The sequence below is a fragment of the Plectropomus leopardus genome, chromosome 15 (genome assembly GCF_008729295.1).
Source record: "Plectropomus leopardus isolate mb chromosome 15, YSFRI_Pleo_2.0, whole genome shotgun sequence".
Taxonomy (NCBI): domain Eukaryota; kingdom Metazoa; phylum Chordata; class Actinopteri; order Perciformes; family Serranidae; genus Plectropomus; species Plectropomus leopardus.
In genome coordinates, this window is record NC_056477.1 from 5,113,201 (window position 1) to 5,176,521 (window position 63,321).

The following is a 63,321-nucleotide window of genomic DNA, read 5'->3' on the forward strand; positions in this document are numbered from 1 at the left end:
AACACAACAGGCAGAGACCCAGATCAATCAGGAGGAGGACACCGCTAGTCTTCTGTGCATGTGGACTATGATAAATCTCAAGTTTAAATGTCAGATATGGTTTAAACTGGCTTTAAATGCCTAAAATAGGCAATGGATCTTTAAAGAAACAAGAAAACCTCAAAATAAATACATAAAAATAGCATATTAATAAAACAACAACAACAAAAAACTGTTTGATAAGAGGGGAAAAGTGTTGCTAATTCTTAAAGTGCTAAAGTTTAAAGATAAAATTAAGTATTTTGTCTGTCTGGAAACGATTAGAACAAACAGACATCAATAATTTATTCAGTGTTGTGATGAAGTCAAAGAGGCGCAGAAAAAAACCGAGCCATGATGTTTGTACGCGACCCTGTTAAATAAAGTCATGCTGACATTAGTATGAGCTAGCAGGTGCTTCTAATCGTGTGCCATGAAAATATGACGCGGGAATTACTATCTAACTAACGTTAGCAAACTCTGAAGAAGCTAACATTACACTGACAGGTTTCATTTGGAAACAAACGCTTGGTAGCGTTTACGTTAAATTGGTACAACCTAATGTTAAATCATAAAACCACCAACGTCAGTTTGTCACCAATTTTAATTGAATCTCACCTAATCAATACATTTATAATTAAGTGTATGAAAGTTGAGTGGTTTTGGTCTGTTAGCATAGTAAAAGTACCTTCTACAGCTAAGCTGCGTTAGCAAGGAGCAAATATCTACATGGTTTTTTTTCATGGATAGATGATCGTAAAAAATACAAAATCATCTCTGTATACTTACAGTTGAGCATGAGGTCTCCTGTGCATTTAATTGCAAGGTTAAGGTAAGTATCAGGCTTATATACAACTTTTTTTAGGGTTACAGTTTCGCTAGCTTAACCAACGATTGACGAAGATGTGAGCTGACAGGAGCGCGCATCAGGTGAATGCTGCTCTGTGTTACGAACCTTAAACAAAGAGCTTGCTACAGTTACTACAAACTTTTTTATTTGGTGTTTGTAGTGGTTTTCATTTTGGAGACTCAATAACTCGACGTATACTGCGTATTAGCAACAACAACACGCGAATTAAAGCTAAAGATGATAAGCGGAAAAAAAGACTTGGTAAGTACTGCGGGATCTAAGAGTGCTCTTCACAAACAGCTTGAGAGCAGCTAACTTTCGCTAAAACTCTGTTTTACACAAATACAAAAAAGTGCTGTATTTAGCAAGAAACTTTGTGCAACAGTGCTGTACAGACATACTAATAACTAGGATTACAGTAAGGTTAATGCATTAAAGTTAAGTTTCAACATCTCACGGGAGTAGCTTTAACACCTCACAAGAGTGGCTTTAAGGCCTCTGACATAGTTTTAACATCTCACAAAAGTAGCTATAACGTCTCACAGGAGCAACTTTAAAGTCTCTGACGTAGCTTTAACATTTTGCAGAAGTAGCTTTAAGGACTCTGGCGTAGCTTTAACATCTCACAAGAGTGGCTTTAAAGTCTGTGATGTAGCTTTAACATCTAACAGAAGTAGTTATAAAGTCTCTGGTGTAGCTTTAACATCTCATAAAAGTAACTTTGATACCTCACAAGAGTAGCTTTAAGGTCTCTGATGTAGCTTTAACATCTCACAGAAATGGTTTTAATATCTCGGAGTAGCTTCAATATGTCGCTGGAGTAGCTTTAACATCTCGTTGGAGCAACTTTAACATCTCATTGGAGTAACTTTAACATCTTGTTGGAGTAACTTTAACATCTTGTTGGAGTAACTTTAACATCTCGTTGGAGCAACTTTAACATCTCGTTGGAGTAACTTTAACATCTCGTTGGAGTAACTTTAACATCTCGCTGGAGTAACTTTAACATCTCGCTGGAGTAACTTTAACATCTCGTTGGAGTAACTTTAACATCTCGCTGGAGTAACTTTAACATCTCGTTGGAGTAACTTTAACATCTTGTTGGAGTAACTTTAACATCTCGCTGGAGTAACTTTAACATCTTGCTGGAGTAGCTTTAACTTCTAACATGAACAGTCTTAAAAGCTGAAATTAAACGTCTTGTAAGAATAAATTGCAAAGCTGCCAGGAAATACCTTAAAATTTGGCTGTCCTGGAAAAGTCTTCAGCCAGTGATTCCTGAAGGGGATCGAGCAGGAGATGCATCAGGCTGGTTGTTTTGAAGAAGGAAGAAACCTCTCTGGGAGATGCAAAGATGTGTTTCTGACAGTTCCTGGCGGTAACCTGGAGTTTAGCAGGAAAGAGCATCCTGTACACGAAGCCGGCATTTCGTAGTTTAATTTGACCGCGGAATAAGCCGATCTTCTCCTGGACACCTCAGCGCTGTAATCCGGGTAGATGTGTATTTCAGACCCACGGAAAGAGAGTGATCCAGCCTCCCTGGCCAACTTCAGGATACGTTCCTTGGTTTGGTAGTGGTGGATCCGCGCGATGAGGGATCGAGGGGGACCACCCTGTTTCATACGGCCATTGGAAACTCTTTGCGCCCTGTCGACTGTCAGAGGAGTTGAAAAAGCTTCCGCGCCGAAAGTTTCTTTCAGCAATATCTCAGTAAAAGCGGATGGCTGTAAGCCCTCAACTTTTTCAGGTAAACCGGTTACACGGATGTTGTTGCGTCCGGACCTATTTTCAAGATCATCAGTCTTGAGTTTGAGAGTTTGAGGGCGGCGTTTTCATTCGACAGGGTTATGCAGGTCGATTCAAGTGTTGCTAGCCTGGTCTCCATATCGTTTAAGGCTCTCTCCATGTGCTGAATTGTCTGGTCATATCGGTCGATAGTTGTTCGGTCAGCAGAGTCGGTCAGACAGCTTGGCTATGATGCGGTCCTCCATTGATGTGAGGAGTTTCTCCATATCTGCAAGGGTTAGCGGCGCGTTGTTAGCAGTATTAGCATGTTGCTCGGCTTGGTTAGCTTGAGACCAGTCGTCTTGGCTATTCTCCGCAGATTGTTCGTCTGTAGGTTGGTTTTGGAAATTGGTTATTTCTGATAATAAAGCACTTTAGCTCGGAGTATTACTCAGGATTTCAACAGAGCTCTCCCGGCGTGTGACCTACTCAGACATTGGCCTAACCGGAAGTCCCCCATATGGGGACATTTTTAAGTGTACTTACATTCAATAATGTCAATGTTGTACATTGTGCAATGTGACTTCACTTTCACTTCACAAAATAAATAATGCCTTGTGGTAATGCTACGTCACTTAGTTGTGAAAAATGTGCTTTTGAGTAATTTGGGGGATTTTTAGAATAAAAAATTATACTCAATATCTTTTCATAATTCAGTTTACTGTAATGAAATTGTCTACAAGCACTAAAGGTCATAAAGGTCACTAAAGGTCCCCTTAGTCATACTACAGCACTTACTTTGGAAAAATGTTGCATTGTGTACACTGATGAAATTTTCATCCGAAACAATTCTTAATATTTTTACATGTTATTCAGTCTACTGTCATGAAATTATATATATAATATATTATACATATTTCAGGTTTGCTCACTGAGATTGTTGTATTTCATTTATCTTCATCTTTTTAAAGACTTTTTGGAATTTTAGCCTGTATTAGATAGATAGGACAGATCAATAGTGTGAAGGGGGGCGAGAGAGAGAGGATGACATACAGCAAAGGGCCTTGAGCAGGAGATGTATTTTACAACAATTTAACTAAGCAAAAACATGCCTCTTGCTCAATGTCCACCATCAGCTAGGTTGGCACAAGAATAGTGTCTTTACATGATGATTACTCAAATAGTACATTTTAGACAAACAAAATATGAAGGATGTAAATCATTATGAAAACACTTCCAAGTACAAGTCATGCATTTAACATGTTAGGTAAAATTAATCCCAAAAACTGACGTAAAGTATGACAAGTCCCTAAATCAGAAAATTCTTCGTTTTTTTTTAAAATTCAAATCTGAAAAAGAAATTTAAAAAACGTTTATTGAAATAGTTGCCAAATAAGTACCAAATTCTGAAAAAAAATATTAAATAAAAAATATAAAAAATATTAAATATCTATAAAAAAAAAAGAAGAGGGGAGAAATTGTTCTTAAATGTTTATCACAATAATTGCCATCTAATTTTCTGTAAAACTGACGTTAATGTAAACTGATCCAAGACTAAATAAAGCAATTTTAGTAAAAAAACAATTGGCTTTTTTCACACTGACACTCTAATAAATTAGAGTATAGACAATCCATAGGAAATAACAAAAACTATAATAAAACTATACTAATAATATTAGCAATAATGTATATATTAAACTATATTTTTACCACGAAAAAAAAAGACTTGTTTAATGACCATCAGCTAAAGCTGGACACAAAAATAGTGTCAAAAATGTCAAAATTAAAATGATTTCTCAAATAGATTTAAATATAAAAAGGGGTGTAAATCATATTTTCTATTTTTATTTTTATTTTTTTTTACAATTTATTCGTATTTTGCATGTTGTCTTAAATGAACAATGTGTTACCGTATCCATTTGACGGAAAAAGATGTTGTTGCATGCTCGTAAAACAAAAATAGTGTTATGGAAGTCAGTGACAGTTGTTAGAGATGACTGATAGAGGGAAATAATAAAGGCCTCATGTAACAAAACAATCAGCAGGACACTGCAGGGAAATGAACCCCATCCCAGTAAGCCAGGAGTACCATAACCAGTGCCTTGGAGGGTGGAGCTACACAAGGGAGGGGAAGAGGGGAAGGGGAAGAGGGAAAGGGGAAGGGGAAGAGGGAAAGGGGAAGGGGACGAGGGGAAGGGAGGGGAAGAGGGGGGGGGGACAGACAAAGATAGATAGAAAGATAGATAGATAGATAGATAGATAGAGAGAGAGAGAGAAACAGATTGTGATTTTAACTGTGCACCTCAATGAAACTGTCAAATTTCAGCTTGTTGAATGGAAGAACACCAGTTCAACAATCCAACAAGCTTTTACGGTAAATAATAAGAGAGGTGTATATAAATTTTTCTACCACTAATTGGCAGTGCCACCACATGCATTTATTTTGAAGGAAAAAAATGTAGACATTTTTTTCTCCTCCAAAATAAATACATTTATGATGATATTTTGTTTTTTTTAAAATCAGTTATTAGATGTTACTGATTTCAGGCAAACCAGATCACCTGGAGAAAACCTTTACCACCACAGTAGACAACACACAAAGTCAGGAGGGCTGAGGACCAGCAACTGAACCCTCAACTTCCAGCTGTAAGGTGTTGACCACTGACGTGGGCCTGAGAGCTCAATCCTGCCTCATATTTAGGTAACCTCCTGCTCCATTTGCTTCTCCTTTTATGTTGAAGGGCAGAGGCCAGTGGAGCAGACGCTAACCTGAATATGAGGCAGGAGTGGAGCTCTTTGTTACCTTTATTTTGAAGGAAAAACAAAACCCCAGAATTGTTTTCCTTCAAAATAAAAACCATATTTAAGATGTTTTTTTTACGTCAGTTAGTAAATGTTCATGCTTACTGAATTCGGGCAAACCAGAGCACCCTGGTGAAAACCCGTAAGACAATGCTACAGTTTACTTACATGACACCAACTCTAGCTCTGGATCTGCAGATGTTTGAGATGGCTCTACCCATAGATGAGAAGAACCTGCAGATGGCACTACGCTTTTTGGGTGGTGACATCATTCGGTCCTTGACATAACTGGCAATGCAATCTTCAAATTCTGGATCTTGGAAATATGTGAGGCACATCACTGTTTCTTTATCCCCACATTTTTCACACAAGTCCTTGTAAATAGCCTTGTCAAGATTTTTTAAAGTTTTAGCTGTGAGGTCCAAATCTACACCCTCAACTTCAGCCCATAATCTATCAACAAGACGCCCAATGATGGCCTCACATCTTCCAGGGATCACCGTCTCTTTTGCTTTTCTAAATATGCGCATGACCAGCTGCTCCACAGTTACCTGGATAAACAGCTTGGTCCTTTGTACCTCTGCTGTTTTATCAGGCACAGGTTCGGCAAGCGTCTCTACACATGCTGCGTCAGACACTGCGGCAGGTTCCAAAGGTGCGCTTTCTTCATTGATGACAAGTGGCCAGTGTCAACAATGGCGTTTGCCATCCTTTCACTGTGGCTGCCGGCCTGTGTGTTCAGCCACCACTTCATCAGTCCAAGGAAACGCCACACTCGGTCCCTGATGTGCGCATACATTTCTGCATGCAAAGGAGGGACAGCCACGGTCCTGCAAGAATCCCTAGTCCTAATATGCTCCGCGACAATCTCAGCTGCCATCCCATATGTAATATGCCTGTACAGCAAGTCACTAAGTTCCTGGGTGAATATCAGGACATTTTCTTGAGACATCTTCTTAAATTTGTTAAAAACACAAACCTCCTTTCCAGCTTGTGTCTTTTCATCAATCTCTTTCGTAATCAGAGATTGGACATCAGCCATTAATGACTTCACTGACTCTTTGCTTTCAGTTTTGGAGACTGGATGGAATTTTGTAACAATGTAACAAAGAGCTCCACTCCTGCCTCATATTCAGGTTAGCGTCTGCTCCACTGGCCTCTGCCCTTCAACATAAAAGGAGAAGCAAATGGAGCAGGAGGTTACCTAAATATGAGGCAGGATTGTGCTCTCAGGCCCACGTCAGTGGTCAACACCTTACAGCTGGAAGTTGAGGGTTCAGTTGCTGGTCCTCAGCCCTCCTGACTTTGTGTGTTGTCTACTGTGGTGGTAAAGGTTTTCTCCAGGTGATCTGGTTTGCCTGAAATCAGTAACATCTAATAACTGATTTTAAAAAAACAAAATATCATCATAAATGTATTTATTTTGGAGGAGAAAAAAATGTCTACATTTTTTCCTTCAAAATAAATGCATGTGGTGGCACTGCCAATTAGTGGTAGAAAAATGTATATACACCTCTCTTATTATTTAGCGTAAAAGCTTGTTGGATTGTTGAACTGGTGTTCTTCCATTCAACAAGCTGAAATTTGACAGTTTCATTGAGGTGCACAGTTAAAATCACAATCTGTTTCTCTCTATATCTATCTATCTATCTATCTATCTATCTATCTATCTTTCTATCTATCCATCTTTCTATCTATCTAGCTCTGTCTGTCCCTCTTCCCATCTTCCCCCCTTTCCCTCTTCCCCTTCCCCTTTCCCTCTTCCCCTTTCCCCTTCCCCTTCCCCTTTCCCTTTCCCTTTCCCTCTCCCTTTCCCTCTTCCCCTTTCCCCTTCCCCTTCCCCTTCCCCGCTTCCCCTCCTCTTCCCTCTTCCCCTTCCCCTCTTCCCCTCTTCCCCTCCCTTGTGTAGCTCCACCCTCCAAGGCACTGGTTATGGTACTCCTGGCTTACTGGGATGGGGTTCATTTCCCTGCAGTGTCCTGCTGATTGTTTTAGCTACATGAGGCCTTTATTATTTCCCTCTATCAGTCATCTCTAACAACGGTCACTGACTTCCATAACACTATTTTTGTTTTACCAACATGCAACAACATCTATTACTGTCAAATGTGTACGGTAACATATTAAGACAACACTCAAAATACAAATAAATTGTTTAAAAAAATGTGTTTTTTTCAGAATTTGGTACTTTGGCAAATATATTAATAAACCTTTTTTAAATGTGTTGTTTAGATTTGAATTTGCAGTGTGTTTATTTAGAAAAACAATCTGATATGGGTACTTCTCATAATTTACATACATTTTTTTGATTAGTTTTACTTAAGTAACATGTTCAATGCAGGACTTTTACCTGTAAGTGTTTTCACAGTGTACTATTGACACTTTAACTTTTGTAAAGGAAATGCATATTCCCTCCATATCACTGATTAAAACCCTGATATAAATGGGGTTTTTTTATTGTCGAATGAACCAACCATCAGTGGAAAATTAGTTTCAGCTTGTAATTCATTGAGACGTCCACCGAGGGGCAGAATAGACCCGTTAAAGTGTGGAGACACATTCAGAGACATAGAGGGGAGGGAGGGAGATGCTTGCATGCACAGGAATGAACAGACAGAGGGACAGAGACAGAAAAGGGAGGGGAGTGCTTGTGCAAAAGTCAATTACAATGTGGATGCCCACTTCATCCAGTGGAAAGTAACTAATGCTGCAGGCTCACAACTGAGCAGAAACTGATCTTTTTATAGTATCAGAGTTTAATCATTAAAAAGTATTGAGTTTGCACACTTTGGACAGTAAGGCCACTGAGTCACATTTAAACTGAATTCAGGACACGCAGTGCAGCACTCATATAATAACCAGTTATTGTTCTAAACTAGTAATAAAATCCCCCCCAAAAAAATCCCAAAGAGCGCGTTGCCTAATTAGGTGAAGGGTTGAGGAAAATCTGTCTGATTAGGCTTCTCCAACAGACGGGGATTAAAGCTTTTGGTCTGTAATTATTATGAAGCATACGTCAGCAGATATCCACCCATTTCAGAGAGACAGAGCAGCGGAAGGATGTCCTGCTAGGTGCTCTATGTCCGATCAGACGTGGAGAGACGGATCCACGAATAGGAGCAGGAACAGGAATATCCTGAGTCAGTGCCACGACGCTGACACACCACCGCACTCCCCCGGCAAGCAGGCAGGGCCGCCTCTGCTCCATTAATAAGCATCCTATGCTCTTCTGCTCAAGATGGCGGTGCAGGCAACGGAAAAGGACGGAATAGTGAGTATTATGAAGCTTTTTGGAGACACCAGAGTGGGCTGTTTCATGTATGGTGATTATTCTCTGCACGTAACAATATGCGGGTTTGGTTCAAGCGCTGCGTAATGCCATTTGTCCGGGCGCTTATTTGTAAAATGCGGAGCGCCGTGCGCGGCGCATTCAGAGCGCAAAGGCGACTCCTCTTTCATGCACGGCCGGGGGGAGGAAATAGGAAATCCAATATGCTCGCCGTGAAATGTATCCGCACACCTAGGCCGCTCAACCGGTGATGTGACGTTTTACGCAGCGCAATTTGCAGTTTATGTGGCTAATTTGTAAATTCACGTGGCACACGGTAGCTGATAAACATGACAGGTTTGCTACTGCCATCTCATTGTTGGGGACAGCCGCATGCAAGGCCACACTGTGCATCAATAAACAGGCCTCGTGCTGGGTGTTAAACTACTTAGGCCGGGTTGTAACCTACCTGCTGCAGCCGTGAATGACAGTTTGCATCCTGTGTCTTTTGGTGTTGAAGAACGTGGAGGATGACCATCTGAACGACTCGCTGGACAACCCCGGCCTCATCTCACCTGACAAGGAGGACATTTCCCGTCTGCTGGTATGAAAGATGCCTTCAGGTGTTGTTGTTGTTTGATGCTCTTTCCCAATTGTGGTTAATAAATTAAATTTGTACAGACGGTGCCATTCAGTGGACGCATCCGGGGCGGCATGCGACCAGGAAAGAAAATCATAGTGATGGGCATTGTCGAGCTGGAGCCAGACAGGTAAGATAACACTTAACAATGCATGCACACCTTATCTGGAGCCTGACTTTATCTCACTATATTTACAACCAATGGGGGAATGTAACTAAGTAGGCTACATTTACTCAAGTAGGCTACTGCACCTAAGAATGGATGAGGTTCTTGTACTTTTCATGCAACTTCACACATTTACTCCACTGCATTTCAAAGGGAAATATTATACTTCTTCTTTCACTACATTTATCTGACAGCTTTAGATACCTTATAATTTCAAATTTTTGCATAAAAACTAAAATTAAAACCTGTTTTGTTAAATTAATAGTTTATACAAGTATAACTGCAACAATTAGTTGATTAGTTTTCCTTTTAAAATAATCACATTTTATTTTAATTTGGAACTTTTGTGCTTTTTTTGAGTTTATTGGTGTTTTTTCTATATATCTTTTAATTATTTTGAGTTTTTTCCCCTTTTTTTTCAAAATGTAAGTTTTTGGGTCTTTTCATATTTTATATTTTAATTTGTTTCATCATTTTGTATGTTTTTTTCTATTTTTTTTTATAATTTTGAGTTTGGGGTTTTTTATTTTTTTTTTATCATTTTCTTATAATTGTTTTCTGGTTGTTTTTTTCTTGATTTTTTTGCATTGGGTACTTATACTTTCAGTACTTGAGGTTCATTTTCCTACATATATTTACTCACTTAGGATGCCATTTTCATTTCAGGACTTTTTCTTGTAACAGAGTATTTTCACAGGGTGGTATCAGTACTTTTACTAAAGTAAAGGATCTGAATACTTTCTCCACTACTCTTGAAAACATAGGTCACCCTCAGTGATTTTAGAGATAGGCTTTTTCTTGTTAGTGCAGTCAGACTTGCACGGCCGCTGCCTCCAGGAGACACTGCGTGGGCTGCTACAGAGAATGGTGGCTTTTTAAGTATGCAGAGACAGGGCGTTCCCAAACCAGCAGGGAGAAAAAAGGGGGAGAAACGGGGAAAAAATGAAGACCCAGTGGAGCAGGCTTGTTTGGGTGTGTCCTCACCGTACATGGAAACTTATGTCAAACTTGGAAGAAACCTCCCCATGACCTCATCGTGTCCACATGCTGCTGCTGGCACAGTTTTCATGCCAAAGTTCATGTGAAAGTCCTGGCTGCCAGAGCTGCTCTAAAAACAGCTTTCCTTTGTTGCATCTCAGCAAGTTTGTTACTGTAATCATGTCTCGCACAAAGAAGGTTGTGTGTGTAAACAGCACAGCTGCAGGGGGAGGGAGAACCCAAACTGGCAGAAGGGATTATGCATAATTAACACACAACAGTTTTGCTCTTACACAGCAGCAACAGAATTATGCTTTTGACTTAGCCCCAGATTAGTTATTGGACTCGTATGCTGCCTGTCTGACCCCCATGTGTCCCTTCCTCCCTCAGCTTTGACGTGAGCCTGACCTGCGGCCGGGACTCGGAGGAGGAGACCCCGCATGACGTGGCGCTGAAACTGACCGCCCGCTTCACCGACCGCCAGTTCCTGCGCAGCGCACGGATCTCTGGGAAGTGGACAGAGGAGGAGGCGTCCACCGCCTACTTTCCCTTCATCCCCGATCAGCCTTTTAGGGTAAAGATCAGTTTTTGTATTCACAAGGGCTCTGATGTACGTTTCTTGCAAACAGGGTCAGATTGTTGGTTTATGTTCAACACATACTTTAACCCTTTCAGATCTGGAGGGACATCTCTTTTCTTGTGTTGCTTTCAGACCAAACACTAACTTTCAAGCCTTGGGGTGCAGGTGTGGTATCGAAATGTGTTTCCCTGTCGAATTGTATTTGTAATTTTTCACCAAGACTCAAGAAGAAGCCTAGCCAAGAGTATAAACATGATGCATTTGTTAGACGTCCCTTACTTTACACCATCCAATTGGTTCAGCCATAAGGAAACATACGGACCAGCCTTTCAAAATTATAATGTTGAAAAGTGGGTTTAAATGACCATTTATTGGCTTGACTGCATTGGAAAATGATTTGTCAAGAATGATTTGTAATGCATCTAAGAATTAAAAAAAAACAAAGATTCTCTAACTCCTAATCTCTATGTGACAAGATTCTCAGCTTGTTGGTTTCCAAATGATGAAAACAATCAATAGCAGTCATAGCAGTATTTCTTAAAGCAAGAATGGTGGTTCCAACTTGTTTTCCAAAAGTGTTTTGTGTGACCATTTTTCATTTCATTTCCCATGTCGTTTGTTTGTTTGTTTGATGCGTCCTTGCTGTCAGCAGTTTTGAAGTATTTTGGATGTTTTTTTTCCTGTCGTCAGCATTTCAAGGCAACATACTGGCAGAGAGATTATCAAATGTTGCAACAGAAATGTCCTTGCAGTGAAGAAATAAGAGACAATTGGGAATGTTTTCCGTGCTACATCATATCTATCTACTGTAAATACAGGCGGCATCCTGTTTGGTTGGCTGTGGTGGCATCAGCTGTTTATGTGTTGGATGAGGCGGTGGTGGTGGGTGTGTGGGGGGGTTGAGCAGCAGCAGCACATATGCATGATGAGTCATTCTCAAGAGACCTGAGGACTTTGTCCGCTCTAATAATTCTGAATCTGCAACATGAATAACACATATGGTGTCCGCCTAAAAATATATGATGACGTGTTTCTGTCCAAGAGGATCCTGTTTAAGCTTGAGCAAAGAAGCTTCAGCCCTAAAAAATAAAAGGCACAACAGCGACTCTCTGTGCCTTATTTTTTTTATTTTTAGAGGTGATCCCCAGCGTCGGGTTATGTAATATCAGCTCTCTGATAAAGTGTCGTTTGTGATCGGTGCGTGACGGAGCAGGTCAGCACAGCAGCCATGACACGGTCAAAAGGTGGCGGCTGGAGATTAAAGCTGTCATGCAGATGCTTTCCAAAAAAAACCTGCCTCTTGAATTTTGATGCATGTGTACTGACACATGATGTGGTTTCAGAGCAGGGTGGCTGCTTTTCTGTTACTGAGTTCATTGGGAAAAAAATGCCTCAGAGAGTGAGATCACACCTGCAAGTTTGTTTTCTTTAGCTGAAACTGTGCAGAGAGGTGTTTACTCTGCTGTGTTTTTGTGTTTGGGCTGTTGAGATTCACAGTGTGCAGCTCCAAGTGAGCCAGCATCGATTTAATTTTAGCTTGTTTTATTAGACAGCGTTTTAGTGGTTTGGTAAATGTTAAAACTCATTCAAAAAACAGCTGATATTAAGCATCAGTTGTTTTTTTTTGCACTTAAACTTTTTAGACTTTGCTAGCTGGTGAGAAAACCCTTCTTATGAAACCTTGTGTTCACTCATTGTTTCCTACATTTAGCGAAAGCTGCATTATTCATATGTTTGAGCGAAAGTTGTTAAAACTGCATTTTTTTCTTTCCTGTTAATCAACTAAAGTAACATGCAGGGATGAAAGACAACTGGGGTATATCACAAAACATACTTAAATGGAAACAGTGGTGCTTTGAACACCTGTGTTGTGTATGTTGTATTAAACAAGCACACCGCCTTTTTATAACACGTCACTGCTGATTTGGAAACATATCGTAAAATCTCTGGTTCATTGAACAACCAAGAGAAAATGTACCTCAAGGAAACATGTCATTCAACCCGAAAATAGCAGAAAAATGATGCGCATTGTTTTCAGATTGAACATATCCCTGATTACAAGTGCTTTCATTACTGCAGTTAAGTAGCATCCTGATGCATTTACTTTTAAAGTATTCTCCAGAATCAGCAAATCTACTCTTTGGTCATGGTTAAGCATATTCATACACATCAGGGAAACTTATTCCCTCTTTCCAGTCTCTGTGCGAAGCTTACACAACGTCTCCTGTCTGTAGCTTCATATTTACTGTACGTACTTCTCCTCTAACTCCATACAAGAAAACAAATAAGATATTTCTTAAAGTGTCAAACCATTCCTTTTCCATATTCTTTGGCCTTTTTTGCAGTTTGATGCTCCGCTGCTCCTTTATGGATGTAATGGGATGGAATAATAACTCGGATGTTATTGATACAGGTTACTCAGGAACAAATTTCTGGCTCTGACCAGCTAACGTGAAAGCAAACTGTTGAAATTAAGTGACTGATTTTAAATTCTGCAACTCGTCGGCATATAAAAATCTTGCAAAACCTTATGGAGAAACTGGAAAATGCATGTTGATCCAGCCAAACAGAGATGCTTATCACAAATTACCAGAATTTTTACCCCAAAATGGTGTCAAATATGCTGTAAAATCCTGCAGTATTGGACCTGAGTAGGGTTAAAATATTCAATCTGAGCTCTGACTATTCCCATGATTTTCATATCAGATAAAACTGGTTTAATCCTTTGAAAGCTGGGATAGTTGGCCTAATTTCTTTCAAGAATATGGGAAGAAGCCAGTGAGAAAGTGAACAAGAAATGACCCAAAACTTTGCAATAAATTAATAAAATGGTACAAGAAAATTACTTGAAATTAGCAAAAAAAAAAGGAAGAAAAGTAAAGTAAAAGAACAAAAACAGGAAATGAACTGACTGCTAATGAACATATAATAATAAATACAAATGTCTTGACATTTTTCCTTAGTTATTTGATAATTAAAAAAAAGAGCTCTCTCTCTCTCTTTGTTAGCTAATTTTCAAACCTTGAACTGTTTTTTTTATGTAATTTAAGGGATATTAATTGCTGATTGCCTTTTTTCCATGTTTTTGAGAGAAATGAAACCAGTTGCCTGACGATTGCTTGTGAACGGCGTCTCAATGCAGCACAAGAAAACTAATTTCGATTAAGGCTTCAAAGGGTTAAAGCAAAATGCTGCGGGTAGTTTGATGCTTTCACATTTAATTTCACTGCAGCTGTATTTATTGTTACAGTTTTCCTCTGAAACTCAATCTGATCACGATAGCACGCAGTATTACACCCAGTTTTTCTGTGCTGATGTATCTCCAGCTCCTCTGCCTTCCCTGGGGTTTAACCCAGTTGTCACGGTAACACGCTGCAGTTTCACCGACCTAAATCCCCCAAAATGAGGATTATATCATGAAAAGATGTAGCAGGAAGCGTCTTGTACTGTGCGCTGTGTGTGTTGGTAGATTTAGCGATCACTGCAGCCATTCTGTAGATAGAAATTCTCTGTTTGCTGAACAGGAAGTAGAAGTATGACTGTTTGCTCTAGTGGTGAGGAGAGAAGAAAAATGGCTTTTAAATTTGTTTGAAAATTGGACTCTGCTCTCTGCTGTCACACCCACGGGACACATTTGTTCCATGCAAACCTCGTCTGAATTGTACACTAAAACGTTATGCAACTAATTCTCATAAAAAAACACTCTAAAACACATATTTAGAACAAACTGTTATAGTGTGCAGGTGTTCAACTCAAACCTTCAGTCAGCTGGTTGTCAAGAAGCAGGATCAGATCCTGGTGGTATTTTGAATGTATAGTATTCATGTTTCTATAGTAGCATAGAAGATAATAGTGATGCACAACGTTATTATACTTACTGTCACAGTTTTTTGGTGGTACGGCCGATGCTGTTATAGTCCATTTCCAGTCCTACAGTATGTCTCATGTGTTTTAAAATGATTCATTCCACTTCAGCGTTTTGTCCACACTGACACTGATAGATGTTATGAAACAGTTGCACCCTTGTTTAATGCAGCGAGCAGTTTTTTATAAGTCAAACACAGTGATGTCTTATATGGCTTAGTTTCTATAAGCATTCCACTTAACACAGGGTGTCAGGTTATAAAAGTGACTACACAGTAAAAGGAAAGGTTACCTGCGAAGCAGAACACACAGTATTAAAGTATTATGTCTTAAAGGGGGTGTTCAGTTTGCTTTTTTTAACCTGAACTCTACTTTTACATCTGTTTTGTGTCTAAATGACTAATGGGAACAACACCTTTTTAATTAGTCCAGCACTGAGCCAGAGTGAAACAAGCTGCAGTGTAACCACAAAAACAAGCATTTTTAGTGGATGTAAATTGACGCCGCAAACATGCCCCAACAGGCTCACATTGTTATTTTCAAAATCTGACAACATTATGTAAAGAATCCATACAGATATAGACCTTTTTGTTAAAGACGAAGATCCTTAGTTTAACCAAAAAAAGCCCCAAAATCGCAATCAGCAATTTCTCCAGACTCTTTAAATAAGCAGTAATTTTAGCAATCTGATAACAATCTGAGCCTGTCAGTAACAAAAACAAGCACTTTTACTATACATAAATTGACGGCGCAAACATGCCCTGAGTGGTTACATTGCAGCCACTGACGTCCGCACTCTGCAGCGCTTTGTCTCAATACTGGACCTACTCCAAAAATTGTTGCTCTCATAAGTCACTTAGACACAAAAACAAGGAAAAATAGGGTCCAGGTTGAAAAATACCAAACTTACCCTTGAAGGTGCTCTATTGTTTACACACACAGTAAAACTCGCTAAGAATTTCACTGCTTAGACTTCCAGGCACTACTTTTTAATATTGGGTTTATAAGATGTAACTTATGGCTTTATTTATGAATATTTATAATTTACATTTGCTTTTTGAGATTAGTTTGTAAGCCATTGATGAGAACAACTTTTGGGTTTAGGTTAGTGAAAAATCCGTTTTGGTGTTTCTCTTGTATTTGGTGATAATGTTGGTTAACCGTCTAATGAACCATTAGTTTTGCCAGTATAAATGAATCATTGATAAAGGTTCCTGACTTCATAATTAGGCATTAAGTCTTAAAATGACAATTTGTTTGCATGAAAAAGCTAATACGACAAATCAAACATCATTCTGCAAGAAGATCGGACAAAGGGATTTTTCAAAACGCCAACCCAAAAGTGGTTCATATTAGTGGCTTATGATTATATGATCCATAAAACATTAGTAAAATATTTGTTAGCCATGAATTAAGTCATTTTTACAACTTATAAATCCCCTAAGGGTGTCTTATTAGAAAGCTATAAATGGCTTAAAGCACGCTGGAGAAGCTTTTGTTATCTTTAGAAGCAGATGTACTTCATATCAAACAGAAAATTTAATGCGTGCTCTTAATGCTGTGTCACGGTTCCTATCTTTTGCTCGACATTTAAGCGAAGTGCTGTTAAGATTTTGACATTTTCTCACTTTTGATCCAACCAAGCTCACCTCTACATCACATATTGTTGCTGTGAATTTAGAGTAAAATGAGACATCTGTGCAGAGCGGTTGCACTGACTTTGCTGCAGGGCACTCAGTAATTGATGCGTACCTTTGCTCACACTAATGAAGCTTCCTTTAGATTTCCGAGCAAACTTTGAGGAAACCTCTTTGTTTAACATCTCATTACCGTCTGCGCACAGTGAGCTGCAGCTGTGTGCAGCATTCATCCGACCACAGAGAGGCTTTCCATACATGCACTGAGTATTTATTATCTCCGTTCAAGTAGCAATAAGGTCGCTGCTCGAGGACTGAGCTGCTCCGGAGCAGAGCTTGTTTTCTCTTGGTTGGTCAGACAGGGTCTTCCTCAGCTCCTCGTTTTTGCTTGGCGAGCGCTGGTTTATTTTCGGACACAAACAGGAAATGAGTACAGTTTGGTATGAGAGGGCAAGGAAAAGTGCAGTTTGGAAGAACGTGAGCCAGCGCGATGCATTGTTACTCCAGTATTACAACAGAACAAATGTGCACAATAACGTGTAATCTTGGGGGGGTTTTTTGGATGCTGTTTTTGTGTTCTTTTTATTAACTGGTGACCATCCATTTGTGACGCTACAGTTTCCTGTAAAAACATGTTAATATACACCATGTGAAGAAAATGACCAGCAGTATGTTTCATGGACATGGTAGCAAGATGTGTGTTAAAGTTTTCAGCTCCTCAGTTTGGAATTACGGGGAGGGAGATGAACAATTCGAGACTTCCTGACCTAAAGGGCTCTAACCAGGGAGTGCTCTTTGTGTATGTGTGTGTGAGCGTGTGTGTGCAGCGAGCTGAGCAGGGAGTGTGTTTTTCTCAACATAGCACATTTAGCATTAGCAGACTGTTGTGGGTTTTCCAGCTGTGTATTTGCTGCACAGTTGAATGGTGCAGGTACATGATAACCTGGTATGGTACTTGAGTATACTTAAGTGGTACTGTTGCACTTCAAAAAAGGTGTTAGTGTCCACTTAAAGGTCTAGTGTGTAAGATTTAGGGCGATTTAGTGACATCTAGTGCTGAGAATTGCACATTGCAGCCAGCTGAAATGTCTCCCAGTTAGAATTGCTGTGTTCTGGAGGTTTTTACCAGGAGCCAAATTATTCACAGAGGTCTCTTCTACTCAAAACAAATGGACCATGTGATTAAAACTGGTAAAAAATACTGAATTAAGCAGTTTTACGTTAGAAATCAGTGTTTTTCCAAAGTTGGAGACAGGTTGCATGCTAATGTCGGCCCATCTATTTTGATCAGATGTTTTTGGGAGGTTTTTACTGGGAGCTGAATTATCCACATAGGTGTCTTCCTCTCCGAAATAAACGGAATAACTGAATAAAACTAACTATGGTGGCTGATGCAGAAACTTTGGTTTGTTTGTTCTTGGCGGCTGTATAAACATGGTAATGCAATATGCCAACCACCCACTCTTTATATTGATATAAACGTCTCATTTTAAGGTAACGAAAACACAGTGATTCATATTTTTAGGTGATTATACACTGAAGAAAAAATATTTTTTATATTCAATTTCTGCCAACATATTCCCTTAAACCCTACACACTGGACCTGTAAGGACCTAAAAGTGCTTAATATTCCAGTGAAAACTTTTTTGGTACATGTTGTTAAAATCCTCAACATATGTTTGTGCTTCTTCCTGAATCATAGTGTTAAATACAATAAGTCCCCCTTTCTGATCTCCTAATGATCCCATAAGTTTGGATGATTCTGGGAAATTGTGTTGCTCTAAACTATTATTTTAATTGTTCTCTAACCCTTTACAATTACAACTAAAAAACTGAATGTTATCCTCTGACTGATTGTAATCTGATGATGAATACCCAGATGGAAGTACTGTTAATATATAATATATGAAAAAAAAACATCCTTCCTGATGTTAAAACAGTTTATTTGACCCAGGTCTGTATGTTTCCTGCTTTTGGACTTTGGATGTACATATTTGTGAACAAGGCCTCACAGGCTTCGTTTTTACACGAGGAAGCTGAGTTACAGAAAGCATTTTGTGCATGTAAGCTAGTACCTGGCATTTTGTAAACATGAACTATTGAGGTATTATATTGCCAGTTTTTGTTCCAGTCCAGCATGCTTTTTCTTTTTGTTTTTCACCTGCTATAAGGCGTGATTCAAGGACAGATTTGCCTTTGGCCTGTTTACCTTTAATAGCCCAGTAGTTATTTCAGTTTAGTGCGCACCAAATTACAATCTTTTGCCACCTCTGACACTTTAGTATCTAAAAAAAAAATGTTCCCAAGGACTTAAAAAAAGTAGAATAACACAATGGCTTTCTAAAAAGTGCTTAAACCTCCATCACATTTTGTGAGAGCGGCTACATCATGATATCCATTAATGAAGTGTCCTCTGAGTAGAAGTAGGCTGATCTGTTGCTAATGTATCGTGTGGTTGTACAATCATGTTATCATTTCTATTTATTACAGTGTAACCAGCAGGGTTGTGTGTGGTAACGTCATGCATACTGTATTGGTAAAGTACTATTTTTTGCTGTTTATATGAAGGCATCTTGAAAAGTTGAGTTTTTTATAATGATAAAAGTAACCGAGGTCAAGTATTACACATTGTACTTTCCTGTATGACACAAGGAAACGAGTATTTGATCAAAGATTTTTTTCTTTTCATCACAAAATGAGGTTAACTAACATTTTGACTTCTGTGTTTTCCGAGTCTGAGGATCACCAGGGTGTTGGCTGTTGTGACTTTGATCATCCGAAAGTCTTTCATGTTACCAAGCATCATGTCGGCTGTTTGATCTGCCGTTTTTTCAGCTGAGCAACTCCCAGTTCGCCACAAAAAAAGAAACTGCTCCACAAAAAACAGGAGCAGTTGTATTTCTGTCATGATGCAAATTCTCGAAATATCCTGAGATGACCCTGATTTAGTGTCCTGTTGAGAATGTGCACAGGATCGCTGTTTAAATGAAGACGGTACATTTTAACGTGTTAGTCCTCCCTAAATGTTTTTATTTCTCCTCATGCTTTTGTAAAAACAGCTACTTTGCAAACCAATAAACTTCTCATCTTGGAATTGATCTTGTGTTTAGTTTCTGTTGGAAATGCTCAGATGTTCAACACTGAATATCCACCCTGACAACAAATACAATATGGACCTACATCCATGTTAAATTATCCTGTATTTGTAGGATTTTACTCACATAATTATCTAAAGAAATGTGTCACTAATGACAGGAAATAACTCTGAAGTTGACTCAAAATAGATTCTTACACTATGAAACATTCAATGTTAAGTAAAATTGAACAGGATTTTGTCTGTAGCCTGTGTGGTGTTTGTATCTGCAGTTGGGTCTGTAATTTTTAGCATTTTACGACAAGGATTAGTTGCAGTTAAAATTCAAATGAGCACTGATGTGTATATTTAGGTGTAGATTCTTAATACTTTTAGCTGCTCCATGTGTTGCCCAATAATAAATAATTTAATTAAATTGAATTAAAATATTTATTTTATAAAAAGGCATTGACAGGCACACAAATATCTCTTTTTAATCAAGGAGAATATTTATATGTAAGGTAAACAAACAATCAATTGCCACTATTTTTTAGATTTTGTCTATGGAGAGGATTAAATTATTTTGTATCTGCTTATAAAGCCAATTGGCTGTGGGTGAATTCTCCTTTTCTCTTGAATTGTCCATATTATTATAAACTTTTATATCTATCCTTGTGTGCTTTCACTTGTTTCCCTGCTAACTTTTCTTTTGGCTTGTACTTTTATATATTGCCTTTAAACACTTGATTTGATTGTGATTTATTATCACCAAGACAGTTTAGAAGTAAAGCTTTTGTATGTGTCTTAATTGAAAATCTTCTGGCTGCCAATAAAAACAAAATGAAATAAAAGAAATATATTTTCATCAACAGTAGAAGCAGAAAGTGGGCATTGGGCAGACAGATCAGACAATAAATCAGTAATATCTAAACTGTAAATATCTGTTTTAGAAGTTCTTAATTGAATTTTTATGAAATATACCTCTCCAACAGGCTTAAAACTCAATAAGAACAGATGGACCAGAAAAATAAGCGTGACACACAGGGATGAGACCGGTTCCTATTCCAGAGCTTGAGTAAATCACAAAATCTGAGTCGGTAAATGTTGTTTCACGTTTAACAGATGGCCCCGCAGTGTCAGCAGAGATATTTCCCGCTCAGCAGGAGAGGAATCCCAACACGGAGCCACAGCAGAGCCAAGATCAATTATTCCAGCAGATGAAAGAGCAAGAAATGGAGCTCACAGCGATGCTGGAGGCCGCTCCTCGCTCCCTCTAACTGTGTGAAACAACGTTATAGACAAACAGAGGGAACTGCCAACTGTCAGGCCTCTTCATCACACCGCTCTGCTGCTGCACGAGTAAATACAGAAGAAGAAGAGCGGAAAATAGACAGCTCACTGACTGCCAAGTGGACGCATTGCATGAGGTCAAGCTCTGTCAGATTTGCTGTGCTTGATTTAAAAAGGATGTTGACCTCATAAGACATTTGGGTGACAGCCATGCAAGAAAGAAACCCTTCATGTGCAACAAATTTGGCAATGCATTCCCGTGTAGAGACTACCTGGTGGTGCACCTGTGAACCCATTTAAGAATGAAACCTTTAAATTGTCCTTTCTGTGAAAATGTTTCACAGACAACATCACAGAAATACTTTATTGTTGCAGTAATTATTTATTTATTAAATGCACATATCACTTTATTTATTGTATTTTTGTATTGTTTGAAATAAGGTATAACCAATTTTAAAAAGTCACATTTATTTTATAAATTAAGAATAAATATGTTTTGTTTGTTATTCATTGTGTATTTTTAGTTTGTGTGTGTCTGCTTGTCTGTATGTGTGTACCTGCATGCATGTGTGTATATATATATATATATAAAAATATATATATATGCAAATTTCGCTTTTATTATACTTCCCCTTGCTTTTTGATTTGTTTTCAGTTTGTTTTTTTATTTATTTTATTTTAAGTATATTTTGCGTCTGGTAAACACCAACAATGTACCATTTTGTTTTCTACGTTCTTTAAAACAAACAAATAAAATTAAACTTAAAAAAAAAAAAAAAAGGTGAGACGGTCCGGGCGGCAGGGGGCGCTGCTGAAAATCAAACTGCGTCATGACGTTAAACCGGAAGTATTAACTGAGCGGTTCATGAGGTCCTCGTATGTTTTGATTGTGATGCTTTCATTTAGCGAATGGTTTGTTTCTTCGTTTTAAAGTCCCTCCTCCACATTGACCGGCGGCATTATCCGGCGCTCCGTCATGTCGGGGACGCAGCTGCTCAGGCTGCGGGTTAACGAGCGGTTGTCGGCGGCTGCAGAGGAGATCTTCGGGCTGGTGGAGAAGACAATAGCGGAGTATCGGGACGAAGCAGTCCGCTCCAGGAGAGAGGTCATCCAGCTGAGGCAGCAGATCGAGCAGCTGACCGCCTTAAAACCTCAAGTTTTGTTGTTCAGGGCAGGTTTGTGTCATTGTGAGTGGAGCCTTTAGCTAGCTGCTGTGTAAATTAGCCGTGGAGCGTTGCTAGGCAACAAATTGACTGCAGCTACTGATATTTGCATAGCAGTACTAATCATTTAGGGACTGTTTGTTATTTATGAGAGGGAAAGGAGTTGTGCGAAATGGGGGAGGCAGCTCAAATAATTTGTTAAGCACCATGAAGGCAGGAATTAATGTTTTTTTATTATTATTATTTGTTTGTTATGACTTAGGGAAGGGATACTCTACTTTAAATGGTTAAAATTGCTTGATTTTTTATTGAAAAAAAAAACCAATCAGGGGAAGATGAAGAGCAGGCTAACAAGAAATGCAAGAAATTAGTTAAAATTTACAAGAAAATGACTGGAAAATAAGCAAAAAATTAAATAAACAGGAAAATGGCCTCAAGAAAGTAAGACAGGTTTTTTTTTAAACCAGAAGCTTAACAAGAAAATGGCCCAAAACATAAACAATATAAATTACTGCCATTTTTTAAAAATACCTGACAGTTTATGAGACCTCATGCTTCTTCTCCACTTAATTCTAGATGTCTCATTTAAAATTTCACCAAAAATAAAACTGATCCAGGTTTCAAGGGGTTAAAAAGACCTCTGATTGTGGATGAACCAATCCTGTGACAGCCAATCCCAGAACACCACCTGCCTTTCAATAACCACTCACACTGGGACACGTCTTACACACACACACACACACACACACACACACACACACACACAGACACAAAGTACAGCTGGCAGACCATAACAGCAAAATCAAGCACATGAAAACAAAAATCGAGTGAACAAATTGTCAATTAAAAGCAAGTCCTTTTTGGTTTTGGTATCAAACGAATGACACCCTGCTGGTCGGATGTGTAGATTATGCAGTACCCTCCAAATTTTATCATATGTCTTCTCTGTCTTTTAGACGCACAGTCTGTCTCTGGGGACATTTTTCCTTCACAGCAGCCAGAACAGCTTCCCAATGAGCAGGAAAAGCACGAGTCTCCTCAGGTCAAACAGGAGCAGGTGGATCTGTGCATCAGTGCGTACATGGAGGCTGATATTTTCCACGATGCTGAAGTCAAACACTCTGCATCAGAACCAACCACTAACTGCGAACCGCTCCCACCTGTCCCTGTGAGTGTGACGGAAAGCGTAGACGACGGACGAAATGAAAAAGATGCTTCACATCTGTCACATCCGAATCAGCACATGGATCAATGTGTCACCTCAGAGATGAAGGAGGAATCTTCTGAGGACGTACGAGGTAAACTTACCGAGTTGGACACGACCGCTCAGTCTGACTGCCGGCTGTTCCCAGCCGTCAGCACTATAACGGTGACAATTAATGACGATGAATGGAACAAGAGTCAAAGTGCTTTAACAGAGCAGCAACAAGCGCAGAAGGACGATAAGACTTGTCATTTCTGCGGGAAGCGTTTTAACAGGGACTCTGACCTGATCAAACATGTCGAAATGGTTCACATGAAGACAAAGGCTTTCAAATGCTCCGAGTGCGACAAGGAGTTTGCTTGTCGGAGCCACCTGGAGGCGCATCTGAGAATTCACACAGGTGAAAAGCCGCACAAGTGTCCCTTCTGTTCGAAATCATTCACACAGAGGTCAAATCTCAACGTTCATTTACGGGTGCACACGCGCGAAAAGCCATATTTTTGCAAATCTTGCAACAGAAGGGTTGCGTATAGCTCTCACCTCAAAACATGTAGCATAAAGGAGCTCAGGGGGGGGAAATCATTTTGCTGTTTGGTTTGTGGTGTAGAATTTCCCACCGCTTCAAAAATGTGGCTCCATAAAAAGATCCACAAAGCCGGGAAAATTTAAGACTGTTTTGTAGGATTTTGCGGGATCATCAGACTAAATTTGAATTGACTTTTGTTCCCAGGACATGTGATGGTCCTTAAAAAGTCTTAAATTCAATTTTGTAAACAATAGGTTTAAAATATCATTAAACAATCAATTAAATTTTATTTTTTTAGGTCTTAATGTCACAAACTTTAAATCTAATTTAATTGGTCCATCTTTGAGTTTCTTTTTGTCCAAATGAGTTAAGCTCTTCTGTGTAAAAGTTCACATTTCTGATGTAAGAAATAAAGTGTGCAGTAACATACAACTGAAACACTGAAGTAAAGTAAAAGTATCTCAAAAATGTAATTTACTACATTACTTTGATAAAATGTATTTTGTAAAGAAGCAGAATAAATGACAAGCAATGAAAAACAGAGACGGTGATTTAGAGGTTTGATGGAAGAAGACGAACAATTAGAGCAGGACTCGACAGATTATCGGCCTGGCTGATTTTTGAGGCCGATATTTGGCATTTTTTAAATGTTTACTGAACTTTTTGCAGGGAACTTTCTGTGTATGATGTTGAAAGTTTCAGTTTTGATTAAACATTTGTTGAAGGCATTTAAACCAAGTTTTGTGTTGGAGTTTGTTATATTTGAAACCCTAAATTTTGACAGAAATATGTTCATTGTTATTGTGCATGCATATCGGTTCAAAATATCTGTCTGATTAAGTACTAATAATCAATATTGGTAAGGGTCATGAAAAACCAATATCGGTCGACCCCTAAATTAAAGCCTCAGACCTGACATGTTTTAATCTCTGTTACAGCTTGAACATCTTTTTCTTTTCTTTTTTTTTTGTAATAATAGAGATTTTTGTGAGACTTAAAGGGTAGTAAACCTCTAACAATGAAAATAATGGATTCTGCACAAACTCATTAAGTGTAGTACCTTAATTTTGGATCCATGTTTGCTGAAGACCGTCATTTCTTAACAACACCAACCACGTTGTGCACCCCCGAACAGGATATTCCACTTCTATACCAGATGACAGGCCGCCACACTGACCACCTAAATACGCCATCTTACCCTAAAATGAACCATAAAGTTTGTTGTTATATCTATGACATAACAAATTTGAGTTCTGGTATTCTAGTTTTGGATTTGGGAGAGTTTTTCATTGTTACTGATATTTCTGGACTGTCTGAGACCGTAGTTTTAAAATGTATGAATTTTGAAAATGGGTTCTGCTTGAAGTAAAAGTAGCAGCACAACTCTAAAAACTCTGTAAACGCTTCTCTTGAAAAACTACTAAAGTAAAAGAAAATGTACGTAAAGTGTAAAGTAAAAATACGTAAGCAGCATTTTGATGTTATATTTGGAAATCAAGCACAATTTATCTAGTTAATGTACTGTTGGATAGTTCAGTCTATAAAACAGGATAATGTGTATATTTATTTAAATTGATTACATGTTTTGTTTGTAAAATCTCCTGTCAGGTAAATGTATTGAAGTTTAAAGCAGTACGATATTTCCCTTTGGAGTGCAAATGAGTACAAGTATACAATAACATAAAACTGAAACACTAAAGTAAAAGTATCTCAAAACTGTAATTTACTTATTATGTAATTTACAATACTTTGATGAAATGTACACTAAGAAGCAGAAAAACTACAATTAAAGGAGGGGTGTAGTATCAAGTCTATCCAGTAGGTGGAGACATTGTGTTTGGAATTAAAGATCGTCTATTCGTATGAGGAGTTACCGTCTGATCATCAAAACGAACCCAACTGCCTTTCATAACGAGTAGCGACAGCATCTGGGAACGGCACAGAGTGAGACCTCTTCATTTTTAAAAATCTATCCTAGTTAATACTTGAGAGTGATGACAGAGGATGGAGAGCCGAGCTGCGGCACAAGAATGACACAAGAAGTGACGAGAAGGCAAAGTGAATGAATTTTGGTAAATAAAACCCGTCAGTTTGTGTTTTTAGTTAGCCGTTAACCGCGTTAAATTAGCATGTCAACGTTAGCCTCGGACGGTTGGCGTCAGATACCGGGGCTAACGTAGCTAGCTGCTGGTAATGTAAGCTAATCAACTGCCGTGTTGTGACAATATAACGGAATGCGGGTTGGGATTCAGGTGTCGCACCTTGTTTTAAAACTAAAGAGCAATTAACTATCCATAAATATTCAGCTTATTTTGACATTAACCGTCTTCTTTTTCAAATTAAACTGGTTTTGTTATGGCATGACACCTGTCCGTCCAGGAAGAAAGGGCTGGAGAAAATGGCAGGACATCACTGCTTCTGCTTTTTCGACTATTCACAAAGGCAAATCATTTCTTTAATTTCTGTGTAATAATAGATATAAGGGTTTAAGTTAAAGTCAGCGTTTTCATACCTTTATTTCGCACACGAAGGAGCAGTTCTTGTGTGTTTATGTACATACAGGCACTAATCTATGACCCAGAAGTGGCTGCAGGTCTCGGCTTGAACTGTTCATCCAAGTAGCACAAAGCTGCGGATAATGTTTCCTGTATCACTTTACTGACTGCTGCCTGCACTGGCTGCTTTTTCCAGTCCAAGATCAACACCAGGAGGGGAGTCAGAGAGCTGGTAATGTCAAAATATAGATGTATTTCTATTTATTCTGTTTATTTATTTGCACATGCATGTTCATAGAAAAGGCAGTAAGATCTGTAGTTGTTTGAATATTGTGCAAGAGAGGTTAGAAGCCAAAAAAGGCATATTAGATAGCAATAATCAATTAAAAAAGATACAAACAAAGAATACAAAGAAGATTGCATTTACTAAAAAACTTGTGAAACATGTAATGTTAACAATAACAAGCTCAGACAATCAATGTTGATTTACACCAATGCAATGTGGTGTAAATCTCACTGTCTGGCCAAGAGGGTTCAAGACATGCTAAGTGGAAAGGGAGGTCACACTAAATACTTGCAACTTAAGCCTGTTGGAAGTTGTTTTATTCTGAAATATTTGCATTTTTAGCACAGTATATATTTCCTGTATGTTCTGTTTGTAATTTAATAAAGAGGCTACTGAGAAATGTTTATTAAAAAAGCAATAATCATACATAAAAATGAAAAAGATAGAAACTGATTTTTAATTATTTATGTAAGTTGGGACAATGTAAATAACAGGCATTGTGCAACTTCAGTCCACTCCTGTCCATAGCAAGGCTTTTAGTTAATAAAAAAGAAATAAAAAACCCTGTATTTATCAAGTTATAATTAAAAGAAGAGGAAAAAGGTAAATATTTACATCAAGATTACATAGAATTATAACACAAAAAAGACACAAATATCAAGGTTACATGCACTTGCAACATTCAACAATAAGATATTATAAAATAAGATTGCATGATAGATCAAAGTTTCAAAGCTAAGCAGTGATACAACATTGATAGAGATGTACAAGTTACAAAAAAGTTGTGATGCCCAGCAAATGAATCAATGAAGTGTTATGATTTTTTGCAAATTGGAGTTATTTTTAAGAGCAGAAAAAAAGAGGATGTGTTAGATCATACAAAAGATATTTAAAATTCAGATTTTTTTAAGTTTTTACTTTGCAGAACAATCTGTGCAGGTTCCTGTATTTTTAACAAAGTACGCTGAATGTCTAAACCAAAACAGTAGTGTGTCACCTACAAATAAGGAAATTACCCATTTGTAATCAACCTCTACTTTCATGCTCACTTTTAGTATAACCTTTGTCAGACATGACACAGATACCCTCTAGCATTGTCTTTTTTGTATGAGGGTTGGTCTCACACTTTGATTTGTTACACTGAATTATGATAATACGTTTCTATAGCAAGCAATAGTACTAGGAATCAAACCAGTAAACCTGAATAACATTAAAGCAATGCAGAAAAATCTACCATCGAAAGTGTGTAAAACTAAATAAAGAAGTAGTTAAACTAATAATAGCAATTTGATCACGAGGCAGGTCTTTCCAGAGCTGAGGTGAACCGTGGCGTTTTGTTGTTGGGGTTGTTTTTTAGTGTAGAGCTCTCTGATCTAACCTGGTTATTGGAACAGCCAGATGTTTCATGCCCTGGGACCTCAGGCTGTACACAAGCTGTTAGGGGAGAATAAATCTGGAACCAGTACAGTAATTGCCTCAAAAGCAATTAGTAAAACGCCAAAACTAGGGTTGCAGCAGTATGAGATTTCCACGATACCGTCACCATCTCAAAAAATATCGTGGTTTTAAGGCAGAATTATTATTATCAGTCAGAGTGACCCGCAAAGGAATGAAAACAGAAAAGTTAGATTTTGTTGAACAAAATTACTTTACTATGACCTTCTTTTTTGGATAGTATTATGTGTAGTAAATAAAGGTGAGATTCTCCCTCCAGTTGCTTTTTTTTCAATATTGTAGATAAGCAAATGCACACGGTATGACAACCGTACCTTAAAATCGGTATATTGCTGCAGCCCTCGTCAAAACCCAAATGAAAACAAATAGACAGCCAAAGTAAGGGGGCTAAAACTGTCAGTATGCAGTATTTCGTTGATTGAGGCAGTCTTGAGCGTCTGTGCAGACATCAGCTAGCGAGTGAATGAGCCAAACTCATCGTTGAGCAACTGCGCTTAAAAGAAGGCCGAAAGACGAGGTTGCACCGTGGATAATCCAGGTTTATTCTCCCTAAGGTCTGACAAAAGCTGCTGCCATTCTGATTGTGGCGTTTCATCAACATCCTTTCCTAACACACTCAGAGTTATAGAAAAGACTGACGGTCTCCTGTTCCTGTCCTCATGACTCTTCACTGTCCTCTCTCAGGTGCATGAGGCCCTCAGGTCCTGCTCGGAGAACCCATGGAATCAGACATCATGCCGTTACACGCCTCCTCTCCCCCTCCACTGGATGATGACAGTGATGGGGATTCGGGATCAGAGGAGGACGGGTTTGGGGACTTTGGGGGATTCTCAGTCGGGGTGTCCTGCTCACCTTCTGGTTTTACTGATTCACTATCCAGCCTCAGACAGCCTTCAACCTCCACAAAACCAGCCACCCATCAACCCAACTGTAGCTTTAATCAACCTGTTGAACAATCTCAACACACATCTGCTGTGGACTCGGGGACCGACAGGAGCCAGATATGCGTGGAAGGACAGGACTGTAACACTAAATCACGTGTGCACCTCACAAACGGGTACTCTGACAGAGACTCCGGGACCCACATAGCGTCTGCAGCGGGTGCGTGCTCCCCGAGGGAAGAAACAGGGTTTGCTGATTTCACTGTGTTTACAGAGCAGGCGGCACATCCCTGGTGCTGTGGTTTCTCTCCCATGGGCGGCAGAGAGCTATGGGATGGCAGAGGGAATGGGACAATCTCTTCCAACAGTTTGGGTGATCCAGAACAGGAAGTTGTTATGGACTCTGAGCCCAGGTCTCATTGTGCACGTAAGGAAAACGTTTGCACTAAGGTCAAGCACTGTGAGGACGGAGATGCAGCACCATCTCAGGACCACCATCAGCCTCAGGGAGCTGCAGCCGCTTTGGGTTTTACATCTGAAGAGCATCGCTCTGGGGAGAAAGAGACATCTGCAGACAGTCAGAAAGACAGGAGGCACGGTTTTAATTCTGTACAAACGACGGAGGCAAGGGAGGATGAAGAATCAGACGAAGAAAGAGAAGAGCGGAGCATTTCCACATTTCCCCAAACATTCAGTGTGTATGAGTCTGCGTCAGAGGACCTGACGTCCGTCTGTGATGAATTGTCATTTGACAGTCCTTCTGTGGACATGGAACCAAATGTTTCGTCTCTTGCTTCACAAGATCAGACAGACTGCGACCAGACTGATGATGATGACGTAGAGGAACTGGAAAACTACAGGCATCCTGACTGTTTTGTCAACAACAGCGCGACAAATCTCAGACAGTCGAGGGCAGGGGAGAGTTTTCATTATTGCAACCAATCTGCAACTCAGGAAACTGCTGCTACCTCCAACCACTCACAACCTGAAACACACTCAGAAGACAAATTTGCAGACTTCAAAGACTGCAGTTTTGAGTATCACAGGGACCAAGGACACGTCCAAACAGCTGATGCAGGGGTGCAGAGTTTGGGAAACCTCCCACCGAGTGACAGCTTTGCTGATTTCTGCTCGGCGCCCACGCAGGAGGATGGAGAGACGTCGTGGGCGGAGTTCAAGGACCCGAGGGTTCAGGAGGAGGGAAAAACTTGGACGCAGTTCAGAGAGCAAGTCAGCAGCCTGCAGACGGACGGGGACACTGAGGAGGAGCAGGACAGGGCGGGGCGATGTGGGGTTTCCAGGAGGAGCAGCTGTCAGGTGGGAGACATTTCCCTAAACACTGGATCTGTTGTTCTTCTTATGATGATATTCAGAGGTCGCAGAAAAAATACTTCAAGACTGTGATACTCATAACTTGCTTTGTTTGGGGGCCACTTTTGCAAAATGACAGAAGGCCAGGGGACAGTCGCAGCAGCCCCATACATGTTTCTAGGAATTTAAGATATTTGTAGGATTTTAGGACTTTTCTTGGATTTTAGTACATTTATAGGACTTTAGGATGTTTCTAAGATTGTAGGACATTTCTAGGATTTTAGGATGTTTCTCAGTTTTGAGGACATTTATTGAATTTTAGGATGTTTCTGAGATATTTGGATGTTTCTAGGGTTTTAGGGAATTTTTAGGAAGTTAGGACATTTTAAGGATTATAGGTAATTTCTAAGATTGTAGGAAATTAGAAGCTTAGCTAGGACCTCTGTCGGGGATGCAGGGATTTTTTTATAAACAAGCTCTGTTTTGATGCTGTTTTATGTTCTCTGACACCTTACACGAAAAGTACAAAAACAATTCCCAGTGTGAATCGCTTTATTTTTACTCTGAATAAGAAGATGGTTTAGGGGCCACTCTGCACCCAATCCGGGGCCAGATTTGGTCCACAGGCAGTAAATTTAAGTATCACTGCTCAAAAGGGCTTGTCATAGATTGGGTATTCCTTTTCCTGTCATTATTTTGTTTGTCACCTGTCAGACAACTTTAAGTGCCTCACAGGCAGTAAAATGTGGTTCTTCACATATTTTAAACACTTGATTTAATAAAAATTACCCCTCCCTATTTTTGCCTGTCTAGCTGTCACAGTCCTGCCGTGTCCAGCAGCTTCTCCTGGTCAGTTTCCCGGAGGTCGAGGTCCCAGCTGTGGAGGGTGAGGAGGAGGTGATCAGCCTCACTGCTCATCTTCACGCCCAACACCTCCCTGAGAGTGAGGAGGAGGGGATACCTGAACCCTGTCCCAGATCTCAGTGGTGAGGATGACTCCCTGATGGTGGATATGCAACAGATATTTTCAGGATTCAGTTTTCCCTCTCTCCTTTTTATTATTATTGTCTCTGAATACACCAAAATGCTGCTTTGTCATTTCTCAGGATTCGGCGGGGCATGTGGTGGCCACACCAGGACCTCCACGATGCAGTTGGCCTTCAGTTTCAGTGGGGAGGTTCGCACACAAACAGCACTCTGCTCAGGTGTCTTGGTGTGGAGACGAGGAATATTGTGAGTTTGGCAAAACATAAAAAGATACTGTTTATCAGTGATGCAAACTGCATCTGCATCATTAACTACATAAACACAGAATTACTACATCATGAACAGGTCGGGTGTGTTGGATTTAGGGGCATCTGTAGGCGTAAATGGTGTACAATATTCATAACGATGTTTCCACCTTTTCATATGTGATTATCATGTAAATTTTAATGTGTGTATTTTACAGTGTATTCTATTTTGTGAAGTGTTTTTGAGTTCCTTGAAAAGAGCTCTATAAATAAAATAGATTACTATTATTATTATTAATAATAATAATAATAATAATAATAATAATGAGTATATAAGAATTGTTTTGTTTTTGTTTTTGTTGGAATAAGCCGTTTATAGCTACATGTGGAGCGGGCCCTCTCCTGCAGAGTCCACCGTGTTGTTTCTACAGTAGCCCAGAATGGACAAACCAAACACATGCTCTAGATGGGGGCATCTGCGACAGTAGTTCTCCTACATGCTTAGCACATGGGAGATGTTCAATTTCTGCATCCTCACTGATAGATGCCACTAAAACCTACACACTGGACTTAAGTGGGGAGTGTTACTAATGTGTTTAGTTAGTTTTTTGAGACAGATCCAATGTATGAAGGCAAACTGAAAACAGCTAACTGATGCAAGTATTATGGGGTTTATAATGGATTCAACTTTGCATCTCTGTCCCAAAACTGAGTCTTGGGCCAGGTCAGTGTATTTGCTTTGCATTATACGCTGAATTAAATTCAGACAACAAATCTGTACTGGCAGAATTACATGCTGTTACCCTCCTGTTGGTTACTTTCACCTAAAGTCTGTTATTATTTGTGTTTTTTCTGTTTGAAAGGTGTTCATTGGCATGAAGAAGCAGCCAGTGGCTGTGCCTGCGTTTGCATCCAGTCTGGTGAGTCAGCTCTTGGAAATATGAACTGAATTCATTTGGCCTTACTGGGGCGCAGAGTCATTGTAATGGTGTAAGATGAGTGGTTTCAGTGGTCATAACCGTTAACAGTCCATGGTCCAATTTCCATCCTGTTTTCATCCTCATCAGGGAATGCTGGAGCCCACCAAAGACTCTGTGCCGGCTGTCTGTTCTCCAGGACACACAGCGGTCACCACACAAGCACCTCCAGGGCGCCGGGACACACCGGACCCCTCAACAGATTCAATGCAGGTAAATCTGATTTGACCTGTAACAGCTGGTTTAAATTAAAGATCAAAAGACTAAAGGATGACACATGCAGCTGCCATGTGGGGAAACAGCCACCACTCCATATGGTCAGGTAATGTGGGACATCAGGTTAAATGGGACAAATAAAGTTTTACATCTTAGGCTCTTTAAATAATAGCGGCCAATCACCAACTGTCAATCATTGTACATAAAACAATCATTTTTTTCGGTCTGAGAAAACCAGGATGGGCGGAGCAAAGAGCAAAAGGTTGCAAAAGTCTCCATTTATGACATGCAGCATTTTGATTTTCTCATTAATTAATCTAAAATAAGGGTAACACAATGGTTGATGTTGATGTTGTATTTTATTCAGTTTTTTAATTATGATCCAAAAATCAGCACTCTACCTTTTATGGGACATGGTTTTATGTGAGTTCTTCGTACATTTAGGTAAAATGGAACGAAACTTTGGCTAAAATGAGATTTTTTTCCAAAGTGAAACCAGCATGTTTTTAGTCTGCTGGGAGCCATAAAATGATGACATATTGTGTGTCACAGTCTCTTTTTTTGTTGTCATTCTCTTTTCATTGGTTTATATGAACGTACAAAAACAAAATACCACAACCAAATGGACATGAAGACCTTTCAATCATGTAAAAAGAAAAAATACATCAATAAACAGATAAATAGATAGATCCATAGATAATTTAATAAAAGTATCCTTCTTGGTTCCCTCTCTTTTTTCTCCATTTGAGCTCTGTATTACAGACTTTTTTTGTATTTTTTGTCATTTGAAGTTATTAAAGATGATGCTGTCATCGGAGTGAGGTAGGGTCTGTCGATGTATTTAAAGGTCCAATGTTTCCAATTTATATTACTATTTTTAACAGATTTTCTTAATAGAAATATAGCAGAGAAGCACAACAAGCTCTAAAACTAACACAGCTTACAGATATTATGTGTCCAAAATCACCTGACTTTACCCTTACTAAAGACATGTTTTTACACCCACACCATTCAATTTCATAGCAGAATTATGAATATAATATATAACCTCTTGCTGGTAGCTCTACTTGCTTTAATGCTTTTATTTTTTATGACTTTTAAATATGCTTTTATTTGGCTTGTTTTAATCTGTTTATGCTAATGCTTTTATACTGTAGCACTTTGAGATTTGTTCCAAATATAAACTGCATTACAAATAAAATCTGTTATTATTAATATTATTATTATTATTATTAAATTTGCTCCACCATTGCATTCTGCTAAGTAAGTTTTATATTTCTCTCTGTGCAGGAGGCGCGTCCTTCCAGCCAGCTGGACTGGAGCAGCCGTGGCCTTAGCAGCTCTCAGGACGGTACGTCCCCTCGCCGAGCCCCTCTCTTCTGGGGCTGGAAGTAGACTTCAGTATCAGCCATCCTCTGCGTGGCTTCTTCTAATAAGCCTAAACGTTTGAGAGTTTCACTCTGGTCTCCTCACTTCCTCCAGGGCATGTTTCTGCTTCTTTTAATTTCACGCTGTGTTTCCCCTCTGTTCACTCAGTGGTAGTGGCTTACCACAACATTTTGTGAATTGTATTTCCTCTCGTCAATAACACAGATGGACCCAGTGTTCAGAAATCCTGTTTTTGTCATTAGAATTTGTCCAAACAAGAAACCTTACAGAGATATAACATCCAACGGACCCGTAAACTGGGACCTAAATACAACAAATGTGCAACCAAACTGAAAAATGACCCATCGGTCACAATCGTTCCAGAACAAATAAGGGGAAACACTGAACTGGCTTCCCTTTTCTCCCTCCCTCAGCTACTCTAGTGTCTCATCTTTACCTGCTGCCACCTTTTACGAGGAATTTATCTCAGTATTTGTCAGTCCCAGTTGTTACTGGCAAACTTTGTGGTGTCCGTCTTGTAGTTGTAATAACTAATGTAGGAAAAGGCTACTGAAAACTATTGCGAAGGCTACTGAAAACAAGATATGCATACTGTTATTGTGCCACTCAGTGATTCTGAAGCTGTTTTTGAACTACAACACAATGTGAAATCAATGTCACATTTAAAAAGCACTACACTCTAAATATTTGTCAAACGTGGAGCATGCAATGTTGATTAATGCAGACGTGTTTATCCACTGGACCGTTTTATTTTGATTTATTGGTGGCCACTGTGGAAGTTAAACGAACACTTCCAGTGTTAATACTTATCTACATTTTGCCCCATGCATGACTTTATTACGCACTTAGCCTTTAGATCTGACAGCATCATCCAATTTTGGGATTTATTTGACTCTGAAGTGTCTGTAGTTTCTAATGGAAACTATTAATTTGTTTAAATTATGAGTTATGTGGGACACCTTTTGGTGAAGAGAAACCAAAAAATAAAAAAAAAGAAGATAACACTGGCAATCAGTCATTCTGTGGTGAGGAGATATTTGATTTGATAAGACTCAGATTTAGTGCAGTAGTGTTAAGAACAGTATTTGCACTGAAATTCACAAATGAATTACAAGTATGAGTGAAATTACTATTTATGGAGAGCATTCTTTGGTAAATTACATTGAATTCACTTTAGCTTCATACATGGATTTGTCAGTTAATGACAGACGGACAAGGACCCGAGATCTAATAAATCAGATTTAAAACATTTAACAAAATTACAAAACAATAGAAACACCAGAAAAAAAAGCATGAATAAGAAATTCAACAAATTAGCTCGTGTCTTGGTGTCCTTGTGAACTTTTATAGGAAGCGTTTGTTAAGTTTGGCTCTGGTTTTTGTAGCTGTTACAACTGATGTGTCTTTAACTTTTCCACCAGTTTCTTGGAAGACACCGAGATGAGTCCACAGTTATACACAACATTAACATTTAGATTAAACTGGGTTAAAAAACAAAAACTTTCTGTTTGTTCTGATTTTGTGTTTGACAAGAAGATGTTCAGAGATAAGGTGTAATTTGGTGAATATAAATACCAAACATCGACATCCGATCAGTGTTGCAGTAGTACGGTACACACAGCAGAGGGCAGTGTATTCTCCGCAGGTTGTGCTGAGTGCAGCAAAAAAAGGTTAATACATTTTCTGTATTCAGGGTAGGAATAAATCGAAGTAATTTAAATAAATTAAAGTCAAACAATCATCCACTAATAGAAAAGAATATGCACTTCATATGTTAAAAAATGCTTGTAGTCTTATATTTTCTTAAGTTCATTATTCTTTCATGTGGTTTGTGATATAAAATCTGTTTTAGGGGTTTTGATTTATTTTGTGATTCAGTTAAAATGTGTTAGAGATTATTGTCATAATAGAAATAATTACTGCTGCTGTTACTTTATTCTGCTTTTATTGGTTTTCTTTTTTTTAAACTCCCTGTGCACTGACATATCTACTGTATGAGCATGCTGAATAAGACAAAGGAGTGTTTATTTCCAAAGCGCTTCAATTTGGAAAAAAAAATCTTCCTTAAATCCACTTGTCAATATTTCATCACCAATCAAGTGTTTCTACAACATTTCTGTAACTGCAGTTACAGCGTTTCATAATGAGTTGTGCCTTTATGCCAGCAGTTGTTTTCTAAAAATTACTTGGACCTATAGTTTGTTGACAAAAAAAGATCTTTTTATTTTTATTTTTTATTTCTTCAGACTTACTGCTCAAATACAGATTTAATGCACTGCAATAAGGAAATCCCTGTAAATACTGAAATAAATCAGTCGATCCTTGCTGCTTGGTTTTACCTCTTTTCCCCTCGGCTCTCCTCTCTTGTTTGAAGCTCTTGCACTTTTCCTCTGTGGTTGAATGCAAAGTTGGTAGCAGCTTGCTGGGATGCAATATCTTTTTTTTTTTTCAAGAGAAATGATGTAAAACTGCCTAAAAATCATCATCATTTTAAAGGTGGTGTCATTTTAAATGTCTCGACTGCAAACATCTGTTATGACATTTAGCTACAAGACAAAGGAAAGTGTAATATTCGACAAAATATAACTATATTTCAACAGATTAAAATGTTTTTTTCTGTTAGTTGTAAACCTGTTATGATCTGAGACATTGTTATTGGACTTTTACAACAACAAAATTAAACTCTAGTGTCTAATTTTTATATTTATACATGTGATGAAGGCTAAAGTCATACTAAAGATCTGACATCTGCAACCACTTTTCACGAGTCATGTTATTTCCATCAGTGACCTTTTGTCAGGCGTTTTTTCGGATATGAAGTGGTTAAGGGGACTCTAAATCTCACTCTAAAAACAAATTGCTTAACGTCTTTGCATGGCTTTGATGAGATTTCTTTGCAGTGTTTGTCGCTTTACCACTGCCTCAGTAAAAGGAGAAATCATCCGTCAGAAGCAGATGCTCCTTCTCCTTTCATGACTAAAAAAAATTAAGCTTTCCCTCGTCCCTCCTGCAACAGTCCTCACCCACCGTCTTCCCTTGTTAGCACAGGCTGCTCTGCTCTCAACCTGGATTATTTTGGTCCTGAGGAGGAGAGCAGATCCTGCAGCAGCCGCAGCAACAGCCCTCCTCCAGGTCAGCATGTGACACTGCAGAAAATTTTATTTTGACAGCCACCAGCAGTATCAAATGATCCAGTGTGCTCCTGCTAAATTAAGCTGTGGGTGTGGAAGTCCTGCTGACACTCACTGACTTCTGTGTGTGTTTGTCACGCACACTCACATGTAAAGGAGTTGACCGTGAGCTGTATGAGTTGACCATCAGCAAACTGGAAACCAGCGCTAATATAAGCCACATGGAGGACACTTTGAATCACCTGATGTCCACCGCAGAGAAAACCAGCACTTCAGTCAGGTCAGCTCAGGTGTTGCATCCGTGTACTTCACATATTTTAGTTTCTCTTACAGTATTAATAATGAGACATGTCATTTTCATCCATGTGTGTCTTTTAAATAATGTTTTTGTGTTCTTCATCAGGAAACCTCAGCAGGACGAGGAGCTGAGTGAAGAAGCCAGAAGGGTGATATCTGGACTTCCTAATCTGTCTTTCATGCAGGCCAAGGTCCTCATGTTCCCAAGCATCCTCCTACCCAAAGAACGCCGTCCTCCAGTGGTGTGTCATCTGCACAGATAAACACTAAATGCTTAATCTACAATCTAATCCAGTTAACACATGATAAAAAAACTCATAAATACAAAGATAGACGAGGAAACAAAAGGCACTTTGGACTCTGAAACAGAGTTGATCTTCCTGCATTGGTCAAAATACTCCACCTGCTGGCTATCTTCAGTCTTACATTAAAAACTGAGGATCTTTAACAGTAGAGGCAGAATAAATACCCTTACACGCATCAACTCATGCTTAAAATTCAATGTACAATAATCTGCAAAGTGCAAAAAAAGCTGTGTTGGAGGTTTAAAGTCAAGTGTTGTGGTTTATTTTGGTTTACCCCTACACACATTTATTCACTTTAGGGAGTGTTAAAGTACACTCACTGGATTAAATTATGTTTGTTTGTGTATTTATTTTTATGATAAAACATGTCCATTTATTTTGGAGTTAAATTATTACAGACAAAAGTTAAGTATAGTTTGATAAAGCCTGAGTAAGTTAAGTGGTCCGATGGATGGACTATGAAACTTTCAATTGAAAGTATACATTTTTTCTTTTTTTTAATCTGGTTTTTAGACCATCAAGACACAAGGTAGATTTATTATTTGTCATTTTTTAAACATAGTTTAAAAATGATAATAAAATTTGTTCTTGATCCTGCTACACCTTTGGAGTTGAAGGATGAGTATATTAAAATCACCTGCTCCAGTGCAAATTGTTGCTTGGGCTTGTTGCTGCTGATGGCAGTATACACACACACACACACACACACACACACACACACACACACACACACACACACACACACACACATATATATATATATATATATATATATATATATATGGACATGTCTTGGCAAATTACTCATTGCCTTTTTGTCAATGTTTTTAAAAGAAATCAAACCAGCTTTCTGGTAAAAGGCGTCTGAATGCAGTACGACAAAACCGATGTCGATTCAGGTGTTAAAGGGTTAATAATTAAATAAGCAATAATCTCCATGCATGTGTGAGTACAAACATCTGCAGCTAGCACCTGCTTTAGTCTTATAAAGGTAGAAAACCCTAAAAGTATGTCAGAATGTTACAAATAAAAACAAACATGTTATTTTGATTAATTTAATCTTAATGAAATAAAAAATAAAATTGCATATAACTGTTAAAATAAAATAAAAATAAATATTAATGAAAAAAACACACGAGGCAATGAGCAAATTGCAAGGAACTGATAAAAAGTGAAAACAAATTGATAATCAACATCTTAAAAAGGAGAGAGATACAATTTAGAATTTTTTTGTTTTAACGGGTGGAAAAATGTGCAGAAACTATACTTGATTATTAGAATATATATATATAATTTTATTTTTTTTGTTTTATTTTTCAAAAGCACAACGAAACTGATGTTGATCCAGATGTGAAAGGAGGGGTTAATAATTAAGTGCCCCCCCTGCTTGTAATATTCAATAATGCACGCTCTGAAGATCCATTTAGCCTGTTTTTAGGAAATAAAAATTAACAATATAGCCAGATGAGAGGCTCCACATTTGTCTCCAAGACATCACACACCTCTTTTTACATGCTGCATGTGGAAACTGCATTAACCTACACTACATACACGGTTACAGCTTCTTGAATAACTATTTCTACCATTGCATCCAGTCAGTGCATTTGTTTTTCTCGCAAAATAAATGAGTTTTAGGCTGAGTGCAGCGAGTGAGTGACATTTGAGCGTCTGTCTGTCACACACCGGATGAGCGCCCGTCCCCTCCTCCTCCTCTCGGCCGGGCTGGTGCGTCTTCCTTCCGGCTCGCCGAAGAAAGTTGAGGGAGGTTCAGCGGCAACTGGGCTTTTACATAATGGACAGCCAGGGAAGGAAAGTGGTGGTCTGTGACAATGGGACCGGGGTAAGTTTGCTGCGTCGGTGTAACACGCTCTGAAACCGCGGCTGGCGTTAAACGGAGCCGTTTTGTCGAAGGATTTTGTGAAACAGGAAGTGGGGCTGTCAGCGTCAAAGCTGGCTAACTGGGTGGGTAGCTAGCTAGCCTGTTAGCCAGCTAATTTTCATTCATCCAGACCCGACACGGAAACAGCACGAAGGGTGGGTGCAAATGTGAAGATAAAAGCTGAATACGCAGCTTTGGGTATACCTCTCACAAGGACAAAAACACCCAAAATTAATACAAAACGAGTAACGGCTTATTTGCTACCAATGGTTACGAAGCTAAGTCAGCTAGCTAGCCTGCTAATTTGCTGCTAGCCTTTAACAGCTGGCTGTCTGGTTTATTCTGTCTGCAGCTGCGTCAGGCTTTTCTCTGATTTGTTTTGCTGTTTTTCAGATTCAGTATTTTTTTTTATTAGTGCATATTTGGATTTATTTTCGAGGACGTATTTTAATTTTTGTCAGCTAGGTGTAACGTTAGCTAGGCCGTGTCAGGTTAATGAGGAACCACCTTTATGTTTTCCTGTTCGGCAGCTCGCACCCACTTCCCGGATAAAAATGTCACCCAAGTTGAGTTTAGTCAGCTTTTTTTGGGGGCTTGGAAAGACCACAGCGCGTATTTCTCTCCCTAATGCATTCGTCCTCTAACAGCTTTTTAAAAAATATATTTATTGCATATTTGAGGGCTGACATACTTTCTAGATATGTCATAATAGCCACCGACCATCAGCACAGTGTTGGTCATGTCTGCACCACATCTTTACTGTCATTTAGTCACAACCTAGCTGGTTGGTTAACCCTTTAAAAACCTGCATTCAGATGCTTTTACAAGTATACAAAAAATATTTAACTCTCTTCAAAAACATGGGAAAAGGCAATGAGCAAATTGCAAGAAAAGAAAAGGTGACAACAAAACAAACAGATAATCAATGTTTTATTTTAAAAGCAGGGGAGAAAAATATTATAATTTATTTTTTAAATGGGAAAATGTCCAGAAACTTTAGTTATGAATTTTAGAATAAAATATGCCAAATATGTTACAGAATATATATAAATTTATATATACTTACTTACTCACTTACTTACTTACTTACTTATTTCCCAGGCAATTTCCTTGCTTTCTGTTGTTTCTCACTTACATTTCTTTGTTAATATTTATTTATTTTATTTAATACGTTTTTAAAAAATGGGCCAAATTTCAGGTCATTTTTTTATGAAGTTGCTCATTGCCCTCCTCCAATGCTTTTGAAGATTTGCTCAGGTTTTCAAAGGGTTAAATGGTCCATTAGATAAGATATGATATGATAAGATAAGCCTTTATTGATACCAGAGGGAAATTTAGAGGTTGAGCACAAGGACAGAAATAAATACAGGCAAACAGAAGTAAAAAAAGAAGAAAAAGTATTAAGGGACTAATTTTTTTTTAATCAGAGCAAGGGCGTTGTGTGCAGTGCAGGTAAAATGCATGACTCTTCCTTCACCACAAATAGCCATATGTCACAGCTTCTGGCAATGATAAATGGTGTGATTTGGGAGATTTTTAAAGAAATACCTTTAAAACCCACTTGTGGGCTTTGTGAATTTGATGATATTTAAAATAAATACATGTAAAGTTGAATGTCCCTCCCCTAAGCCAAATCAAAAACCGTTACTCTGTTCCCAGTGCTTAAAGAAACATCAAGTTGAGTCAGATAATTTTGACTTTTTATTTCCTAAAAAAATGACCCAAATCAATTAAAAACTATTCGTTTATCTTTGCGGCTTTAATACAGTGTGATTAAGTAATGATACCTTGTGTTGTCTGCATCAGTATAGCATAATATGTATTTATAATATAGCATGTAATGTGTCAAACAGTAAATAGTAAATAGACTGAACCTATAGTGCTTTTTTAGTTTTAGCAACACCTCAAAGTTTTACAACACAAGCCAACATTTACCCATCACACACAGGTGGCAGAGGCTACCACACAAGATGCCAACCATTCACACACACGCTCACACACACGATGGCACATTATAGCTATCAGGAGCAATTTGGGGGGCAGGACACTTAGACATGTAGACTGCAGGGACAAGAGACCTTCTTATTGGGGGACGACTGCTCTCCCTCCTAAACCAGAGCTGCTCCGGTGTAACACAGTAACAACAAAGTCTGGTATGAAATAGCATAGTAGTATGAGATATAAGATATACTAGAAGTGCCAGTTATTGTATAAATATGATATAATATTATGCAAGGGAATTGAGGGGATTTTCAAGCAGCTGTGTTTGGTTTTTTTTTTTTTTTTTTTTACAAAATTAGTCGTTTTTATCCCTTTCAGCAAAAAAAAAAAAAGCACTTTGCTGATCTGTGTTTATGTTAAGGAGTCACTCAGGTAACACTTCCTGTCTAAACTTTGTCAGCAGTCAGAAAGGACGCCGGCTCAGCATCCTACTGACTAACAAGGCTTTTTTTGAGGCGTGACTTTTTCAAGAGCGTGATGCAAAGCCAGAAAAAAATAATTGCCCTCTGTCAGGGTTGAATTGAGAAGTCAAGAGGAAGTGAGATGAGTCTGAACCACAGCCACAGACGTCACCGGCATATTTTCAGAGCCCTGATGCGTGCTGTTTCACATCATTGTCCACTGTAAAAAGCTGACGGTTGAACTACGCTGTGCACGTCTGCCGAGCGCATGCAGCTGCAAAACAAGGAGAAAGACGACTCTTGTTTGTTTCACTTGTAAATTTCACAATCTTTCCCTAAAACTCACCGTGGAAGTTGAACCGGTTCTGTTAGATGGTTATTCAAACAGCAGCTGTTTAAATTACATTACAGACAGAATCGGGTCACCTCGGTTTTTTTTCTTAACGTTTTATTTAACCAAAGTCCTTTGTTGGGGAATGAACTGAGTGCACTTGTTTCTAAAAAGTTTGATAAGTGAAATACTGCTCGGTGGATCATCCTTGACTTTACCCATTAACACTAGCAGTTTGGAAAAAAGTCTTGAGTCACAATCTTTAGTATAATAAATACTCACCCTTTTGATTTTGATGTATCATAATACTTAATTATTTAGGAAACATTGTGATGAACGATATCACCAAGCCCCATGAAAGGAACCGCTTATCACTGATTTTGAATATTAAAAAAAGTACTGATAAAGTATTAACTATTAATAAATCAACCAAGAATTTAATTTACTTCTTCCTACTTCTTCTCGGACATGAGGTACTTATGTTTGTTTATTGAATATCTCCGGTGGCATTCTGATGTTATTGTTTTCGCTTATATTTTTATTTTTGTTGTCTTTTTTATTTTCCATGTTTGAAATAAAGATCTATTCTAAATCTAAAATAATTTTGACTTTGACTAATATTTTAATTTTAGTATTTATTTTATTTTGAGAATTATACCTAATTTATTTTTTAAAATCTATTTATTTCTTTATTTTATTGATATTAAATTAACCCTTATAATATGCTGATTTTTTATCTGTTCATTCTGACATACATTTTCTACCATTGCAATGAAGACTGAAGCAGGCGCCAGCTGCAGATGTTTGTATCTGTTCACACATGCATGGTGGTTGTGGCCTTGTGACGTCGGTGGATACATTTTTATCTCTGTCTAAATGCTAATTAAGCCCGCTGTTATCAGCAGGATGACCGGGACGTTGTCTGGCTGTGTTGCACAGTTTATCTCATCAGTACTCAAATGTATTTCCTTACACCACTTCCTCTGTGCTTTACTTTTCTTTTCTCTCTCTCTTCTAGTTTGTCAAGTGCGGCTATGCAGGCTCCAACTTCCCAGAGCACATCTTCCCTGCGCTTGTTGGGAGGCCCATCATCCGCTCGACAGCCAAAGTCGGAAACATCGAGATCAAGGTACGAACTGGTCCGCCTGATGCTGCTGGATAGACTGATTTATTTGACCAGAAAAAGTCTTGATTTCAAGGGTGAAAACTGATCAAGAAACCACAGATTAGATAAAAAAGTCTGTAAACAATAGTGAAAAACAGGACTAGAAATCACACACAACAGAGCAAAGTCAGTTTCTAATACAAGCACAAAGCCAAAACCACACACTGCCTAATTTCACTTTAAGAGATCTGTTAAAATTTCACAGTAAGCTCCAGTAAGAGTGCCAGTCGTTTCTGAAATCTGTTAGATAACAGAATCAATACTCCAACCATCAGCTGAGCCAGCTTGCTTTAGACCTCCTCCCAGTACAAACAAGAGTATCTCCAGTACAGTCCTGCAAATATGAAATGTTTGAATTAGATCCTGTAATTTGGGTTTTATTGGGCAGCAGAAGTCTAAATGTCTGCCAATTTCCCGTTATTTTAGCATGAAGCCTGTCTCTATCTTTCTCCTGTTCTTTCCAATCCTTTTGTTTATTCATCTTTTTTTATATTATATCTACCTTCCTCTTCCTCCATGTTTTGTTCCCCCTCGATGAAGTAGAATGCACAGAAGATGGTAAGTTCAGGTTGGTGTGTGCCTCCTGTTCTTGCCTGCTCCGGAGAGTTGTTATGTTTTCATCTCAACCGAATTAAACTCTTTTTTTTTTTTGTCCAGTGTCTTTTCTTAATTTGTTTTCTTTCTTGTTTGTGTTTTTTTACTCACACAACGATCCCATTCTTTTACTTTCCAACTAGTTGCCGTTGAGTTTGAGAGTCGGCCAGATGAGCGGCAGAGAGTCCGATAGATATACAGCCCTTACGTTAACGCGCTCCTCTCCCCAGGCTGAAAGTGTTGCAGAAATGGCTGTGATGAATCATAGGCCAGCTGTTATCGATGGAGTGCTAAAAGAGATTTTGGACCGATTCCCATTTTCAGAGCCTCTGATCTGCTGGCGCATCCTGACAGCCCCCCACCCCACCAGTCCTGATGCTATTTAAGGACTGAAATATTAACAGTTTTTAGCTAAAAAGAACTTAAAATGTCAAATGCAGCTATAATGCTTGGTGCTAAATGATAAATGTTGTGTACTGATGTACATCACAGATCTTTTTACCTCACTGTGGTGTCGCCACAAACACATCTTATTTAAATTCAGAGCTTTTGCCTGAGTATGTGCGGGTGTTTCACCTTACAGAGGAAGTGTCCACACTTGAGGGTTCATGGCAGACAGCTGAAAGTTGAAGACGGAAGCACATCTGTTTTTCTGTTTTCCTTTTTTCCTTTTTTTTTATTGAGACCACATGGAGGCAATGCCTGTGACTGGTACTTTGTTAATGCCAAAGCACACAGGATGAACCCATAAAATGGCTGCCTTCAGTAGGCTTTTGATGTCTCCAAGTGGAACGTGAGATGCTTGACTGTGTGGCTAACACTGAGCGCTAACCCAGCGGTTGTTTACATTGCCAGGCTGCCTTGCATGCAGCTAGTTGAATGGTGCTAAAACAAGTGGTTTACTGTAGCTAGAGGGAAACGCAAGTGTTTCCAGGTGTCGATGCATGGAAAATGATGGCTTGTGCATGCTGGGTAACTGAGTTTTAAAACAGAAAGCTATTTTGGGCGAGAATATTAATGCAACTTTCGTCGTCAGACGTATGACTTGGTGTGATGATCCAGTTTCTCCCATTTTATGAGACTAGCGGGCCAAGTGGAAAAATTGAATTGACTGATTCTGTTGATCTTAACCAACAGTGCTCATCTCTACTCCCAGTGACTCTCAGTAGGCAGGTTTCCATTAACCCTCAAATTGCACAAATTGATATTGCAAATATAAAATACGTCTAATAGAAACACGTCAATTTCCGAAGAAAAAAACCCTCCTATTTATCCCAAAAAAGTTTTTACGCTTGCATGTGGTCTTGCAGCCATTTCCAAAAAAGCCATATTTTGCAAAACTGCACTGAAAGCCCTTTTTTGCTTTTATAGGTCACATGTTGCTATGGCTATGCGCTTGTTGGTAGTTACTGGCTCCCTCCCTCATGATGCAGCAGGCACTACAGTAGGTGTCATTGCATCGCGTAACTCTTCAAAAGTTGAGCGGATCATCCGGAAGATTTAAATCCACAGTTCCTTCGTGAAATTGTGGACCATCACCTCTCCGAAATCCGTCATATTTGGCTGCTCTCACTTATAAGGGGCTCGCCTTTCCATTATCGCTCTCATAACATGCCTGCGTCGCCTTCGATTGGAAATAATGACAGCTAGTGCGGTTGTTGCAGGAGAAATAACCCTGCTAATGTTTTGAACATCCATCGCCATGGTTACTGTAATGTTATCGTGGGAGGAGAAATCACATAAAATCACTCAGTGGAAATGCAGTCATGTCGCAATTGTGTTCAACATTTCAAAAATATCACTTAAATTTTGCGCAAACCTGCAATGGAAACCCGCCTATTGATGCAAACTGGCTTTTAAACAGAAGTGGAGAGCCACACTGCAGAGCCTGTAAATATTCATCCCTGCTGACCTTTAACCTCTCTCTCCAGGACCTGATGGTGGGGGACGAGGCCAGCGAGCTGCGCTCCATGCTGGAGGTCAACTACCCCATGGAGAACGGCATCGTCAGGAACTGGGATGACATGAAGCACCTGTGGGACTACACCTTCGGCCCAGAGAAACTCAACATCGACTCCCGCAACTGCAAGATCTTGCTGACCGAGCCGCCCATGAACCCCACCAAGAACCGCGAAAAAATCATTGAGGTATGTCGCTGTGTGTTGGCTACTTTATGCACGTCTTACAGTGGGTCAGAAAGTCTTGTCCGCTCTGTATCACTGATGGATGTTAGAGGTACATTTGTGCATGTGTTGTCAGCTCTACAGCAACAAACAGTTGTATTTACAGTGTGATGTTTTCTCCTGCAGGTGATGTTTGAGACCTACCAATTTTCAGGAGTCTACATTGCTATTCAAGCTGTACTGACCCTGTATGCCCAAGGTAGGAGGACGCACATGCACGCTCGGGCTGCAAGTTTAACCCATATCAGAAAAATTTCGCAGGTGTTCTATTTCAACAAACCTCTGACCCACAAACTCCCCTGACACCAGAGTTATATCCGTCTTAAAACTGGCAAATGATTAGTAGTTCAGCAGCTCAGAGGCAGAATGCATTTTAATAGTTGAAGTATTCTTGTGTGGCGGTATCTGACCACCACACCCTTGTCAAATAGTTTGTGCAAAGATTTGTTTTATGAGACTACTGGATAGCAGATATTTTATTCTTTGTGGCAGAAAGTCGCATGAACATCACTTCTTAATCTTCCAGTGACAGACACGATATCCTGACATTATCTGAAGTTTTTTAATTGAAATCCTACCTTTAAGATGCGTCAGATGAATTCTGAAAATTTGCACCGTTTCACACTCACCACTCTGTACGCTGCTCTACCATTTTCTTTACTACCCACCGGTTAAATAGCAGTTAATTGTTTCATCGGATGTGTTATCTTTCCAGGTTTTGTATGTTTATTTAGCTAACAAGGCCAACAATCAGGAGCCCAAAGCACACACTGGATAAAACACAGACACAAACACACCTAGCGTGGTGGAGTTGTAGATTATTAACTGTAGTGTGTGTGTGTGTCTGTCTGTGTGTTTTAGGCCTTCTGACCGGTGTGGTGGTGGACTCGGGAGATGGTGTGACACACATCTGTCCAGTGTATGAGGGCTTCAGCCTGCCCCATCTGACAAGACGCTTGGACATTGCAGGCAGGGACATCACCCGCTACCTCATCAAGGTATCGAGTCATGCACGAGACTCTCTCGAGACATAGTGACGAATAACACAACAAAACTTAGACGTTTTAAGACTTAGTGGCGCTGCACCGTCATAATTTACTGCAGAGGCATCATTCTACTTATAAAATCCACATTTTCATGCTTTTTTAGTTTAATATGTTGGACTTCATTCTCATGAAATGGGTTATCATCATAATCTGGAAGTTTTGTTTGGTCTTTGCGCTTGAACAGACTTTCTGTGTGAGCAGCACGTGAGCGTTGCAGAACCTGTTGGGTTTTTTGGGGGGGTTTTCGGCACCCATGTTAACAAGTCAGAGCAGCAAATGGACTGCACTTGTATAGCGATTTTCTCGTCTTTTTGACCACTCAAAGTGCTTTCACACTACATGTCACATTCACCCATTCACACACACATTCACACAGTGGTGGCTGAGGCTACCGTACATGGTGCCACATTCACACTCCGATGATGCAGCATTGGGAGCAATTTTACCTCTGAGCCACAGCCGCCCTGTGTGAGCAGACATGGACGGTGAAAATGGTGTTTTGCTAATCATATTGGCTCTGCCAACTTTAACCACAGGTTCAATGTCTTCATCGTACACATGAGGAAACACAAATATATGTTTTACTCAAACTTTCCTGTTTCAGTTTCAAAATAAAAGCCCTCTGACAACGTCTCTGTCGACAGAATCCCATCAGTTGTTGACAAAAGGCATTTTATTCTGAAACATTTGCAGAGCCGTGTTGTTGACAATGCTGGAGTTTGCACGACTTCATACATAAATGTAATATTTGCTTATAATTGTGGAAATCTAGTTCTCATAGCAGCAGCCAGCTCTGCAGGAGCGTCACAGCAACAACGCTGCCAGTGTGAACATCATGAGTGTGCAAGACGCTGCAGTTTGGCGAGGTTGCCGTCACGCGCTGCTCATGCATGCAGTGTGTTTCAGGTGTTAGGAGTCTGAATCGTCTTTGTAAAATGAAACAACAGGGTCTTCATTTGAGAAAAGAAAGGAACGAATGGATGGTAACTAGGAATATTAATGTTTTCTGACCTTCCTCAACTTCTTTCTGCTTCTTTTCTCCCTTTTCGCAGTTGTTGTTGTTGAGGGGTTACGCCTTCAATCACTCTGCAGACTTTGAGACGGTGCGCATGATGAAGGAGAAGCTGTGCTATGTGGGCTACAACATCGAGCAGGAGCAGAAGCTGGCGCTGGAGACCACCGTGTTGGTGGAATCATACACGGTAAATACTCGCATGTTTTCATTTTCAACAGAATAAAACTGATAAATCTTATTTATTTCAATAAAAACTACCAGAAGTGCACAGGCTGTTTGGACAGTCTCTCCATTATACCTGCAGAGGGAGTTTAGGATGTGGATGTATCTGTTTGTGAGGGCTGTTTCTCAGCGCTGTTAAACTGCTGTGGAGCTAATAATGTAAGCAGCTGTCTGTGGTTTCATTAGGTGTGCAGACACAGTAGCCGGTGTGAAGCCTGACTTAAAAACTAGTTGCTGCCCTCACATGGACACTCTGGGCACTCTTCACTCAGTTGGCATGAGTTCGGGGAAAAAGGAATTGGATAAAAAAGGGAAACATAACAATTTGATTAAATATCCAAAAAGAGAAGTTGTAGTAGGTTACTGCTGCAGTTTTATAACCTCCAGCTTGTCCCTCTTGTTCACACGTGGTACCATTCAATGTCACCCCGGTGCTGTCCCCATGTTTCCTGCGCTCATTTATTGAATAAATATGCCATAAAAAAGAGCACATCCTCTTAAAGAAATAGAGGACTAAGCTAAATTAAAGACATGAGCTCAAAAAAAAACGGCCAGGACACTTTCCTCCTTTTTCACCAAATTAGCTCTCGTTCTTCAAACTTTTCTTTTTTAGATTTAAGTTGCATTTCTACCAGTTTTGAGCAAAACCATTGTAATCAACGATCTGTTCTCAACGGATGCTGTTGGACAATACACAGCGGAAAGAAATGGCAAAGTGGCAGATTGCCTAGATTAGCATTAACTGTGAGCTTCTGTTCTGTTATTAGTCACAGATATTTACTTTCATTACAAAAACAAGCATGCAATAACTATTAATCATAAGTGGTAGAAAACTATTACAAGCACGACTCATTCCAACCTGAATTTACACATCCACTTGTTGTCACTGTTCGCACTTCAGGTCAATAAAAACCTATTTTTTGAACCACCTTTTCAGGTTCCCAACTAGTTTATTTTTGGTCAAAATGTGCTGATTGGTTCAAAATTGCATGCTCAAACAGAAACGGGACCCGTTCCATTTTGGTGATTTGGTGTGTTTGAGACTGAATTGTGCAAAATAACTGCTAAAGATATTGATTTTAAACTCCACATCCATAGTTTGTTTCCACATAAAGCAGCGGTTTATTTTTTAAATAGGTTGGCCATTTCTGCGTCAGTTGGCAACGTACTTTCAGCACTCTGTGATTTTCTTATTTCATTATGTTTACTTTTTAATGTAAAATGAGTTATTTTCATGCACACAAGTTTCCCATTTCTGCTCAAAATAGCATCGCAGGATTTGTTATTCAGAAGCGGCCGTATTTTGGGGCAATCAAAGCTAATGGGGTAACTAAATCTGTTTCTGCACGGCGCTAAGTAGACTACCACATGCCCGTTGTTGGTTCTGTTGGCTGCTGCAGGACAGGGCAGTGCTGCTGACTAACTGTTTTCTCTGGGACTCAAACATATGGGGGTGCAGCACTCCTCCGCCAGGCTTGCTTTTCTTTCCAAGACCCTTTTCCCTGCAGAGGGAACCACAGAGTCTAAACGCAGGTCCTGAAGTCTGTGTTACTGCACGCCTTAGCGAGCACATGTTGTGTCTCAGAGCTCACTGACCGTGTGTGTTTGGGTTAGTGTAGGCGACTGTGTGTGTGTGTAGGTGTGTGAACATGTATGTGTAAGTATGGTTTTGTGTGCACGAAACAAGGAGGGCAATGTAACTGTGGCCGAAGGGCCCTGAACTGTGCGTTACATCATTTCCTGTGCAGCCACTTTGCGGCGGTGGCTGGGCTCCGCTTCCTCCCACTGCCCTCGGCTGAATGAAGCCTTTTTATAGTCACACACACACATTTACTCTACTCAGTTTGGAGCCTACACACTCTGTGCTTGAACTTGTTGTACAATATTATGCAGTAACACATTTTTCTTTAAAAAAAAGGTGCATTGAGAAGTTATGACTTCCTTTCATACAACAAACGTTAAACTTCTTTCGGTCAAGATTTATGACTCTCGGCTGAGTCATACATTAAATCCTACCTCTTCAGTGGTGTCATGTTTTCGTTTTTTCCGTCTCTTTTCATCTCTTCCCTCCCACACATCTCCAGCTGCCAGATGGTCGTGTGATCAAGGTGGGAGGAGAGCGGTTTGAGGCCCCCGAGGCGCTGTTCCAGCCCCACCTCATCAACGTGGAGGGTGTCGGAGTGGCCGAGCTCCTCTTCAACACCATCCAGGCTGCAGATATAGACACCAGGTGAGGCCAAACGAATCGATAAGAATACACCAGTATATATGCACTAAAAGTGACTGTTACGGCTCTAACACACGTTAATACACAACATTAACAAGCCACAGCACACACACACACACACACACAGATATGCAAAACGGTGGTGTTGGCCCAGCAGAGCTCCCACTGAAGCAGTAGAGGGTTTTAGATATCAAACTAAATATTTCTTGCACACCAGAGTTCTGTATGGAAACTATGAAAATGGATCTTTGGGTATGTAAAAGAGTGGAAATATCCAAGAAAATGTACGCATGGAAACCAAATACGCCATTATTTATTCCTTCCTGTCAAGTTGAATGATCCATTTTGTAGAATTCACCTTAACTCACTAAGGGACATTTTTCAACATTTGTAGACTTAAAATGGGAAAATATGTCACTTGTATGGTTTTAAAAAGTTGCTTCTCTCTACATTGCTAACTCTCTTTGTCCTTACTTGCCTTCATTCACACTGCGATATCTGCAGGCGGGTTAATTTCAAAAACAGCAAAAAGAAAATTGGGGTTACAGCATTTGTCAGTTACACCCCAGAGCTCTGCAACACACTGCCTATAGATATCAGAGAAGCCACCTTGCTGAACATTTTTCAAAGGAAAACTAAAAACGTATCTCTTCACTTAAGCCTTTAACCAGCTCTGACTTAGCTGCTTTGCATTTTTGCTTCACTCTGCTCTTTAAAATCTTATATTTTCCTTAATTCTATGCATTTCATACACTCTATTTTTGCATTATTTTAATTAATATTATCCCAGTGTTTTTTTCCATCTTATGTTATGCATTCTGTGCATTGTATTTTTATCCTTATTTTTATCTTACTTTTATTAGTATTATCAAATGGGTTTTATCCATGTGAAGATGCATTTTATGTATTTTGTGATCTTATTTTTACATGTGGGTTTTATTATGTCTTCACGTCAAGCACTTGTTAATGTAATTTCTTTGTTGAAAAGCACGTTGGGGTGCATTTCTTGCACAAAAGGTGCTATAAAAATGCATGTGTTATTATTGTTATTGCGTGCATGTTGTCTCCTCCTGGTTCTCACCCCCTTTTGTCTCCGCGTCGTCAGGCCTGAGTTCTACAAACACATCGTGCTGTCGGGAGGATCCACCATGTACCCCGGCCTGCCGTCTCGGCTGGAGAGGGAACTCAAGCAGCTGTACCTGGAGCGTGTCCTCAAGGGAGATGTGGCCAAGCTTTCGGTGAGCGATAAACCCTTAACATTTCTGATTATTCTGCGTGAAGAGCAATACAGAAAGAGCTCTAAGGTGTGGTTTACAGTTTGACTTTGAAAACACGTCACACAACATTAATTTTAGCTCAGATTAGAACTTGGTTAGTGTCAGTTGTACTGTGATCGATGTGATCTTTTAAATATGATTTATTTTGTAATTGTTTTGTGTCAAGAACACAAAAGACAAGACAAGAAACAACAGACAGGGTCATCGTAGGTTATATTTCAGTATCAAGGACTGTGCATCCTTTAAGTCCACAATTGTCCTTTAACATCCTACAAGGTCCTTGTGATCCATGATCCTGATTCATGACGATCCTGGTGTTTTTTTGCTCCTTTTTTTCTTTACTTTTCCATGTTAAGAAGCGAGGAGTCTTTCACTCATTAATAGGCCAAAGTCCATTCTGTTTATCATAAAACACGATTCTCCAAACAAGATAAACATATAAAATAAAACTTCAAATTCAAATAGGATCTCCACTTCTTTCAATATTTTTTTTACATTTTTCAGTGATGTCTTTGAGGAAAAAGTCAGTTGTTCCGTAATATAAATTTCCACAACTTTTTCTCTCCAGTCAGCTCTCGTTGGAGACTTTTTCGTGGTTATTGCTTTTTTGCTACCTGCTAATAATATTTTAATAAATATCTGTCTTGTTTTATCAATCCAACTGGTACATTTTCCAAATAAATAACGCTAAAATTACAATCAACTTCATGGCGGGTGATTGATCGATCAGTGTCATCTTAAAAAACTGTCATTGAACATCCAGATGAGAAAAAGTCTGGCTTTACTACACTGGGCCTCTCAGTTGGTGTGAATTAATATTTCCAGCTGATTCTCTGGGTTTGTTTGAGTTGGCCTGAGCGAGGTTTCCCACATGTGAGGGAGCAGTAAAGTTTCGTGTGTAAACGGCGACTGACACCTGACAGTATCTCCTTTGTTCTCGAGAGGTAAATCCCACACACGGAGTTCACAGTAGAGTAAATCAAACACCTTGAATTATGTGCTGTTACTACCTGGACAGTCTTAAACACATCTGCGAGGTTTAGGAGCAAAGTTTGCCGTCCTGTTTTGTGTCAGACCGGTGCAGTGTACGACGTCCACCACCAGGTGGTGCTGGAGGTTAACAGACGCTCATTTTACTTAAACAGAACACTTTTAATAACAACAAATGTGGGGTTCACCTCCCAGTGATAAATATTTGTTTGGGGAAAATATCCCCACATCACATTTCCACTTCAGTGTCCCAAAGACACTGATGATTTTACTCTGAGCTATTTTGTAAACAAAGGTCTGCAGATGACTCATGAGTTTAAAAGCAAGTCATTATGTGCTTTACTTTCCTGCCCGCAACTGCTGCCGGCTTCGCTTTTCCTCGACTGTTTATCTAATTTTGGAATGAAGTCTTTATATTATAGATGCCCAAATATTTTTTTACACCAAATACTTGGTAGCGGCTGTGGTTAACTCATGTCGCTTACAGTGAATTCCAGGTCTGACAAGAGCTCACAGGAGGAAAAGACTAATCAAAACATCAATAAAAATGTTTTCAACAATTTCTGTTGCAAATTCCACATGCTTCGCCTTATCTCCAAAACAGCCAAATTATTATTAACACACCACCTCATTTGTATCTTGCACCGTTTAGCTGTTTGTTTGTTGAAACTACGTTTAGACTGCTCACCATGTGAGCATTAAACAGAAGCGGCGTCTTTAGCCCTATTTGGTGAAAATATGAGTGTTTGGAGCAAACTGAGCGTACAGACAGAGAGCAGAGAGGTGCGGCAGCAGAGGTTTGTAGAGTTTGTATTTATGTTTTGATGCTTCTGTCGTCTTAAGCGCTTGTCACTAAGTTTTATCTGACGTGAGCTGGAGCCACATTTAAAGCGGATTTTGGGTGGAGAATCACTTATTTTCACATTCGTAAAAGATCAAACGATTAAATGCAAACGTGTTGCTCGCAGCCTTTAAGCATGTTTTTAAGGTTATTTTTAGGTTATTTTTATGGCTTCATGACCTAAAACTGAACTGTTTTGGTTCACTTTTACCGCTCTCATCTCAGCTGATTCCACTTGCAGCAGCTGTTTGCTCATAAATCATTTAGTAGTTGGTGAAGACCAAAACGGAGCTAAAGGGGAGTGCATGTTGCAATTAACTTTAATTATTAATCATAAAAAGACTAAAAAAAGTGCTAATATTACTTTGTGTCTGCTGGATGTTTGAATCGGCAGCCTGTTGCCAACATGTGTATTTCATCAACGTTATAAGGTGATAATTCTTTACGCAAATATTTTGTTTACAGCTTGTTGGCCAAAAAAACTGTCACAATAAGATACAGATCTTGATGATTATTATGTAATGTTAACGCTGGTTGAACCAAGCTCCAAAATTATGACAGCAGATCTCGTGCTTGTAATTGTAGTAATCTGAATTTTGATTTGAATGTACCAATGTTAGAAGGGTACGTGCAAGTCTCAAAGCCTAAAATTCAATGTTAGTATTGTTGTTTTGACTGTGTGTGTGTGTGTGTGTGTGTGTGTGTGTGTGTGTGTGTGTGTGTTATCATGTCAAAATGTGGTCCAGGTGACACCAATTTTATCAGGAACTAGAGGAGCCGTTTTGAGTATTTTGCCAGGTTTATGTCTGTCTGACAGATTTCGTCAATGCGACTGTGCGAGTTGCAGTCACGAAACGTTACAGGTGTGTGATTGAGGTCACAGTGAAAGGTGTTCGGGAGCTTGAAGGACGATGGTAGGGACATAGAGATGTAGAGAAGAGGCCATTAGCCTCATCTCTGCACTCCCCTGGCCCACATTTGTTGAAGTCACGGCTGGAGCGACGCTATTGCAAGATGATTGTAGATTTTTCGTGCTTGCAGAAGGCAGTAATGTTAGTTATGAGATGTTAAGTGTTGACTGCAGGGTTTTTTTGAGAGACGTTATGCGACTATAAATGAGTTAAAAAGTGGCTTTTTATCTGCAGTAGATAGTTTCTGCTGGAGGCTGTTTACATGCTTATTTATTTTTTGGTAGTTGGTTAGTTAGGGAGGTATTTTGCAGTTTTAGTTGGTGCCATCAGACCTGGTGCAAACAGGTTTTACAAGTTTTAACATCACTTTTTTGTAGTGCATTCAGATGCCTTGCACGAGTATTGAAACCTTCAATTTGAGCAAATTGGTTGGATTTCTTTTGAAAACATGGAAAAGGTGATGAGCTCTAGATGGATGGATGGATAGTTTTATTATTATTGAGCACACTTTTTTAAACTTTCCTTTTTATCTGCAAATTTTCAGGTACATTTCTTTGTCCTTTTAAACCCCTAATCTTGTGCTAACGTTGGGGTCATTTTTTTTTAAGTTGCTCATTGCTTTCTTCCCTTTATGAGAGAAGTAATGCCAATTTGGTTTCAAAGGGTTAACTAATCATTAGAAATAGCATTTTTTTCTTGTTCTAGTTATATGCTGTGTGAAAAAATGTGATCTAATAACACACATTATTTGCATTTTACGTTGGATTAAAAAGATCTGAAGAAGTCTTGAATTGAATTTGATGAACCTGCAGAAACATGACTGTGTTTAGGCCTCTGGATCGAATTTCGATGTTTATGATATATAGACTGAAAAAAAACAAAGCATTGGGACACTTGGAGCTGCAGTGTGAACTCCGCCTTACTCTGCAGGTCAGTTCTTGTTACACGGGGACGTGTTTTATGTCTCTGTGTCCCCTTGTCTTGTAGAAATTCAAGATCCGGATCGAGGATCCTCCCAGGCGAAAGCACATGGTGTTCCTGGGCGGAGCCGTGCTGGCCGACATCATGAAGGACAAGGACAACTTCTGGCTGACCCGGGAGGAGTACCAGGAGAAAGGAGTCCGCGTGCTGGAAAAACTAGGAGTCACCGTCAGATAAAGCACTGGACGGACAGACCACGACCACACACACACATATACACAAACACACACACACACGACATGCACACATCTCCCCCTCGCCCACATCGCAGAGTATATATCTATTTATCCTTCTTCTTCTCTCTCTCGGCTCTTGATCCTCAAACATCAGCGGGAATCGAGCCGTCACCTCCTCCTCTCTCTCCTCTCTGCCTCTCTTCTCTCCTGGTTTTGGGATTGACTCACACTTTTCCTCGCAAGCCCACAAGAACAAATTCCATTTTGCAGATTTACACTGAAACCCCTCCTTTACTTAAATTGAAAGGGTTAACGTTGCTCCGTCGGTGTCTTAATTGTCACTGGTGGAGAAGGTTAAAAAATCAAGTCGGGAAATCGTCACTCAATTTTATTTTCCTTTTTTGATTAAAACCTCCGGAGGGGATAAATTGATGCAAAGTTTCTGTAAAATCACAATCAGGGTCCACCACAAACAGCCACGGGCCGCTTTCAGCATCTGTTCCAGGTGAGCGAGAACTGATCACATTTTTATGTCGGTTTTTTATAAATGATATCATGACTTTTTCTTTTCTGGGAGAGGGATTACTTTTTGTTCTGCTTTTACTTTTTTTGTTTTTTTGTTGGAGTTCAATTTATATCTTAACATTTTTTTTCATTGACTTTTTTTCCTTTTGTTGCTGTGCACTACTACCATTGTAAATGGAGTGTATTGTGGTAACAGAAGTTCCTCCACGTTTTTATGAAGAATTGATGGTTGATTTATAAAGGGACAAATACACAAAGGAAAGCCCCTGAGCTTGACGTCGGGTGTGTGATGGTACTTTGGGGTTTGTGGGTGGTGAGGGGAGGATTTTTCGGGGGAGTGATACTGTTTGTTCCTCGTCAGATAGCCTCGCCTCTGCCTCCTCTCTCCGTGTAAATCTGGAGCTGAATGAACGGGTGCGAGCAGTTGTAGCAATATTACTGTCGACGCCATAGCACCTCACCCGTCGTACTCGCGCAGATCCACCGCAGCACGGAGGCAGTCGCAGGCTGACGAGATCGATTTGAATCTTGGAAAATAAAACGGTATTTTATTGATGTCTAAATACTGTTGAGACCATATTTAAGTTCTCCAGTCTTTCACTCCCAGCGGTCGACTTAATGATTACTGGAGGCACTTCTATTTTGAGTATGAAAAAAATGTGTATATTTTTTTCTCTCTCCTCTTTCCATGAACGTCTATCCAGTGCCAAGTGCAGTTAATGTTAACTGGATCTCTCTCATGTTTTAATGTCTTTCTTTTTGTCACTGTTTTTATTTTTATTTTCCTGTGTTGTTCATAGCATAACTGCCTAACGCTGATTTAAATAAAGAAAAGTGATTTATAAGGATGTTTGTGTGGCAGCTTCCTCTTTTCAACACAGCTGGGGCCTGTTTTGTTTTGCTGAGTTTTAGGAATACGTCTAAAATCTGGGAGCACTGCAGAGTCATAAAATAGTGATATCACAAGGCTTGTTTAGGGTTTTACTCAAACAAAAAATGAAAAGTAAAAAACAAAGAAACAAAAATCACCTGAAAAAAGTGCTGAAAATTAAAATGTATAATTTTATATGTATAAATATTTTTTTATAAATTTAGAATTTTTGTTTTAAAAGTGGGGAGGATTATTAGAAAATTATCCAAAAAAAACACTGAAAAAACATTTATAAAAAACCGTAATAAAATTTTACATACATATATACATTTACACACATACACATGTATGTATGTATATACATATAAAAAAAATTGTCAGTTTTAAATGTAGTTTTCATTACATTTTTCCGTTGGTTGTTTTTTATTATATAATTTTCTAATAATCTCCCCCTTTTTAATTTTCAGCTCATTTCTTGTCAGTTCTTACAATTTGTGAGACACTTCTTGCCAAGTTGATTAATGCCTTTCTTCCCTTTTTTTGAAAAAAGAAACCAAACCAATTAGCTCAGGCTATAAAGGGTTGAACTGCTTCCAAAATGCATCCGAATGCAGCGTAAAAAAAACATGTCAATCCAGGTTTCAAAGGGTTAACAACCTCAAAGGAGATATCTACTGAGCTTGCATGTCAACAAATCCATCTCCATGACAACCAAACAAAAATCCCCTCTGCTCCCGAAGACCATGTGACCCAGTTGAAAGCTAGAAAAAGCCAGTTAGTGGAACTGAGTAAGTTGGGATCATTTTGTCAGTCAGAAATCGTTACGAAACACCAAATATTATGCAAAGCCTGTAATGACACGCTCCACTTGCTGACATGCAGCCAGTCAACTCCAGTTGTGAGTCATCTTTGGGCTGAGAGGAGAAAATTGATTTGGAGAAAAAAGGAAAAGTTTACTGATAAACATCAGTTTCAGTCATAAAATCAGCTGCCACACAGAGCTGTTTTCCAAACTGTTCACTGCTGCTTCTGTTTTGTGTTGGAGCAAATCTTAAAAAACATTTCCTGCTCACGTTGAAGTTTTAATGTGAAACTGTGTGACTTTTAAAGGAAAAAAATACACATTCCTTGTTTTATAAACAAAAAGTTGAATTCATAAAGAATAAAAAGCACCTAAGCTTGACTTAACGCACTCAGCTGCTGCTATAGCCTTACTCTGTGTAGTATTACTGGTATTTTATGTTGACTAATGCCAGTTAACCCTTTGAAATTTGAGAAAATTGGCTGATTTCTCAAAAAACGTGGAAAAAAGATGAGAAAATTAAAAAGAATATTTCTCTTTGCTTTATTTTCTCCATGTTGTAAAGAAATTAAGCCAATTTGCTCAAGAAATTTGCAAAAAAAAGGTTGAAAAATTGAAAAATTAGCTTAAAAAAAAAGTTAAAAATGAGACAAACCTGAAGAAAGCCTAAAAAATGATAGTAATTTTTTAAAAATATTTATAAAAGTATCATTTTTATAATAATAAAGACGGTTCTTTGAACATTTTTTTTCTATAGTTTTTTAAAAATATATATTTTCAAAATCTTCTCACTTCTTTCACTTTGTGAAATATGTCTTGCCAAGCTGCTCAATGTCCTTTAAAAAATAAAAAATAAAAATGGCAAATGTTAAACTTGTGAATGCAGCTCAAGAATAGTGATGTTGATCCAGGTTTCAAAGGTTTAATGTTAGAAAACTTCATAGATATTTTCATTTATCTGCCTGTTTTTCAGCAAAAATTAATAATCTGACTTTAATGCATCTTATACCAGTTGCCTCAGTGCAACTGGTGCAGTGATTCTCACATTTTCCAACCTGGAACCAGTAAATCAGTGGTTTGAATATTCGGTGACTGGTGATTGGTTGCAGGTTTGTCTTTTTTTTTAACCTTTTTAATTAGTCGACTCATGGTTGCAACTGTAGTCTTTTGCATAACTGGAGATGAGAATAGATGATAGACAAACCACCTCTGGAGGAGATGATGGAGGTGACAGAGGCTCGGCCACAGAGGAGGAGGAGGAAGAGGAGGAGGAGGGCTCTGCGGACACAGACCAGGAGGAGGAAGAGGAAATGGAACAGTGGCAGAGGACTGGCGCCACCAGAGGAAGAGGCTCTCTTTCCGTGCCTGAAATAAAGATCTCAGCCAGACTCTTCCGGCTTTGTTCCATTTTAATCCCTCGACTCTTGCCACTTCCCCCTTAACCCTGAACTGAAGCGCCGTTTGAAGTTTCCTCCACAAACAGACGCATCCTCAGGTCTCAGCAGAGGACACTGAAATATCCCGGTGCAGATTAACCCCTTGAAACCTGAGCATATCAGCTGTATTTCTGTCAGAAAAATGAGAGGAAGTCAATGAGAAATTTAACAAAAAATGACCCAGAAATTATCAAGAAATGTGCAAAATGTTACATTAAAATGACCTAAAAGTAGCTGTCAAAAGCTCTTCATAAATATAGGAATATTACAAGCTAAGAGAGTTATAGCTCTGTCGTGGAAGAAGATCGGCGAACCTAGCATTGGGCAGTGGTTCAAAGAAATGTCTTTATGTTTACCATTGGAAAAAATTAGTATACTTTAAAAGATAAACAAGAAAATATTTCAGAAAGTGTGGGGGGGCTATATTTGGTATATAAAGAACAAAGATTTGTCTAACTTGCTGAGCGAAACTGGGACAACATAACTACTCCCTGTACAGGACCACAATCATGAGCTGCACTCTGACTTTATTTTCCTTTATTCTTTATTTCTTCTTTCACCTCATGGACTCAAATGCTGATTTTGAATGTACCTAATGTCTGTTTATCTGTTGTTTGTTTACCGTTAAATATGTGTGTGTAACCTTGATATATCTGCACAAAACTTCAATAAATATATATTGTTAAAAAAAAAAAAGACCTAAAAGTAATTTTTTTAAAAAAAGAGAAGAAAATGATAAGAAAAAGTTCAAATATTTTTTCTCTAACATAATTTAAAATATACAATTATAAGAGATTGATAATTTTATGGACTTTTTCCCCCTTTTTTAAGATATAATATCTAATAATCCTCTCTCTCTTGTCACCTCTTTTATTTATTATAATATTAATACATTATAAATAACCACTATTAATTGAGTTCGAGAGAAAAGGTTATTTTTAGATTTGCGTATACTCTTTTAATTTATACTAAAATGAAAGAACAGTTTCAAATTAGAAAAAAAAATGATAGTTTTCATTTTGTTTCGTTTTACATTTCAGTCAGCATGTAACTCGTGATAACACATCAGCATTTTGGCACAAATTCGTCATTGTCAATACTTTCACTTTTGGTGCTTGAGCACTGTCTCTCTTTACAACACATTTACTTGTAATGAGCTTTTTGGAGGAGCTTTATGGCAAAAAATACTGCTAAACAGACTTTATTTGCAGTACTTTTATATACTGGCATTATCTTGATAAGCAACAGTGTTTGTTAAACTGCTTTTGCACAAACTTTTACCAGCTAAAAACATTTTCCACAGGGTGGGAGTAGAGAGATGTTTTCCTCTGCAGACTCAGTTTATCTCAGGTGCAGAGTTTGAACTCAGCCAGGCAATGCTTAAACAATTATCGGCCTCCAATCACGCTTTACTTCTGCAACATCTCTGCTCCGTGTGAGTTTATCAGGTCGTTTTAAAAACAGCAGGCTGAAAAAGTAATGCACACAGGGTGCAAACTAAGAACGAAATCTTAGTTGTAAGGAGGAAAACATCAAATATCCTCCTATCCCACGACACTGGTGCAGGACGAGCCACCCATTCCTGTAAACTTCACTGGAAGTGAGCGCCGGTGCTCTGTGCACCCAGAGAGGGGCCACGCTGACCCCATTACACGAGCAGATATCTTAAATGTTTGCACATGTGGACTGTGATGCTGTTTGCAGCCGTTGAGCTGCTTAGCAGGCCCCCAAAAGCCCTCGGGGACCTTCTTTTTCTTCTCTTTTCTCTCTCTTCCCTCCCCCTCCCCTCTCTCGCGCTCCATCATTATCGCCCACATGCTTTTCCAGAGACATCCTGAGTGAAACAGCTCGACGTCCTCGATGGCTATCACATGTTCCCGCCGAGGAGGGAGGCAGCCGGGGAAAGACATCTTGAAGAGACTGAAACAGGGTGTACTAGGCTTTCTTTTTCTTCTTTGTGCTTTCTGTCATTAAATACTTTACACAGAGTTTTGTGCAACAAAGTATATGGAAGTTTGTGAAACAGGATAAAATACTTCCGGCCTTGATTGACATCGTTCATGCCAGAGGTCTCCTCAGGACGTCCTTTCTGCAGAGCACTTTTATTTCTCTTTTGGTTTTGTATTAGTCCTTAAAACCTGTTAAGGGACTTTATATATGGCTTCACACTATTTGTTGAATTATTTTATGAGTCTTTGTTCAAATTATTCTTTTAAAAAATCATAAAAAATGCTGACTATGGGACTTAAAGATATGAGCTGAGTATTTGTTCATGCAAATTCATTACACTTTAACCCTTTGAAACCTAGGCAAATTGGTTTGATTTCTTTCAAAAACTTGGGGAGAAGGCAATGAGCAAGACATGGCTCAAAATGAGCAAAAAAAAAACTGTAAACACTCTAAAATAAGAGCGATAGTAACTATTACTACTAATATTGTTGACTTGACATTAGCATTTAGCTCAAAGTAAAGACCTGTTGTAGCCCATGGGTGTATTGAGATACTAATGAGCTTTGAACATATGTCTCTTAACGAACATTGTAAGAGATTGGTAAAAGCAATCTTTGTAGTTCCTATTGCAAAAGAAGAGAAGCAGATATACATTTCCAACGTAATTTGAATGGTAAAAATCCATTTTTGCCACAGAGATATCAAAGTCTAAAGTCATGAAAAATGTTTTTCCCAATAAATTTGAGGGCAAGTGTCAAGCACTGACTGTAAAAACAATGGATGTAGGGACCATGATGTCAACTATTATTTTGTGGACTCCCACTTTGAAGTGTCAACTTTGGCATTTTGTCTGTAGCCATCTTGTTTTTTTTTTTGGATCAACAAGTGACTGAGAAACTAAAACAAGGCCACGCAACCCCATAATGCTCGCAACCAACCAGCCTGTCACTCATAGCAACCCTGCTATTTATGATGTATAACTTTATGCCTTAATAAAATGTAAACAGGTAAGTCTAAACAAATTTCATTTATTCATTGTCATGAATGTTACAGACAAACCTTTTTTTTTGCACCAGGCTGAACACGTGTATGTTTCTGCATTTTAACGTGGGGACTGATTTAGCCAGCCTTAAGAGGAACTGCAGTTTTTATTATGTCAGTGTTATTTTCATTTTACAGCCCTGAATGTGTCTGCTCGGTTTCATGGCATACACCTGTAAATGACCTTCGCCACGCTTCTATATATTTGCATGTTTTTATTCTGTTAGGTATGGTAAGCGCTTTTATTTTGAAACGGCCATGCCGGTGAATTAGATTATAAAGGCGGACGCTTTTACTTTGAAAGGATTGTTCTGCCGGTGGCGGGATGGCGTCAAAACTGCTGAAGTGTCTCCTGAAAACGAAGGATAAAGTTAAAGTTTGTGTAACCCCTGGCCGATGAAGGCACAAGGTTTGTCAGTGTTTTATTTCGTGTTATAAGCGACATTTTGGGGCTTTTTCGACGTTTTTTCGTTGTCAAAGTGAGTGTTTGTGAGCTAGCTTAATGCTATGTTGACATTAGCCCAACGCCCGGAAATCAGTCATGCTTAATAAGCAGTAAACAGTCTGTGGTTAAATTAGGTTCGTCATTTACAGGAAGTGTAGTGTTTGTTTTGCAGCAGCTGCAGTTTGTCAAACTGTGCAGAAACTATTAAAGCTGCAGTACTTTTTTTTTCCAAATTCAAATCCTTTAGACCAA

The 63,321-nt window shown here is 39.0% G+C and overlaps 4 protein-coding genes across 5 annotated transcripts; all 4 read left to right on the forward strand.

Annotated features, from left to right (window-relative positions):
• The first annotated feature begins 2,543 nt into the window (after positions 1-2,543).
• On the forward strand, positions 2,544-11,171 carry LOC121954840 (galectin-related protein-like). The gene is made up of 6 exons (XM_042502551.1): positions 2,544-2,615; positions 8,436-8,666; positions 9,184-9,267; positions 9,345-9,433; positions 10,838-11,057; positions 11,160-11,171. Exons 2-6 carry the CDS (start codon positions 8,634-8,636, stop codon positions 11,169-11,171), a joined length of 438 nt encoding a protein of 145 aa, XP_042358485.1. The 5' UTR covers positions 2,544-2,615; positions 8,436-8,633.
• A 10,622-nt stretch (positions 11,172-21,793) lies between these two features.
• LOC121954927 (zinc finger protein 271-like) lies at positions 21,794-24,027 on the forward strand. The gene is made up of 2 exons (XM_042502672.1): positions 21,794-22,066; positions 23,011-24,027. Exons 1-2 carry the CDS (start codon positions 21,868-21,870, stop codon positions 23,925-23,927), a joined length of 1,116 nt encoding a protein of 371 aa, XP_042358606.1. The 5' UTR covers positions 21,794-21,867; the 3' UTR covers positions 23,928-24,027.
• A 1,762-nt stretch (positions 24,028-25,789) lies between these two features.
• aftphb (aftiphilin b) lies at positions 25,790-37,829 on the forward strand. 2 transcript variants are annotated; one of them, XM_042502394.1, is made up of 10 exons: positions 25,790-25,856; positions 28,705-30,218; positions 31,026-31,198; positions 31,319-31,445; positions 32,308-32,364; positions 32,512-32,634; positions 33,928-33,988; positions 37,075-37,158; positions 37,314-37,437; positions 37,561-37,829. In XM_042502394.1, the coding sequence occupies exons 2-10, from the start codon at positions 28,740-28,742 to the stop codon at positions 37,715-37,717; spliced, it is 2,385 nt and encodes a 794-aa protein (XP_042358328.1). In that variant the 5' UTR covers positions 25,790-25,856; positions 28,705-28,739; the 3' UTR covers positions 37,718-37,829. The 2 variants fall into 2 exon arrangements, with proteins under 2 accessions (XP_042358328.1, XP_042358327.1); XM_042502393.1 differs by lacking the exons at positions 25,790-25,856; positions 37,075-37,158; positions 37,314-37,437; positions 37,561-37,829 and adding an exon at positions 26,438-26,511 and having other exon boundaries at positions 33,928-35,760.
• A 1,656-nt stretch (positions 37,830-39,485) lies between these two features.
• LOC121954521 (actin-related protein 2) lies at positions 39,486-57,372 on the forward strand. The gene is made up of 9 exons (XM_042502070.1): positions 39,486-39,599; positions 43,390-43,500; positions 46,062-46,277; positions 46,440-46,512; positions 47,175-47,311; positions 48,412-48,561; positions 50,681-50,826; positions 51,929-52,061; positions 55,830-57,372. The coding sequence occupies exons 1-9, from the start codon at positions 39,552-39,554 to the stop codon at positions 55,998-56,000; spliced, it is 1,185 nt and encodes a 394-aa protein (XP_042358004.1). The 5' UTR covers positions 39,486-39,551; the 3' UTR covers positions 56,001-57,372.
• Positions 57,373-63,321: the final 5,949 nt, after the last annotated feature.

Coding starts and splice junctions, on each gene's coding strand:
- LOC121954840 (XM_042502551.1), top strand. CDS start 8,634: ATGGCGGTGCAGGCAACGGAAAAGGACGGAATA. Junction 8,667..9,183: donor CAACGGAAAAGGACGGAATA/GTGAGTATTATG, acceptor TTGGTGTTGAAG/AACGTGGAGGATGACCATCT. Junction 9,268..9,344: donor AGGACATTTCCCGTCTGCTG/GTATGAAAGATG, acceptor AAATTTGTACAG/ACGGTGCCATTCAGTGGACG.
- LOC121954927 (XM_042502672.1), top strand. CDS start 21,868: ATGTCGGGGACGCAGCTGCTCAGGCTGCGGGTTAACGAGCGGTTGTCG. Junction 22,067..23,010: donor AGTTTTGTTGTTCAGGGCAG/GTTTGTGTCATT, acceptor TCTGTCTTTTAG/ACGCACAGTCTGTCTCTGGG.
- aftphb (XM_042502394.1), top strand. CDS start 28,740: ATGGAATCAGACATCATGCCGTTACACGCCTCCTCTCCCCCTCCACTG. Junction 32,365..32,511: donor CTGCGTTTGCATCCAGTCTG/GTGAGTCAGCTC, acceptor CATCCTCATCAG/GGAATGCTGGAGCCCACCAA. Junction 32,635..33,927: donor CCTCAACAGATTCAATGCAG/GTAAATCTGATT, acceptor CTCTCTGTGCAG/GAGGCGCGTCCTTCCAGCCA.
- LOC121954521 (XM_042502070.1), top strand. CDS start 39,552: ATGGACAGCCAGGGAAGGAAAGTGGTGGTCTGTGACAATGGGACCGGG. Junction 47,312..48,411: donor TCACCCGCTACCTCATCAAG/GTATCGAGTCAT, acceptor CCCTTTTCGCAG/TTGTTGTTGTTGAGGGGTTA. Junction 48,562..50,680: donor TGTTGGTGGAATCATACACG/GTAAATACTCGC, acceptor ACACATCTCCAG/CTGCCAGATGGTCGTGTGAT.